Source organism: Polyodon spathula, chromosome 19 (assembly GCF_017654505.1).
Source record: "Polyodon spathula isolate WHYD16114869_AA chromosome 19, ASM1765450v1, whole genome shotgun sequence".
Classification (NCBI taxonomy): Eukaryota; Metazoa; Chordata; class Actinopteri; order Acipenseriformes; family Polyodontidae; genus Polyodon; species Polyodon spathula.
Genome location: NC_054552.1, coordinates 18947093 through 19019181, shown reverse-complemented (window position 1 = coordinate 19019181; position 72089 = coordinate 18947093). Strand labels below are relative to the sequence as shown.

Genomic DNA, 72089 nt, shown 5'->3' with positions numbered 1-72089 from the left:
GTATGTGTTTGGGTAAAATGAACATTTCTGTTGTCCTGGAAGAAAACTTGCTTCCTTCTGCTCTGACAATGTTCCCCAACTCTGAGGATTGGTTTTTCCAGCAGGACAATGCTCAATGCCACACAGCCAGGTCAATCAAGGTGTGGATGGAGGACCACCAGATCAAGACCCTGTCATGGCCAACCCAATCTCCAGACCTGAACCCCATTGAAAACCTCTGGAATGTGATCAAGAGGAAGATGGATGGTCACAAGCCATCAAACAAAGCCGAGCTGCTTGAATTTTTGTGCTAGGAGTGGCATAAAGTCACCCAACATCAATGTGAAAGACTGGTGGAGAGCATGCCAAGACGCATGAAAGCTGTGCTTGAAAATCAGGGTTATTCCACCAAATAATGATTTCTGAACACTTGCCAAGTTAAAACATTAGTATTGTGTTGTTTAAAAATGAATCTGAACTTATTTTCTCTGCATTATTTGAGTTCTGACAACACTGCATCTATTTTGTTATTTTGACCAGTTGTCATTTTCTGCAAATAAATGCTCTAAATGACAATATTTTTAGTTGGAATTTGGGAGAAATGTTGTCAGTAGTTTATAGAATAAAACAAACATGTTCATTTTACCCAAACACATACCTATAAATAGTAAAACCAGAGAAAATGATAATTTTGCAGTGGTCTCACTTTTTTCCAGAGCTGTGTGTTTTTATATATATATATATATATATATATATATATATATATATATATATATATATATATATATATATATAATGTAAACAAGCTGCAGCTCACTACAGTTCGTTGCCCCATCAAAACAGGATCCAGCACACAAAAAGGCTTTTACACATTACCTTTTTCTTCCAGTTGAAAACACCATCAACCAGGCTCTTCACACAGCAGCAGTGAACACACTGGCTGCTTCCTCTAAATACCCTGCACCTAGCTCTAATTTACAATGAACACCAGGTGCAGGGGATAACTAATAATTAACAAATTAACACAAAAACAACAAATGTGCATTCTCACATGTTTTTGGCAGGGAGGATATTAACCCCCTCCCTGCCGTGTTACTATATATATATTTATTTTGCGGCTTTCAGTTATGTGGAATGTAATAAATGAGACCAAAGCAGTGAGTTGTTTTTTTTTTTTCGCTTGCTTGTTCAGCTACAAAAAGGCACAAGTACACCTTGTGCTATTACTTTATGAAAACTTGTCTATATCCACTGTTTACTGCAAAGAAACAGCAACGGCAAGGAATGAAAAAAGTAAAACATAAATAAAATCCAGTATCAACTTAATGTACTTTTTATTTTCGGAATAAACAAAGCAACGCTTAACTTGAACTGCTGTTTGACATCCTTTGATTTGTAGTTAATTTACTTGGGTAAAGTAAGGCTTACACAACTTATTCTTTACTCCTGGGCTATTTTTTTATTTTTTTTATTTTAACTTGTTACGTATAGTAAAGTCTTGCTGTAAAATAAAGGCACACACACAGGGGCCACTGCATTATTGAGCAATATAATGGCTTTTATTACTTTCTGAAAACAAACAAATATCAGAACGAATATTTAACTTATGAGCGTGTGTATATATATATATGTCTTTCATATGACATTCCTTTAATAGGTTATAAAGTGAATTAGTGAATTTAGTGAGAAACCCAGCCAGCTGAATAATAACGATGTTCATAAGATGCAGTTAAAAGATACTGTATGTCAAACTGAAAAGTAACGAGCTGTGACCTAACAGGATGCATGGAATGCAACAGACTCTGTCACCAAAGGAAACTGGCAGGTCTATTCAAATAACTGGGGCTGGAATCAAGGGCCGGATATTAACAAACAGGCACAAGGGGCCTGTGCCCAGGGTCCCCAGCCACTTAGGGGGCCCCAGTAAAACACTGTAACCGGTGGATCAAAATATAGCAATAAAAAAATATGGCAAAAATTATGGCCAGCATGCTGGCATGGTGGTTAGCACTGCTGCATCACAGCACCAGGGTCCTGGGCTCGATTCTGGCCTAGGGGTCTGTCTGTGTGGAGTTTGCATGTTCTCCCCTTGTCCACGTGGGTTTTATCCGGGTACTCCAGTTTCCTCCCTGTCCAAAGACACGTTGTTCAGGTTGATTAGTCATTTTAAATTGTTGAGTGAGTGTGTGTGGTGCCCTACAATGGACCTTTTTTTTTTTGGTTTGTTTGTAATTATAAGACAGCTAGCATGTTCTGGAGCTGTTGCCAAGGGCCAGCACAAAACCTGGAACAGCACTTCGCTTTTGTTACGAATAAAGTTGTATCACCCACCATGAGCACTGCAGCACACAACCAGGACTCATGACTGTGTTTGTACATTGTGGGAAAGATACATGTGTTTATTATTTGGGACTTCTTCTTCTATAGTATGCGTGTCGTGCCAAGCCATTGAACAGCATCATCATCAGCAAGGTGCAAAGCCGGCAGTCCACTGGGGAACTTGATCAGTGGGCAGTCGTTGACGATGTGTGACGTGGTTTGTCAGGCTCCACAGCTGCAGGAACAGTCAGAGGCTTGACCATAGCGAATGAGGTTGGCAGCACATTGACCCTACCCTGTCCTGAAGTGGTTCAGCGAAGTCCACAAACGTCAGGGCAGATTGAAGCCAGGGGGACAGACAAATGGCTCAGCCATGAGGGAATGGTTAACAATGTCAGTTGTGAACCACTCAACACTCCATGCCGAATTAGCTGTCGTTTCCAGGGGTGGTAAATTTAGCCAGACGGGTCTCCTGGATGACAAATGAACTTCAGGGTGAGAGGAGATGTCCTCGTTAAGTGGCAGGGTGTCGTTTGACGGTACTTTCACCAGCAGTTTTGTTTTCGCTTCCTGACGACGAAGATGCAGAGGTGGAATTTTGTTAAGTACCGGCAGCCATGGAAGTGGAGTAGGACGTAGAGTTCCTGAAATTGTGCTCATGGTGGTATTTAGCTGCACGTCAATTAGCTTTGTGTGGGATGAACGCACAATACTCGGCTGAGGAATGACACAGAGCAAGTGCTGATGTTTGTTTGTTTGTTTCCAGTGCAATACACATTGTTGTGTATTGCCTGAAATTATTGTTTGGTCACAAGACCAGGATTATAATTAATCAAATCCCTTTTTCTAACTGGATTACAAATCTGTCTGTTCACTGCACACTGCATCACTCCTGCACCTGTACATAATCAACCACTTTACCACAAACCCCTATTCTGAATTGAAGAATTCATTGTCATTAATTAAGAGCTTACTAGAAACATACACGTTATTGATAAAGGGTTTTGCAGCCCCTATTCTGAAGTAAAGGCTTCCTTTAAATTACTTCAGAAATTATTAGCAGCATATCAATCATCAATTCAGTTTTGATTTAACAAATAATGCACAAAGAAGCAATTATCACCAGGGCACCTTTAATCAGTTGTGCAACCTGTATACTGAAGTGGACTCGAGGCGCCCCATGAAGCTCTTATTCACATTAATGAAAATTAGAAATAATTTTTCCAAGAAAGTCAGTTACAATCCTAAAAAGACACAGCACCAACTGGTGCAATGCACAATGTATCATTTTTTTTTTTTCCTAAGGCCATCAGCAATCTCTTGTAAAGGGATAACATATGTAACAACATTGGAAATGGTAACAAAGTACTATTTATTTTTTCTGTATTCTGTATTATTAGCATTACAGAAATGGGGATTTTTAACATGATTTCTAACATGTTTTTCAGCTTTAACTTCACAAATTAACATTAACAGTTTGGGCGCTAGAAAATTGTTTTATTATTTTCTGATTAGAGTTTTTACCATTTACAAAAAAAATTAGTTAGGTTGACTAAACTGAACTTATGTACAGAGCAGGTGCAGTGAACAAGACAAAAGTGTGTTATGTTTTGTTTGGCAGGTAAACTGTGTAACTGTCGTTAGTCACAGACCTGCCAATGTTTAGTTAGAGCTCTGAGGGAGATGGGGTTTTGTTTGTTTTTTGTGTTTCATTTATTTGTATTTTTAAAGTGCATGCAAGTACTTTAAAAACAAAGTTTTTATTACTGGATCACATTTTTAAAGAGGCACAAACCCAAATTACGTCCAGCTTGTCCACTTATATATAAAAATAAACTAAATATCTATAATATTGTCAATGTAAAAAATGTAGAAAAACACAACAGCCGTTTAAAGTGGTGATATCAAACACAAAAGCCCAAGTTAGGAGAAGCAATTGGGGGCAACACTGACAAGCATCAAACAAATAGGCACAATTGGAAAGGTGCTAGGGCCCAAGATTCACACAATTGTTGCTTCTAACTTGGCTTCTTTTTTTGATCGCTCCACTTTATTGCTCCACTTTACATTAGAATGCTCTTTGTACAACTTCAAGTGGATTGTGACCATTCCCTTATCAGCTGTGTTGTAACCAGAATAAAGATACTGAGACACATGTGCCAAAGAAAGTTGTCAACACAGACTGAAGTGTTCTTGGTTATCCTTACAAACCCTACTACAGAGAAAAAGACAGACAGGGAATCAGAGAGGCATCATCATATGCTATGCTTTGGGAAGATGCACAGACAACATGCAGGTAAGGCACAGGTAGATGAGGGCACACATGGACAGACATTTAGCCCATACATGCAAGAATATCTCAAAGAGCATGAAGCAATATCATTTTAAACACTGAAGATGATGAACAAGACCAATAATGGCAACCAGTGCAAGGGATAATGAGAATGCAGGGTAAGTGTATGGGAAGTGACAGTTGCTCTTGCATGCATTGCAGTTCCAGGGCTGGGGTGTTAAAGCATTTTTTTTTTTTTTTGATTGTGCATTGTCAATGTTTTTTGTTGGGGATGTGACTTTTGAGCTGATAAGGAAATGGTCACAACCCACTTGAAGTTGTACAAAGAGCATTTCAATGTAAAGTGGAGCGATAAAAAAAGAAGCCAAGTTAGAAGCAACAATTGTGTGAATCTTGGGCTCCAGTGCCTTTCAATTGTACTTATTTGCTCAAAACTTAACAAGGTTGCCCCAGTTGCTTCTCCTAACTTGAGCTTTTGTGTTGGATATCACCACTTTAAATGGCTGCTGGGTTTTTCTAACTTGTTTTTTACATTGACAATGTTTTTGTTATAGATATCACTTATTTTCTTTACTTCATCAAATAATGAATAAAGCCAGGGAAGGATATTAGCAAATGTATATGGTAAACAGACAGCCAGACAAGGCAAGAGTGTAATAACTAGAGTAATACAAGAGAAATGAGAAAAGATTTGAATGTAAAATAATGGTAGAAGGGACTTTTGGACAGTATTTAAAGTGTAAACATTTTATTCTTTTAGTTGCAAATGTACATCCATGAGTGGTGAAAACAATATGTCTATTTTGGTAGTTATTGATATATTGATATTTAAGTAGGTATAAAACTACAATGTTATGAATGGTTAAAAAATGTACATATGCATGTTAGTGCTAAAGGGTAGTATACTGACACATTTTAATGCTGGAAAAAACAAAAACATTCTCCTTGATACAGTGATGATATGAACTTAGGCCAATGTAAGCCATCTGTAAAGCATTAGATCGCCTCATAAATGACCATATCCATGTCCTTTGCATTTGTTGGCCATGGTTTGATTTTGAGTGCATCATTTGCATGCACCCATTTTCCAGTAGCACCCACAGCAAGAACAGACACATAGTGTCCTGAAGTAACACCCTGTTCTTGGTGTGTGATAATGGAAGATAATTAGTAATTCTGGTTGTCCACAGTAATTTTGCTCTTATGCACAGCAGTAAACTTGACATTGTGTCACTTTGTATAGGTCCCGTCCGGTTTGGTTTACCAAAGCATAAGTTGGACTGCAATCATTCTTCCTGCTGACTGAATAAGTTCACATTTTATGATTGCAGAAGTTTTGCATTGCCTATATTTGTAAACAATCTGCAGTCAGCTTGGTTGGTGACTCCAAGTCGGGCATGGTTAAGGAGGTTACCAAAAGTTCTGTCCTGTTTCTGGCACATTTTAAGTGTGAGTTCATAATATGCTAGCAAATTCCAAAGATCCCATGGAGACAGTCAGTTTGTGTAATTCCTCTTAACTGGCACATGAGGTGGATTCTCATTCACAGCGGATGCCGTAGCAAATCCGCCAAAGCAAGTTGATTTTTCCAAATCATGGACACCTCGTCAATAATGAGGAGTGTTACATCTCGCATGTCTGTATGAGGGCACTGCAGTACCATCAGAGAGTTACGATATACCAGTGTTTTTCCATGCTCCACTGGAAGCATTAGTAGACTATGAATGGTCATCCCACTGATATTGTAAGTTGCAACGCCAGTGGGTGCTTGTGATTGACACTTCTTTTCCCAGGCTTTGTCTCACCCATGCTGTGACAGTTTGAATGAGAAAAGTCTTCCCGGTGCCTCCAGTGCCACTCACAAACATGCAGCGGATTGGGGCGTTTGTTTCAGTTTGTTGTTGCAAAGTTTTGGCAATGTGGTCAAACACTCTCCGCTGATCTTTATTAAGGCGCTTGAGCATGTCTTTCACATTTTGTAGAAGAGGTTGTGCTGCCACATCTTTGAATTCAGCCATTGCCTCTGCAGCCTGCAGAGAAGCAAAGTGAACTTGATTTTCAGGTCTTTCTGTTTCAAGCTCATTGTCCTCTTCAGTCTCTATTTCCTGTTGTTTTTGTTCTACTAGTTGAGTTAACTCCTCATCAGCTGCAGCTATTTGTTGTAGTTGGTCTTGATAGGCCATAGCTTTTTGAAGGCTATCCCTACAAGCATGGAAGGCTTGCACATAGGAATGGCACCCTTCAGGAAGAAGGTCTGTTCTATCTTACCATGGCTTGAAAAGTAGGAGGATGCACAGAAGTAGTTATCTGGGTAGTCTTCTAGTGCAGCGAGCTCGGAATGTTTTAAGTCTAGAAAAGCTGCTGGCATCAATAAATTAACAGCAAATCAGCAAATTTTTGCTGTTTAATCTACTATTTGTTATTGTAAACAAGCAAAACCAGTGTAGTGGTAAATAAAAAAAAAAAAAAAAAAAAGTGGGTAAACACCCATTTGGTGAACAGATACATTATTATTGTCCCTCAGTCAACAAGAACAACCCCATACAGTTATTTCCACTCTCAGGTGTTGTTCATATGAAAAATCATTTTCTTAAAAAGCTTTTAGTTTTCTTTTACATTCAATGTGACTGATGTGGCACTTTATTAATTCTGATGTATATGCAGTGCCTGCAGTAAATGTTCACTCCCCTTTGTAACACATCAAACGTTTTCACAGTTTGTTGATTTACAACTTGAAATCTTGACGCATTTAAATGGGATTTTTTTTCCACTTTTATTTACACAACTTAGTCAACACTTTGAAGAGGCAAGATAATTTTTATTGTGTAACAACAACTGATGAAAAAAATGAAAAGTCTTGGTTAGATAAGTATTTACCCCCCTGAGTCAATACTTGGTAGAACCACCTTTGGTAGCAATTACAGCTGTGGGTCTTTTGGGGTAAGTTTTATTGCACACAGATGGACTCAATTTAACTTATTCTGTGAATTCTGAAGGCATTTTTTCACACAGATCCCCTCAAAAAATCCCATTTAAATAAATAAAATAGCACAAGATTTCGGTATTGCAATGCGACGCTGTGATAGATTAAAAAAAAAAAAAAAAAAAAAGTCTGCTTCAGAGATAGTATACAGTGAGTATAGTACGATATACATTTATATACATACATAAACAAAGTTTGCATTGGATGCTGACAGTTTCTTCGGATACAAACAATGAAATGCTCCAACGCATTAATGTAAGTGTACAATGTAACGTCTGTGTTCTACATTTATTCTATTAATGTCTAATATTTAGTTTATTTATAGTATTACTGTGCTGGACCCAATTTAAGACTTGCTTTTATTTTAAAATATGCACCGATTAATTTAACGATTTATCAACTAATGCCCATAAACTAAACGATCAAATATTTTCATCGAGTGACAGCCCTAATATATAATTTATTGTGGCAATCCCAGGGGTGAGGTAATCAATGGGAGGTATGTGTGGACAGACATTTTGTCGGGGTTGTGTCTTCACACAAAGTAGTCGACAGGGAGAACTGCCCGGAAACACGTGTCTTAGGAGGAATGTGACGAGGTGCTTAATGGGTCGTTGATAGGGCAAACCCCAGCCATCTGTATTTAAAGGACAGCTAAAACCTCATTAAGGGTGTGTGTGTTTGGAGGTGAGACAGCTTTTGCTGGATCGATTTAAGAAAGAAGGAGAAATTATTGAACAAAGAAATTATTGAATACCCGTGCATGACTTGGATTGGTTGGACTACTCTACCGGCGGTGAGACCCTGTTTGTATGACAACCTGCTGGGTGTAGTGAACTTTGCGACCCAACTCCCCAACTCATGTGTCTGGGACCAGGGAGATAATAAACCAACAGGCACTGTCCTGATTAACTGATACCGGTGTGTGTTGCTTCTGTTCTCAGACCGAAGTGTGCTTAAGTTAGACTTTACAGATCAATACTTTGTCAGCACACACACACACACACACACACACACACACACAAGAAAAAGTTTTTGGATTTTCACATATGTCAAACCTAAAATATTATTAGATCTTAATCTAACTCCTGATAATAGATAAAGATAACCTGATTAAGCAAATTACATAAACATGATATTTTTTCAACATTTATTTATCCACAAATGATTCAATATTCAATGTCATGTGTGAAAAAGGATGTGAACCTTTAGATTCAGTAACAAGTGGCACCCCCTTGAGCAACAATGACTTCAAATAAGCGTTTCCTGTAACTGGTGGTAACTGTCTCTCACATTGGTTTTGAGGAATTTTGGCCTATTCCTCCTTACATAACTGCTTCAACTCATTGACATCTGATTTGTTCCAACACTACCTTTTATGAAAAAGGGTAGAATGTTTTCCATGTTGAAAATTGTACACAATGCTTTCTTTTTCATATATGGAAATTCTATTTAGTTTGCAATGTCATGCTTTACAAGTACTTTGCACATCACAAGCAAAATATAGCCAAAGCAAGTTCATGGGCAAATTCTAATTTAGTATCCTGTCATTATTTGAGCTGTTCATCTACCAACTATACATCCAGCCATAGACACATGATATATATTTACTGCAACTGTGCATGCGCTTCTGTATAGTGTGCATAAGCTTGGAAGATAGGGTTCAGACACATGAATGAATTTCAGTTAAATTAGATCTCAAAAGCTTACATTAATGTTCCAGTGAAATAATTCAATAAATGCATCACGTCAACATTTATAAACTAAAAACAGCTGCAGCACAAGAATCTAGAATAAAGTAAAAAACACACAATTCTGCGGTGTGTCAAATGTGAAGCAAATTCTTTAAGCTTTTGGTCTCATAAAGAAACCAAAGTCACATGACCCCTTAATCAAACAAGAGAATCACAGACTATACTTCAGATCATTCCTCGCAGGTCCCTTCTGCGGCTGTATTATAATTACATCTCCAACTAAGTGGATCGCTGTCTCACAATTACAACTTCCCATTGAGATCCCAACAGAACCACAAATGTTTTGATCACATATCGCCGAAACATGTATTGATGATGGGGTCTCACTTGTACTACAGATTAGCTTCTTGTTGGGCAAACAATTTTGTGAATGGTTTGCAAATATATAAAATGGATGTGTGAAAAATATTTATATCACTGATACTGTATGTCCAGAGGTTAAAATAATGTGGCAGTAAAATAATTTTGACTGGAGACTACCTCTAAAAGAACTTATAGCAACTGAGATATCATAGAGCTATTTGCTACCTCTAAATTGACTTAAACAGTAAATACCACTCCACTGAGATTCTTAGAGTTTAAGAAACAAGGTTATGAAAATATCTAACAGTGCAGGTGGGTCATGTTTGTGCATTTCTGTAAACATATTTTAAGAAGCCAGAGACTTCAAGAACAGTGGTACTGTATTTAGACCTGTCAATGTTTGGATCAACAGAAAATACCTCACAGTAAGAGAGGGGTCTGTATCATTGATAAGGCCAGAGTTTAAAACAAAATGATACTGAACTGCATTAATATCCGACTTGAAATAGAAGCACATGCTCTTAAAACACATGCTCTTAAACCCTTACCACTTTCAAGCACTCTTTTATTTTGACCCAATTCACACAAATAAATCTTCCTTATTTATATCAAGCAAAATAACAAAAAAAGATTTTCAGTGATATTAAATGAAATCACATAGGCCTTGCCATTGTATTCATTAGCTGTTTATTTTTCTTTTAACATTACCTTGGAGTATTAGATATTACAAAAAATAAAAATAAATATTAATTATCAATTTTTGAACGTGACTGAACAGGTATCGATAACAAAGGTGCTGCAAAGGAAATCCATGTTGGTGATATTCTGGTTTACTGGAGCTGACCGACTACAGAGAACTTGTATTAGTTTTCAACTCATCTTTTGACATGTCTGCTCTGTCCAAATGATACCGATACACACTGCCTGGCCAATTTATTAGGACCTGTACCCAGTACCGTGTTTGGTCTGAGCACAGCCTTGATCCAATGTGGAATAGACTCCACAAGGTGTTCAAAGGTATTTGGGGGATGGTAATTGATTCTGTCATTAATATTTCATGTATATGGCGCAGAATGGTAAATCGCCAGGGTACATCAGTGAAACATGCCCACACCAGGGCAATGCCCAGTCAGGTATACAGGTGATAACTGAGTGGCCTGTTGCTTTGTTGGGGATGTTTAGAAATTCCATAATGATAATGATACTGCTCCGGGGTCAGCAATAGCAGCAGCAATGGCAACAGCAGTGGCATATGCAGCACAACCTATTCAACCAGGTTTCAAATGCAAACGGTCAACACTGTGGGTGAGATACACAGCAAGTGAGACAATATTCTTCCCTAATGTTATCATGCTAGAACAGTACATTTATGTCAAGACCTCCGGTCACAGGAACATTAGAAAAGAGAGTAAAGTGTGTTTTGTTCCAACACACTGAAAGGGTTAAGGGGATGACCTTTGGACTGCAGCACAACCCAAACAGCAAAAGTGTCCCTTTCACGCCGTCACACACGCAGAACACATTTCCACACAACATCATGCTATTTTTATGTAAATCTTATTTGCTACAAAACTGCTGGGTTTGTATTAGAGGTAAAACTAGAGCAGGGTTCTCCCCAGCCTGATCCACCCGGCTTGCAGATGCTACTGTGCCTTTAACAATAAGGACTCGAAAGACAACATGTTAAACACATTTTTTTGTAACATTATATATTTAAGGTAAGGCAAGTTTATTTTTTCCGTTAAAAGTGCTCCCAGCTATAATGCTCTGCCTCCCGGCTGTACGGAATTCCTGGGAAGAACCCTGTACGGTATAATAAAAAATTGCACCCTGCAGTGCAATTAGCAATGTAGCAGTTGTTGTGAGGGTCTTGGAATTAAATTGGCAATGTATTGGTCATTTATCTTTTAGTAGCGGGTGAGAGGAACAAGTGTTTGCTGTAAGGGCTTATTCAGAAAAGTCATAATAAATAACCCTATTTCCTTTTTCAAGTCTACAGGTATGCTACTGCAACCATTATGTATGAATCGCGAAAGAAAATTGTAAAGCAGGTTGTGTTACTTTGTGGCAAATAAATACCATCTCAGCAGCATCTGTTACTTAAAAAGAATGAGAATCGCGTACACTTCTTGCTGTAGTACTCCCTCTAGTGATCTTGATAAATGCTTGTTTCACAAAAAGCATGCTGAAGAATAAATTCAATTTTAAAATGGTTTTCAGCTAATATGAAAAAAGGAAAATGAATCAAATACCAGTACAGCTATATGACAACACACCAACACACCAGTGAAATGTAGCCAGCGCACGCGAATCCAGAGAGAAAGAAAACCCTTGATTTAAGTTTAAATAACACGATGTATAGGCGTTCCCTTGTACTGTAAACAAATCCTTGCTGGTCCTTCCATTGATAGACAGTTGCGTCTCAAAAAAAAGGGTATGTTAGAAATGGAATGTATCCGCCTATTTCGTTATCAAAGGAGTTTACATGTGTCATTTAAACCATCTATTCAATATAACTTTAGTTACATTCATTAGAGAAACATATGAATTTCAGTTTCATTCTCTATACAAAATTACGATTACAAGCATATAAAACAAATCATAATACAATCATAGGATAATATTCAAAAATAGCTATTAGTTTATAATACTCATTCAAAAAACAATAAACCCTTCAGGTTTATTGGGAAACTTACTTAAAATAACAATTAAACTTGTGTCTACAAGTTAAGTAATTAAAAATAATCAGTCAATTGTCGACATTTGGTTGTCCAATAAAATTGTCAAGTTGCCCACAATTGACCTATGGACTGTGATTTGTACAAAGTACACTTTACTCAATATAGGTACAGTATCTCAAGGTATCTCATGCCAAGGAAATGCATGTACATGGATTAGGGAGTGGTTAACATGTAGAAAACAAAAAGTACAGATTAGAGGAGAAACCTCAAAATGGAGTGAGGTAACCAGTGGAGTACCACAGGGATCAGTATTAGGTCCTCTGCTATTCCTAATCTACATTAATGATTTAGATTCTGGTATAGTAAGCAAACTTGTTAAATTTGCAGACAACACAAAAATAGGAGTGGCAAACACAGTTGCATCATACATTATACACATCTGTGAAAGGGGTGTGGGTAATTCACTGACAAGGAGACAGACAGGTGTATTTGGGAAACACCACACAGGTGCCCAGTTTTATTTCAGGCCGGCTCTTTTCCTTTCCTTGTATTTTTTTTTCCTCTCCGGTAGAGGGCACTGTTGACCGTGGGCTGCCTATCAACGATGATAGACAGCACCACGGAAATACCACAGCTGGTACACGACCTGCAAATGCACTCGCAGGTGCTCAAAGAAATAATAATGAAAACAGAAGGCGAAAAGAACAAGGGAAAATAAAACAGTAATAAAACTACAAATAAAAGGTGCTGCACTCGGCAGCGTTATCCCGGTCGCCGCTACCCGCACGACCCGGATCACCGTCCTACTCTGTCGGCTATCTCGCCTGCTCTTTCACAATACGCCGGGGTCTGCCCAAGGGTTCCCCGCTCTCTCTCTCTGTCTCGCTGATTCCCGGTCCTGAATCAAAGTGTCCGCACCCTGAGCGCGTCTAAGTGGGCAGACCTGAGGAAACAACAGAGCGTTATTTTATAGGACCGACAATCACCCAAGACCCGCCTCTCGGCCATTCAGAGAGGGGGAAAGTCCACACTCACACTTTCCCACCTCCCCGTGTCACTGCCATGACTCACAGGCGGTTGTTGGGCGACTGCCGCCCTCTTCCTGCAGCCCGTGAACACGCCAGCAGAGTCAGCACAGATCTCTCCCTGTTACAACATCATATGGGAGATACTGAAAAAGACCTGAGAGTTTTTATTGACTCAGAAATGTCTTCATCTAGACAACGTGGAGAAGCTATAAAAAAGGCCAACAAGATGCTTGGATATATTATGAAAAGTGTTGAATTTAAATGAAGGGAAGTAATGTTAAAACTGTACAATGCATTAGTAAGACCTCATCTTGAATATTCTGTTCAGTTCTGGTCACCTCCCTACAAAAAGGATATCGCTGCTCTAGAAAGAGTGCAAACAAGAGCAACCAGAATTATTCTGGGTTTAATAGGCATGTCATATGCAGACAGGCTAAAATAACTTAATCTATTCAGTCTTGAACAGACTACGCGGCGACCTGATTCAAGCATTCAAAATTCTAAAAGGTATTGACAATGTCAACCCAAGGGACTTTTTTGACCTGAAAAAAGAAACAAGGACCAGGGGTCACAAATGGAGATTAGATAAAGGGGCATTCAAAACAGAAAATAGGAGGCACTTTTTTACACAAAGAATTGTGAGGGTCTGGAACCAACTCCCCAGAACTCTCTTCAAGAAGCTGCTTGATGAGATTCTGGGATCAGTAAGCTACTAACAATCAAATGAGCAAGATAGACAGAATGGCCTCCTCTCGTTTGTAAACTTTCTTATGTTCTTATTTACTTTTTCAACATCAAAATTCCATACTTTTTCCAGACTTCCATTTGTTTTTCCCGGACTTGTGTTTAGTTAGTATCTGCTAGTTTTTTGCTAGTTATCCACATAGGCGGGCAGCTGCAGAGCATTATAGCTTTTTGATCCAGAGCAGAAGTTGCTCCTGGTTTTCTAAAAGTATTTGTCAGAATCTGGATGTGCATATCTAGAAAGAGACAATACAGGTATGTAAAAGAGAAGTAAGATACAATCTAAGAAATGTCCAATATTTGAGAACTGCATTGCATTATTTACAAAAAGAATATATAAAGTTGTATACTGCAAGTACACTTGTGCCAAAATAGGATAGAATAATGGTACCAATAGTATAATAAAACCAGACAATTCTGGCACAAGCATACTTGCAGTATATTACTTTTTTGTAAGGGGTGATATTGGATTCTAATCCAAACTTCTTTATACCCTCTGTTAAATGTTGAACACTGTATGTGGTGAAAAACAACAAAAATGAAGGAACAAATATGCACACATTATATATTAACATGTGCAAGTGTCGTGTATTAAGCATATAAGTCAAATACTTAATACAGTACACCCTTGCTGTAACAACCCGGTTTGGGTCCAAAGCCTTTTCTTCGCTATAGTAAAAGGACAATCCAAAACGAACAATACAAGTTAAGGAAGTCACCTTGGATAAAGGCATTAGCTAAATTATTGATAATAACATTATTACTGTTTTATTATTTTCTTTATTACAGTTTTCACTACTACAGTACTAAATAATAATAATAATAATAATAATAATAATAATAATAATAATAATAATAATAATAATAATAATAATAATAACAACTAGAACTGCCAGGCAGTTTTATGGCTCCCAAGTCCATGTATCAGTGCCCATCTAAGTATGTTTATTTCTCAATGTACCAAGTTTAACATCAACAACTTCAACTGTTCCACAGAAGAAGATTTTGAAAGTTTTTTTTTCAAAAATGTGTCAGATAGCCATCTTGTTTAACGCAAGTTTCTTAATAGTAAGTTGTATTGCTACAGTGTCAAGGATGATGCTTGTAAAGTTTCGAGTTAGTCAAGCAAACCATTTTTCAACTGAGGCTGTCTGAAATTTCAGACGTAAACATACACCTGGGAGCCATCTTGTTTTATAAAACATAACCATTTTGACATATTTGTATTCCAATTTTGTTGTTTGTTAGTTTGTTGGTAAAACGGTGTTCAAATAGCAGCAGTTTGCTGTTAAGGGCGCGTTTCGATAAGATTTGTGGCAGCCATTTTGACATTAAAATTTATCGCAGAAACTTCTGCTTCGCAAATTAGATGCAGGTTTGGATGCTGATGATATATGCCAAGTGTCAGATCAATCGCTTCACCGGTTCCCAAGAAGATTTCGAAAGGTTTCTAAAAAAAATGCGTCAAACGGCCATTTTTGTTTCCGGTCAACACAATTTTTTAAAAGTCAGTTGTACTGATACAGTTTCAGGGAAGATGCTTGTGAAGTTTGGAGTTAATCAAGTAAATCGTTTCTCAACTGACATAGGTTTAAATTTCAAATTTAAACGTATAAGTGGTGGCCATCTTGTTTTATAAAACATCACTATTTTCACATATTTGTATTCCACTGTTATTGGGACGATAACTACCAAGTTTGGAGTTTGTTGGACAAACAGTTTCCAAACAGCAGCAGTTTGTTGTTAGGGGCATGTTTCGATAAGATTTGTGGCAGCCATTTTGACATTAAAATTTACCACAGCAACTTCTGCTTCGCAAACTTAATGTGGGTTTGGATGCTGATGATGTATGTTTCAGATAAATCGTTTCACCGGTTCCCAGGAAGAAAATTTCAAAAGGTTTTATCGAAAAATGCGTCACAACGCCAATTATAAGGACGCAGCAGCAACATTTTTTCAGCATCAGACAGCCAAAGTATCCAGATTGTTATCTGCCAAGTCAGAACCTGATCAGTCACGCAGCTTTGAAGCAGCAGCAGTTTAAAGTTCTGGGAAGAAAAAAAAAAAAAAAAAATAAAATAAAAAAAAAAAAAAATTTTAGAACAATAGGCTTCCCAGCCTTTGGAAACCGAAGCCTAATTACAATGTTCATGTACCTATTTGTGGCATACTGCATCCAGTAGGTCGGCTATATCCGATTTTATGAAGAATACAGCCACCCCACCCCCCCCCCCCCCCCCCCCCCCACCCCCCCCCCCTCCCCCAAAAAAAAAAAAAAAAAAAAGCGCATCAAAGTTTCAGTTTTGTTTCAATTGTAAATGTTAATTGAAATCTTGGTTCCTTATATTTTTTTAAAAACAAAAAAAATACTTTGTCGTGCCGGTTGCATACAGCTGTACGAACCAACATCAGCAGCAGTCTAATTTTTTTTTTTTTTTTAATCAGTATTTAATTGTATAATGAAGGCCATATAGCGAGGATGTAAATAGTATGTCTACACTCGGCTGCCGGTTTGGACCCGAGACTGTTGCTGCACTTGATACTGCAAGTTATAAACAAGCACCATACATTTAAAATAATATCACTGGTACATTTTATTAATCACATTAAAAGAAATGAAAAAGTGATGTTAACATGCTACGGGCTAAATCTGAGACAGTGATAATAACTACCTGTCACAAAGATGGCCGGAGGGGGGGGGGGCCCTTGTGCAAAGCACACATGGCCTCAATGTCCACCCCACCCCACCCCCCCCTTAAAATCCCCAAAATCTTGCACAAAGTCCTGGGCCAAGAACAGGGACTTTAAGGGATTGATGGGCGGCAATGTTCCCTGTAGCCAGGCTGCTACTGGCCATGCTGTCAGCAGATGTGCTGACAGTGAGGCAAATCTCTCCTCCCGCTGTACCACTGGCAGTGGAAATGCTGACAATGGTGCGGCTGTTAACAGATGTGCTGACAGGTCCCAGACTGACTCCTTCAGCCAGGGCAAGCCCAGCAGCAGAAAAGCTGTTGGGGTTGGTGGTCTCCAGACCTCCCCCATGATCTCCGGCAGCGAAACTGCTGCGGAAGAAGGTGGTCTCCTGGTATCTTCTTGACCACTGCGGCCGGGTGGTTCTTCCCAGTGCTTCCCTCAGCACTATGCAAAGGCTACTGAGGACCGCCAGCATCTATTCCTGGTCCTTCTGGTGCAGGGAGAGGAAGCTCCTGCTCCTCTCCCCCTGATGGTGATGGAGGTAGAGGCAGCTCCTCTCCTCTTGATACCAGCAGGCATTCATCCTCTGCTGGTGGGGGAAGTGATACCAGTAGGCATTCATCCTCTGCTGCTGGAAAGGGACCCAGCAGGCATTCCCCACCTTTGCTGGACGGGGACCCAGCAGGCATTCACCCTCTGCTGGTGGAGGAGGCAGAGGAGGCGTGTAGTCTCCTGCCATCGTAGGTGGGAGCGGCATGTAGTCTCCTGCCGACGGAGGTGGGAGCAACGTGTAGTCTACCCTTGTTACAGGGGATTGGGCTCTCCCTCAATTGCAGAGGACTGGTGTGGCTCTCCCTCACTTGTAGGGGACTGGTGCGGCTCTCCCTCCTGCTCTAGAGACAGCGGTGGGACCTCTCCCTCTGGCACTGGAGACTGCAGCAACGGCTCCACTCCCTCTGGCGCTGGAGACTGTTCCTCTCCCTGTGGCTCTGGAGGCAAAACCAGCAGGCATTCTTCCTCTGCTTATGAAGATAGGAGCTGCAAGTCGTCTCCCTTCAGCCCAATGAGGATGCAGGTAGGCGGGGCTCCCACTTGGAATACAACCTGCTGGGGCAGTCCCATATCGGCAGCCAAGTAGTTGATCACCACAGCTGCCGGGTTCACGAAGGGCACTGGGTAGAAATGTTGTTCCCAGCGTTCCCAACGTTCCCCATCTCTGACCCACAGCAGGTCAACAACCAGTGGGAGGTCCTCCCCGCTCCAGCCCAGGTCCGACACCCAGTCCAGCATCTCATCAGAGCACGGGAAAGGCTCTGTCTCCTCCCTCCTGGGCTCTAGTTCCTCCTCTTCATCCCGCAGACGTTGCTGACGCTTTCCTCTCCCGCTTCTTCTCCCCATTTCTTTATTATTATTATCCCCCCCCCCCCCCCCCCCCCCCCCCCCCCCCAAAAAAAAAAAAAAAAAACTTTTTTTTTTTCCCCAAAATACTGTGTTCCCTGCTTTGGTCTGCATCTAGGAGGCGCTGGTAATCCCGGTTCTGACACCACGTGTCAGAAAGATGCCCGGAGTGGGGGACGCCAGACCAGAAACAGGAACCAGGAAATAAACAGAGAGGTGGAGCTGGTTGAAGCTTAGCACTTGCTTGCACTTAGCATTTAATGAATTAACAGAACAGTAAATAGAAAGGTTGTAACAAACAAAAACACAGGACACGGCACTGGTAGCCAAAATAAACTGACAAACAAAACGGCTATACAGACAAAACATGGTGAGTTTCTATTTTTTTAAAGATTATTATTATTATTATTATTTATTATTATTATTATTATTACCTCCGGCTCCACATCCGTTCTCCACTCACTGAACACACAACAACCCCGAGTGAGTGAAAACATGCAGCTTTTATGCAGCTGTACCTAGACTCGATTGCTAATCAATCATTCAATTGGAGTCGCGTTACAACTGCACGTGAATTAATAAAGTGCAATTTCCCGTGCTCACATATTATTTTTTACTTGCACGTGAAGTGCTGTGCAATCCTTGTGGCTAAATACAAATATACATTTTAAACAACTCGTGTTACACAGACCTGTTTATATCCCGTGTACCAATGACTATACACCAACATTAACATACAACATATAACACAAAATACACACAGGGGCGGGCACTTTGCCACACTACCGTATTCTAATTTTTTTTTTCCTGGGTTGGGAAATAACGTTAACGATTTAATAAAGGTCACAACAAGATAATAAAATGTGAAGCTTGATGAGCAGAGTAATGTAGCTTGTAATTCCAGTCTGTAACTGTTTAAAAAATCATAGCCTTCAATATAAAAGTATATTCTTTGGCTGTCGCAGTGTCCGGAAATCTCTCAAGCATTACCAATGAAAAACACTGATCCCTCTAAACATGTTTTACCGGGATCGAATCTCGATTGAGAAACCGCTGTTTGATTAAAGCACAGAATGTTATCTTATTATAGTAAGAAAAAAACAACATATGAATCCAAATTAACATGTATTTATACTAAAGTAATATTTAGTATAATATACAGTATAATTGTAAATCTCGAAAAACTACTCACTTCTAAATCTTTTGTAGTCATCTTTGTATTACTTTAGTATAAATACATGTTAATTTGGATTCATATGTTGTTTTTTTCTGACTTTATGTGAACGAAAAGACACACATTTGCCCATTTTCCCATTGGAAATAGTGATATTTTGAAATATCACTGTCCTGGTCACAAAAGCAAAGTTTGTGGGGAATAATTACCATGTTCTATACTTTTGAGGCATAAGCAATTAGGAAATAACACTTACTACCCAGGAACATTTTTTTTTTTGTTACACAGTGTATTATTTGATGGTTTGTGCAATATTATGTTACTGTTGCTTTAATTGGAAAAGATATGTGCTGTGACATTGCTGCTCATTGAGTTCTGTATTTTAATTCAGTAAACAGAAGGAAAAACTTGTGCTAAAGAAATAGGGTATTGAACGAAGAAATCCCGTTTTGGATTTGTACACTTTGTGAACCTGGCTAAACTATCAGTTTACACTGTTATGCTGTCTGCTTGTGAACACACATTTGGTTTTCACTCTTGGGAGCATAAGGGAACAGAGTTTGGGTAATCAAATACACAAAAATGTCACACCCTGTGTATTCAAATAGAAAACTACTCAAAATGTCCACCCCTAATCTTAATAATAAACACTCTTAAAACAATATTCACAATATAAAATAATAACAATCCTTCTCAGAGCGTTGTCGCTTGTGTAACCTCTCCCAAGTCAGTGCCAGTCTTGCTGAGTTATACCAATGAGTCCTAGAAAGACTCTGAATAGCATTTTTTACCTTAACACACTGGATCCCAAATCAAGAAGTTAGAAAATTCGATTGCTTATCTGGTTGTCGATCGGGACATCTTACTGTGCGACTGGACATGATGTAAGCGAAATGTTGAATTCACAACAAATAAAGGTGCTGTTTTATTTGCAAGTCTGGGAAAGACAACAGGCAGAATATTACTTTTCTTTTTTTTTTTTTTTACTGTCATAATGGAGCCAGATGAAGCCTCCACTCTAAATGTTTGTCTTCTTTTTTTTTTTTTTTTTTACATAATTACTTTCTTTATGATTTGTTGATTTCAGCACTTTCTTTTGGCTTATTGGTTGCTTAGCTATGAAAACCTGATTTGTAAAAGATTTGCCATGTCACAGGAACGAGTACTAACACAACACTTCGGTATGTAGTCTCAGATTCTGACTGTACAACAAATATAACGTGCGGCGGGAAAGTTAGGAGATTGTAGTTATGTTTTTAAAAAAATGTTTTCAAATTAGTTTTCAGCTTTTTGGCACATTCGCCCATTTTTCTGGATTCATTAAACGGGTGCCTATAGAAAGTCTACACCCCCTTGAATTTTTTTTCACATTTTGTTGTGTCAGTGCCTCAGAGTTTCATACATTTAAATGAGGATTTTTTTTTTCCATTTATCTGCACACCGTACTCCACCCTGTTAAGGGGAAAAAAAGTTTGACAAAAAAATTATATATTAAAAATACAAAACTGAAATATCATAACTGGATAAGTCTCCACCCCCCCCCCCCCCCCCCCCCCCCGAGTTAATACTTGGTGGAAACACCTTTGACAGCAATTACAGCTGTGAGTCTGTTGGGACAGGTCTCTACCAAATTTGCACATCTAGATTTGGCAATATTTGACCATTCTTCATTACAGAACTGTTCAAACTCTGTCAAGTTCCTTGGGGAGTGCTAATGGACAGCAATTTTCAAGCCATGCAACAAATTTTCGATTGGATTTAGGTTGGGGCTCTGACTGGGCCACTTAAGGACGTTTACCGTTTCGTTCCTTAGCCACTCCAGTGTAGCTTTGGCTGTGTGCTTTGGGTCATTGTCATGCTGAAAGGTGAACTTCCATTCCAACTTCAGTTTTCTTGCAGAGGTCAGCAAGTTTTCCTCAAGGACTTCTCTGTACTTAGCTCCATTCATTTTCCTGAATGTTTTTTTTTTTTTTTTTGCATACTTCAAATGGGATTCAAGATTTTGACCAGTCTTGACCATAAAAGCCTGTAGCTCTTGCAAAGTTGCAACTGGCCTCTTGGTAGCCTCTCTGATCAGTCTCCTTCTTGCTCGGTCATCCAGTTTGGAGGGATGGCCTGATCTAGGCAGGATCTTGGTGGTGTCATACTCCTTCCACTTCTTAATAAACGTCTTGACCATGCTCCAAGGGATATTCAAGGCCTTTGATATTTTTTTATACCCATCCCCTGATCTGTGCCTTTCAACAACTTTGTCTCAGAGTTCTTTTGGTGCTTGTGGTTGAGTCTTTGCTTTGAAATGCACTATCCAGCAGAGGGAACCTACAGGAACTGCTGACTTTATCCTGAAATCATATGAATCACTACAATTTAACACAGGTGGAGGCCACATAAGTTGGTGTGTGATTTTGAAGGCGACTGGTTATACCTGAGCTAATTTAGGATTGCTATTACAAGGGGGGGTGGACACTTATCCAACCAGGCTATTTTAGTTTTTATTTTAAATTAATTTTCTACACATTTCTAGAATATTTTTTCACTTGCAAGTTGTGGGGCAGGATGTGTAGATAAATGAAAAATAATAATAATAATAATAATAATAATAATAATAATAATAATAATAATAATAATAATAATAATAATAATAATAATATAGACACACACACACACACACACACACACACACACACACATTTTATTCCAGGGTTTAAGGCAACAAAAGGTGAACATTTTAAAAGGGGGTGTAGACTTTCTATAGGCACTGTGTGTGTGTGTGTGTGTGTGTGTGTGTGTGTTGTGTGTGTGTGTGTGTGTGTGTGTGTGTGTGTGTATGTATATATACACACTAGTTAGATATAACTGGCCAAGTCAGGCCTGTGGTGCTTCATACCTACAGGCCAAAATAAGATCTCTACTGGCCCTATCACTATCATTATCACAATGCAATCATTATCACTACCACTATCATTAGCACATTATCACAATGTAGTCAGTATCACTATCATGATCACAATACAGTCAGTATCACTATCACTATAACATCACAATGCAGTCATTATCATTGTTATGCGTCCGGCTGTTTTTGTGCTGCGTTAGGTCCTTCCCGCAGCGAATTTGGTGTGAATTATTATCACACAAGAATAAAACACAATTGTACACCTTGAGATTATGCACAACATTTCCCCCTATCAAGCTCTGTATGGTGTGTTGTCCTCGATATACTGTCATTATTAAAATTACCACTAGGGGAATGTGGCAAATTTCTGTCCCCTCTTTTTCAATTCATGACTCACAAGATCAGCTGTATGTTGGGCCGAATATTTACATTTGCACCTACCTAAAACCACCTCAATTCAGCTGTCTTTCTAATCAGAAACAGCATTTTAGAAGACTCAAAAAGCATGTCAAAGGGCAGAGAGCAGTGGGTCCCAACTCTGGTCCTGGGGAACCCCATGTGTCTTCTGGTTTTCATTCCAACTGAGCCATCAATTACTTAACTAGACCCTTAATTGAACTAATAATTTGCCTAATTAGACCTTTTTGATTGTTCTCTGCTGCTAAAAATTTGCAGATTTCAAGTTACTAATAAAATGTTACAGCTAACTTGAAATCTGCAACTGTTTAAGAGCTGAAACAAGTTAAACGGTCTAACTAAGCAAATGATTAGTTAAATTAAGGGTTTAGTTAATTGAGAGCTCAGTTAGAATGAAAACCAAAAAAGACACAAGGGGTTAATTACAACAAACTAAAAGAAGCATACTAACTGGGGATGATCCCGTAGTTAGTACGGAGGTCAGTACTAGTACTCAAGTCAATACAAATTGCTATGAACCAAGCAGCTCAAGATAATCCCCAGCTGCGTATTAAAAATGTTCTCAATTGCAACCAACCCAAACTAACTGTTGCCCACTACACTTTAGGGCAGTGGTACTCAACTGTGGCCTTCCAGTTACAATCCAGTCCAGGTTTTTACTCCAAGCAGGTTCTAATGTAGTTAATTGAAGCTGCTAAGAGGCAATTAACTAATGGAATAACCAGTGGATAAGAGGCAAGGTTAGTCTCTGTTCTCCTTGGAATTGCTCGGCTTAAAAGCGATTCTGGCTTTAGGCTTGTGAGATTGGAGGATGCTCAACCTGACAGACAATATATGGAATGAAGCACAATGGGTTATCAACTTAAAGGTACGACTGGAGGCAATGTATAAAGGAACTGCAGGAACAGGAGCGGAGGCCTACGCAGAACTTTACCCCGGGTATTTCAAGCAGTTTGCTGACCAGTAGGGGCAATTTTTGGGCTGCCATACTGCCAGTCACTCCGACAAGGACACGATATGCATTGCTTGACAAATCACTTTTATCACCCTCTTTTTCTGTGCTACAAGCCGCAACCTGCATGCCTGCATTTTTTTTCTTGTCAACATGTCCTCTGCACGTTGGGAACTCCACTAGGAGAGAGGGTGATGTTATGTAGGTCAGTTTAAAAATAATACATGTCTTACAATCAGTAACGCATTACTAAAATTGGTCAAATGTAACACGTCCTACGGAATATAAAGCATTATCAATACTGTTCACAAAATGTAGGCTAATGGTCACTAGGTCTACAGATATACCCCAGCTCCCCTTTTACAGACAGTTGGTTTAAACCAAAGTGGCTTTTCTGGTTTTGTAAATTAAGACACAGGGAGTTAGTAAATTATATATGCATTGATGTTTGGTATTTTACAGGTATTCTCGTAATACTGCATAATCAATTTGTTGGTTAGTGTATCTTGTACACTGTTTCATGATCCGCAATATTATCAGAACTAAAATATGGGATACAATTGAACAGCCATAGGAACGGATAAATATTTAGTTGAGACTAGCTTCTTCCGTTTCAAAATCAACCGAACACATTGTATTTTCAAAAGTTTTCATTCATGATATAGATCAATAACTTCTAAATACAAACTGCAACATATTCATAACAACAAATGGCTTACTAAAGTAATGAAAATAGTCGAACCTAAAATAAGTTAAAGTTACTGTCACAGTTTGTGGGGCGTTGTAGGAGTTGTAGTTAATTTCCTATGAAATATTTTAGCATTACAGGAAAAACCAACAGGTCATCAGACGCCATCTGGTGTTTGGTAAATATAATTCCAAAAATTAAACCTGCAGGACTGTCCTTTCCAGTTACCATGTGAAGTAAATATGGCACTATATGATGCAATGGTTAATTGTAAATGAAAACAGTGTTTTGTGAGCTTAACACTCAATCTTAACCCGTCTCTGCTGTCACCCTTATTATTTGCTGTGTTTGGAACCCTTGGCACAGGATATTAGGCACAGTACAGTTATCACTCCAATTGAAATGAAAGGCCAAAAACACTGCATTTCTCTTTATGCCTATGATATTCTTTTATATACACTATCTAACATACAAATCTATCCCCCATGTCTTGACTCTGTTTGATATATTTGGAAGATTGCCAGGTTACAAAGTCAACTGGACTAATTTGCTGTTGATGCCCATGAACATTGCTGCTGGGGCACTATTACACCCTGGTGTGCCTATATAGACAAATATTACTTAGCTAGTCATACTGATTTATTCCTCTCTACACAAGATTAGTAGCAACTTTAGTACTCTTCTGCAAAAGGTCAAGGCTGATCTCTAAAGATTATCCCCTTTGTAAGGTAGGAGAGGAACCATTACAATGAAGGTATTACCATGCTTCCATGTTTGTATTCTTCATGTTGCCTCTAGCATCCCCTCCTAAATATTTTAATGAAGCCCATTCTATGATTTCCAAAAATATATGTGAAGGCACACGCCAAGCATTGAGAACTTGACCGGATCATGATTCGCAGGTTCCTTGGCTGCATGTGGAGGAGGCTTTGGTTGTGCCTCCCTTGCACTGACTTTAGTTCTAAATATTTACTGAAAATGTGGTCCTATTATAGCCAGCTCAATGAGGATGAGGGGTAGCATTGAAAAATACATAGGTGGCCCTTCTAACTTTTATAAATCACTTTCAACTTGGAATAACTGCCATTTTTTAACAGGAGACCAGCTCTTTGTTTATCCAGCCTGGTTATCCAGGATCATTTTTATTTTTCATGACATCTGTAATGATGGAGGCCTTCATGTGTTCCAGGACCTCAAGAAGATCTACTTCCTCCCTAGCTTCTCTTATTATATGTACTTGATGCTCAGATCAGCTGTACTGGCCTATGGTGTGCCGTGGGATACAGCTCTGCTGCTCATCATTTGGGAGGTTGGATCAATCCTACCAATTCTTCCTAGGGGAGTATCTATTAGTTATGGCCCTTTGCTAATGAAATTTTATAAACCCCTGGCTGTCACAACAATTTGGGAGCAGGAGTTGACGAGTCTAGGTACTACTCCTATTTGGGAGACTGTATGGCTAAATTTGTGGTTTTTAAAAACCTTGCCCATCAACTAATACATTTGAACTTATTCACAGCTTATGCAACCCAGTGCAGACATTTTCAAATGTTACAAATACTTTCATCTAATAAGAATTGTTCTTCATGCATGGACAGGCTATTCTGTTTATGTATATTTTTTTAAATAATAATGTTATTCTTATAGAATAAAAGAAAACGTTAACTGAATTGTCACACCTGGCACCAGTATACATATATTCTGGGACTGTCCCATCATTGCCACTTTTTGGAGCTATGTAGCTTATAGAAAATATTTAATTGAGGGGTTATGTGACATCATAAACCATGAGTGAAGCTTGAGTGGTTTATGAAATGGTGCAGAACCCTGAGATGAACTATTATCTCTTTTTATATTACATGGATTTTAAAATGATGATAAAATATGTTGTTGTTCAAGATATCTATCAATACTACTCAGAATAGAGAGTGCCTTTCTGGGTTCATTTTCACTGTGATCACTTTAAGCTAATCTTGATTGACAGAGAATGTCTTGTTTTCCAAATCTTTGCAGGGCTACTTCTTGTTCCTCATAAAGTTAACAAACAGTTTAAAAAAATAAATAGATAAATAAAAAAAATCTAAAAGTTTGTATCAATATTAGCAAGTATGATGAATTAAAAATGAAAATAAAATGACAAGCCTTTCCCGTTTTTCCAGCATTACAACAATGCAGACTAGTGCTACACATCTCAAAGAAATATGATCTAACATCTGCATACATTACTGGTGCTGATAAATACCAATATCGAACAAGACGTAAAACTAAAATATGTCAGTGCTGTGCATTTTCTAAGTGTATTAATTTATTACATTCCTGTACTGACTCTGTATTTTCAATGTTTTTGATCAGATCATGCCAGATTTCTAGGAGCATACGCATTATAAGGCCATCTGTAAAGTCTAGTAGATTTTGCTAATGTGTTTCATGCAGCAGTATCAGGTAATTGACAACAATTCACTGCATGCTACATAGTATATACAACAGCATTATCTGTCAATGGATAAGGTGAAAAAAGGCACTGGTTTAATGGGGCTTTGAATCAGCAAAGAACATAAGAACGTTTATGGATGAGAGGAGGCTATTCCCTCACCACTATCTGTGTAAAGAAGTGTCTCTTACTATGTCTGTCTCAGCTCGTTCTACACTATAATAATTAGTTGGGGTTAACATTGTCAACTTTTAAGATTTGCATTTGCTCTGGAGAGTTAAAAGTTTCTCATTGATTAGCACCTCCTGGATGCACACATACATCATGGGATTTTGTCCGCCAAGTCGTTTCAAAATATGAGTTGTATAAGGCTAAGCAAGACGTACCATATTCCTTTGAATATAAGACACCCTTGAATTTAAGACCCTTAATTTGAGGAAAAAATAAAACATAAAACAAGCCTCTAGAAAGCTACAACCTCAATTACGCATATGGAGGTTGTATTACAGTATTGTGTTGGAAATATTTTACTATTTGCAAAGGTTCGATAGCACTTTCGTGTACTTTTATTAATTACAAAAAATACAAAAACCTAACTCCCACATAGAGTACTAAACTAAAGCATTTTTTTTTTCCAGAATCTAACTAAATCAGATGGCCAAGCCATTTACAGATTAAAAATAACAATTTTACAAACAAACAAGGTTTACACACAGGCCTCTCCGCACTGACAACCTTCTCACAAACTGCAGAAAAAAACTTTTGGCCCTGTTAAAATAAATCCCATGTAGGTGGCACAGATTAAATAAATTAACTAAATAATTACACCAGTGCCTTTGCATGCATAGCCACACTCCACATTTAACTGTCAAGGACATGCATTAACCCTATCCCTGCCAACCCCCAACACGTTTCTTTCAGGCAGGGATCTGCCCTGCCTCATTGCTGCTTCTCATTTCCAGTCGTGAATCATCCTGCATGTCACGGATGATTCGAGATTGGGCAGTACGTTTTGGTTCATCTTTTCTCGGCAGTCAGTCACGTTGCTGTTTGTGTGCTTGGGGTGTCACATCTTTTGTTGGCAATTTTAATACATGCTATAACAAAGGCTATTTTTGAGATGCAAAAAATGGTTAAATGCATCTTAAATTCAAAGGAATACAGTATTTAATTTATATATATATATATATATATATATATATATATATATATATATATATATATATATATATTTATATATATAATTTACTGTCAAAGCAAATCATAGATTCTAAAAATGAGAATACTTATGTAAATTAATATGATCCTTTGCACACAAACTAGTGTGTGAATCACACACTCTTTGTGAAGAAGTTGGGTCAGATAAACTAATGAAATTTGATAACATACTGAGTAATTGTATTTACTTAAGTAAATTAATGTTTGTTAACTTTTTTGGTTTTTTTTTTTACTGCTTTAAACTCAAGCAAGTGGCATATTCTTGATTGGTAAATAAATGTCCTTTTATTGAAATGGCTATGCTAGTTGATTAAAAGTTATTGAAGTCATTAAGACATTACTGTGTTGGCATATTTTCCTTAGTGGCAGCATTGTAAAACAATAGCACATAAAGTCTTTACACAGGTTTTGATGATCATCTCAAATAAAGACAGTGTAGGAACACAATAAAATGTATGTGTATGGATGTCAATGATGCCCGATACAAGCTGTTCTGCCTGGCATCATCTTCATTTCCTGAGCAGAGCATGCCATAAATATTTGATGCACTACACCAACACAGCAATCGGGAACATTACTAGGCTGCTATAATGAGTCAGCCTCTCTTGTTAATACAATGAGTGCCCCATCCAATGTTGACTACAGATGGAATTTAGAAAACAATCAGCTTTCCATTCCCTGGATGACAATAAGTCCAGCACCAGATAATGTTTTGCAGGCAGTACATTGTGCTTGCAAGCATGGGAAATGTCAAACAGGGAGGTGTTCCTGTCTTGCTGCTTTTCCATCCTGCACAGAACATTGACAAAGCAGCTGCTGAACCTGTCCTTCACAAGGATGACGTGTCAGATGAGAGTGACTTTGATGAGTAAGATGCCATGGTTTTCTGACTGGGAAATAAAAATGTGCTTTCCTCTAGGAATAAGCATTACAGTGCCCAGAGCAAGACACATGATCAAAAACATTGGATTTGAATAAGACAATACAATCTTGGTTTATATCTGATAATTAAGTCAACTTGTACAAATCCAGATAAGCTGTCACTTATAATTACTGAAGAAATAAATCTCATATACAGGGTATTCCAGGAAAAAAAAAAAAAAAAAAAAAAAAAAAGTTTATAATTTTACTTTTTCAATGCTGTTGCTGAGGAAAATGTGCTGGTTGACATGGAAACTAGTAATATTTTAGGTATTTACATAGAAAAATATTTCAGATGTGTTTCATGTATCATTTCATGTAGTTAAGATAGATATGGTCATTTATTGCGGATTATCTGTTAGACTGATGATTGTAGAAAATGTTGAAGCATAAAACACCCAAGTAAGGCTTGAGCGCCATTGCATAAGTACATGTACATGTGTTTTACTATTTTATATTTTATGTGTTAAGTGGCTTTGACCTGAATTGGTTGGTGCCTGCTATAAATACCTGTAACTAGGCCAGCCAGGGTCTTTATCGAAGTAAGAGCCAACGCTATCTAGTGAACAGGCATGAGATTACGCGACACTTAATTCTTAAATACACTTGGGCTAACCCATGATGGCATAGAGGTCTAGTCAACTAGAACAGAAGACAGGTTGAAACTGCCAAATGTACCGCTTCTGTCAAGGTGAGTACAGACTGCAGTCCTTCAGCACCACGGAGAGCACCAACCCTCCTTCAACTCAGGCATGAAATCTCGCGAGAAGCCGCCTATAGGCGGTTGTATTGTCGCGAGAACTGCCGCCTAGCCTCTCCGCTGCAGAGATTGGGACAGAGTCAAGAGGAGGAAAGGAATTATCCAGCGAACAGTCCTTCTGTTTACTCTAACGACCTTAGTATAGGTATATAAATATATTGCAGGCTGTCGTTCAAAACCATTTCGTCCACACATAGACAGCATGCAGTAATAAGCGATACACATTGACTCCGGGTACCGTGCACTGCTGTTGGAAACACGAGAAGGTAAGGAGGTTATTTTAATTATCCAATGGAAGCTGGAAGCAGAGGAAGACGATGTGCATCCTGCTTATTTAGGCCCGAATTCCTTAGGGCATTGGGATTGAAACTGATATAAGCATGTCATGTATGTGCACTTTTATAGACAGGTGTTTATTAAAATTAATAATTACAGAGGGTGTTGACGTTTAAATCAAGACATTGTGATTTTGTCTATTTTTCTTTAATCTGACCCGGAGAATTCCAACAACTACACAACAAGGGGTGCATACATACACATACTTGCAGCTCGGGTGTGTTTTTGTGGTTTTCATGGAATCGTGCTGGGTTCAGTGCAGAAAGGCTTCTGTTGACATGTATTATGATCTAAGGAGAACGAGTTTCGGTTTAGTCGTTGCGTTTTTCTGTACCGAGGGTCAACGTCGGGTTCTGAAATTGTTAAAGGGACACCTGTCATCAACGTGGATGTTCTGCAGGAGCTTGCTTGATATAGGGCTTTGTCCCACACACTTGTCACAGACTGTGCATTCAAAACTAATTTTGCGAATTTGCTGTCTGTACTGTTAGCAATGTCCCTGGAAGGCTAGGATATGCTCTTGTGGCCAGTTATTGGCTCCCAACTGCGATGGATGCAGCTAAGACATGCGCCTGACTTTATACGTGTTGGTCTTCATGGTTTCCTAGTTCCATTAAAGATGACATCATAGCTAAAACACAATGTCAACAATGTTGCCCTGATTTAAGATACAGCCACTTAAAAATAATATAAATAATGTATTCCTTTGTGTTACTGTTGGCATTAGCTTATGATGTTTTGTATACAGTTTTTCTGCTCTGCTGTAGTTTCTAAAAGGGGTTTCCCTCCTCCTTTTCTCTGGGGTCAAGAAACATGAGCTGTAAAAATATGACAGTGTGGTCCAGTGGTTTAAAGTCAGTGGTGGCAGCAACCAAAAGGAGGCAGTGTGGTTCAGTGGTTAAAGTCCAGGGGTTTGTAACCAGAAGGTTACTGGTTCAAATCCCATGTCTGCCATTGACTGACTCACTGTGTGACCCTAAGCAAGTCATTTAACCTCCTTGTGCTCCATCCTGCAGATGATATGTTAAATTAATGTCCTATTGTAAGTGACTCTGCATATAATGCACAGTTCACAGCCTACCTCTGTAAAGTGCTTTGTGATGGTGGTCCACTATGAAAGGTGCAGTATAAAGATATATTATAAACAGGATTTTTTTTAATGCATTTTCATTTGAAAACGAGACACTCAGTTCTTGTTCTGTTCTTATTCAATGCACTTGTCTTTGCCTTCATACCAGAACAGTAAAGAATCCCCCCCCCCCCATCTCTTTATGGACAAACCGGTAACTTCAGAGTATCAGTTATAATTTTTCAGCACAATAAATAATCACCCAATTCTGCAGCTAAATACTGTGGGCCCCAGAGGCACTATCTGTTGTTTACACAAAGCAATGGAGCCAGGAAGGGGCAAGGGAAGGTTGTGTTACTGTAAGCACTGGGTTAACAGCCTTACACCAGACATTCCTGAAATGTGAACTGTAGCTCGTGCGCTCCAGTTCCAATCCAGGGAGAATAAGTTTTTCACTTTTTTCAGCTATATATCTTCAGTTCAACCAAATCACTGGTTCAATCTCAATTCAGCAGATTCAGAATACGTTCTATATATGCTATGACTTTACAGTCACTGTTGTAGGTCATGCGCAGACTTGCAGCCATTGACTTGCTGTGTCTCTGGATCCAGTGGAGCGAGAGTCTTGCTTATAGTGTAGGTAAAGGTCATTCACTTTTGCTTCAAAATCTGATTTTTAATTAATTTATTTATTTAATTAATTTATAATTTATTAATTTATTAGGCTCCCAAGCCAAAAGCTGGGAAGCCTATTGTTATTGTTAAGATTTTTGTTTTATTTTATTTTTTATTATTTATTTATTTATTTATTTATTTTTTTTCCCAAAACTTTAAACTGCTGCTGCTGCTGCTTCGAAGCTGTGAGACTGATCAGGTTCTGACTTGGCAGCTAACAAGCTGGATTCATTGGCTGTCAGATGCTGAAAAAAGATTGCTGCTGCTTCCTTGCAATTGGTGCTGTGATGCATTTTTCGATAAAACATTTCGAAATCTTCTTCTTCGGAACCAGTGAAGCGATTGATCTGAAATTTGACATACATCATCAGCATCCAAATCCACATTAAGTTTGCGAAGCAGAAGTTGCTGTAATAAATTTTAATGTCAAAATGGCTGCCACAAATCTTATCGAAACGCGCCCCTAACAACAAACTGCTGCTGTTTGAAGACCGTTTGTTGAACAAACTCCAAACCTGGTAGTTATCATCCCAGTAACAATGGGATACAAATATGTGAAAATGGTGATGTTTTATAAAACAAGATGGCCACCAGATATATGTTTACATTTGAAATTTAAACCTGTGTCGGTTGACAAACAATTTACTTGACTAATTCCAAACTTCACAAGCGTCATCCTTGACACTGTAGCAATTCAACTGACTTTTAAAAAAATGGTGTTGACCTGAAACCAAAATGGCTGTTTGATGCACTTTTTTAAACTAAACCCGCTTCTTCCAGTAATTGTTTGGTACTGGGGCTTGGAAGCCTTAAAACTGCCTGGCAGTTCTAGTAATTATTATTATTATTTATTATTATTATTATTATTATTATTATTATTATTATTATTATTATTATTATATTTTTTTTTAGTAATTCTAGCAAAAATGAATTGTGAGATTACTTTTTAAAGTTTTTTCAGAATCTGAGCTGGTAGTGTGTTGAAGCTGTCCTGATGTGTCACGGAATGACCTACAAGTAAAATTAGAAAATCAAGAAATATATTAAGAAACAAAAACAATTAAATTAAAAAAAAATAAATAAAAATCTGACTTTGAAAAGACAGTCTCTTTCCACTCAGACAGTGGGCTGGAAGCTACGTACTGTATCGTGGGCTATTAAGGCTGAAGAAATTGTCACCTATCTGAAAATGTCAGAATTGGTTTAAACCACTTGTGACTGTTCAGTGGTTTTATCTTCTTTCTTTTATCAGTTTTAGCGAGGTTGATTTTGGGGTTTTACATTGCATGGAATAACAGCATCTCCTGGGTATTCCACAAGACAAGTTTCACAGGTTTAGTGAGGTTGCAGGACCATGCATCAGGGCTTGAATTTCAGCACGAGATTTCAGGAATCACGCATTTTCCAAGTTGCTCCTGCATATCTGCAACTTTGTGTATGGGGAAAATCCTGCAGAGATATGTATTCAAAAGTATTCAATGTGTGTATGCGGTACTCCTAGCCAGAACTACAATTGCCTGAAATTAAGCCTCTCATCATGTGACAGAGTTCATAGGTTAGGTTTCGTTTTGAATCTATTGCTCCATCATTGTAGTGAGAATAATGTAGCTTGGATCCTCCAGCCGTGCAGCTCTCTATTCCTGTCTCATTGAAGCAGCTGGACTGAAAGGGGTGATATCATTGGAAAGCTTAGAAGCTTAGAAGCTCAGCCCCCCCCCCCCCCATTGTTCATTTCAGATTGAGGTTCAATGGTGCAGTGTTTTTTACATTTATTCCCATATCTACGTCATATAGTATGCCTGATCCTGTTACAACTTACATAATATGAAAAGAAATTTGGTGGCCTTTCATTTGATGTGTTACATGCATGCAGGACAAACTAGCCAGTAGTTAAACATACATAAATGAAAACAGTGAAAAACAGCCGGAAATAGTGTAAAGAGTTAAAAAAAAAAAAAAAAAAAAAAAAAAAAAAGGGCACACTAGTTAAAAAGAAATAAAAAAAATCCCAAACAGCATAGGAGTTTCGAGACATTTCTTTCAATACAACTTACACCTTAGGCATGCTGCAATGCTTTGCTGTTTGCTGAAGAAATTAGGTTTGCTTCTGGATAACACAAGCAGGAGTGGAGAGGGGCGGACGGTGCTCAGTTTTCGAAATTAAAATTATTAGTGTTAGCGTATATTTTGTATGTTTCAAACATATTCTACAATAGCACTTCTCTTACACTGTCTTCAGTACGTATTTTACTGAAGCAATACAGCCTAGAAGTATGAGCCACTGCTTTGGATACTTTATACCCTGCTCCGCACAGTGCAGCAGTGCCGTGTAGAGTTGCTACTTAACGATTTGGTAGTGGATTTTAATAACAACTTTTGTTTACGTAATATACATTATACAAATCAAAAGATTGAATTTTGCATTTAAGTGATATGTAATGTGTGAATTATAGTATTCAAACAGTTTCTCTTAACAAAAAAAAAAGTAGTGTGTGAACCTGTCTGACGAACTTTCGAAGGGTAAAAATAATCTTCAAACCCCTGGCTGGTGAACAAATCTTCGAACTTTCGGACACAACCCTACTGTTAGTTTTTCATAAGGAAAAGTGCCTTTTCTTTTGCCATTACCCCCTAAAATGTTGGAATCCCCGTCCCGTCCCGTCCTGTCCCATTGGCTGCAGCATAGGTGGGAAATTACCCCAGCACACAAAAATTAAATTCAAGCCCTGATACATATAGTACAACACTGCAGCATTCAAACCACTCAACTGTAACAAACACACAAATTATACAAATTGCAGCAGTAGAGTGTGCAAAAACAAAACACTGTTACAAACTTCTGTCAGTAATACTTTTGTATTGTGCTGTAATTCAAATCAAATGAACTATCGGTGGTATTGTTCTAATTTAAATGTACATTCACTTTTCTTTCTATTCTGCAGAGAAGGAAGGCAGTGGTCTACACTGAACTGTATAAAGGCAATAAATCCAGTGGCCACAGTCATGGCAGGTAAGATGCTCCCCGTCTGTGTGACCAGCTGACTTTTCAGACAGTTTAAATGTGCAGACAATCTGCCTCTCTGTTAACACTGTTTCACTCAGTCTCCAGACTCTGCTTCATGACAGCCTATTTAAATGTATTCTTCCAGGCCTCTAGTGGGCTTGGGCCAGTGTTGCTAGGATTAAAATAGTTTAGAATGTCTAAAGCACTTCCATTTGTAGAAGGCTAGTAGCTCTAACCTTAGTACCACCAGTGTTTATGTGACCAGTACATGCGATAGTGATATATAGAGTCTAATCAATCAATAAACCCTCTCGTTGGTATTTTGTGTGACCACTTTGGATGCAATGAGGATGTAATTCAAGCGCTCATATTTTCATGTGCACTGTGCAAAGTGAATGTAGTTGTTATTTGAGAATTCAGGGGTGGGCAACTTTCCCTAGAGGCCCTAGAGAAAAAGAAAATACCGAACATTTCAAAATAAAGAATAAAAGACAAGTAACAGTGCCAGCCCTCAGCCCTGCTCAGGACCTGTGTTCATTGCACTACACTACAATACAGACTCTACTCTGCTGGGCTGTGCACTGAACCAATGTGCTTCTGTGATAGTCTAATGTACACAGCAGTGCTGGTGCTGTCAGAATACTATTTGTTTATTTGAAGCTCAATGTTTGAAATATATAGTGAGAAATGTATAGCACCTCAATCTTGCTCTATGAAAGCATTTTACAGTAGTTTTTATTTGGAAGTGATTTGTTGAATAAGTTCCCCAGTCAGTTTTAATGTTATTTCTGTACTGTAGTGAAGCTTGGATCCTGGAAATGAGAGTGAGCTGTGTGTGTCATTTGGACGTACCTGAACCCACTCATTTGGCCGCTGAAGGGCATATTTTTACTGAATTGGTATCCCAGCTACAGCAGTACAGCTTAAACCCTCTTAATGAAGCTGTGTAATACCAAGCTTGTGTAAGCTTGGTATTACACCTCTTTGTTAATGTGAGTACTGTAAGTGGAACGTTTGTATGTGTGCTTGAGTACAGACTAGTCAGGAATTAACACACTCATGTACTAGTTGGCTAACTTTCACACAGCAGTTTTTGTACTGGAAGGCTTAGTTTGTTTATATTTTGTGAAAAGCTGGCTTGCACATTTATTTTATGTATATGTTGTTGACTTCATCTGGGCAACAGAGCTGGCAATAAACATACTGATTAACTTAACGGTTAAAACAAAGTTTGTATACATACAAGATTGACTTGTTTACAACACTTTATGTCTTGGGCTAGGGGTGGTTGGTTGTGCATAAAATATTCATGATTTGGTTTAAATGCATCTGATGCATATAGGTCTTTCACCATTGCTTTTAAAAATGGTGCCAGTGTGGACTGTGACTACTGCTACAGAACCTTATAATATGTACACATAATCCAGCCGTAATTTAATTTAAAAACAATAAGCTAGTAGGCTACAGCATTATAAACACACTGCAAGATGATATGTAATTGTAAAAAAAAAAATTGCAATTCATTGTGCTTTAACTGTATGATTCCATCTGTTGTTTTTTTTTTGAAGCTGCCGTTTTGTTTGATCATCAGGTGATTGCAATATACATACCACAATGCTCTTCCCTAATTGGCTGATGAGAATACTGCAAGGTCGGATTGATGTTGTACTGTGTATGCTACGGAGTGTTTAGGAGACATACCAATCCTTTTCTTGGGCTCATGAAGGCCATTTACTTTGTAGTCTGCTACAAGTGCTTTTCTCAAACACAATCCAAATCTTTGTCTTGACCATCATCTGATGTGTTGCCAAAACGTTTTCTTCAATGTTGGAAATAACTGCCAATTTTTCTGGCCATTGACTTTATAATGCAGCTGAGTTATTGTGGAATGGTTTTCAATTAATATATTTTTTAATTAGTTCAGTTACATTTTTGCAGACTTTAAACGTAAAGATTCCATTACTGTTGTCATGAACAAATATTTGAATTTGCTTAAGTGCTTTTATTTTTTGTAAAGATTGTTTATTAATGTACAAGCAATTATGTATTTTGGTCATATATGAAGTGCAGGGTGTCATTACTTTTGTCTGTGACCTGTATGTGAGACTATTTAAAAAAAAAAAAAAAAAAATATTACCAGCACTATTCCATCTAAGGATGTTAATAGGTTTTAGTTTAAATGTTTAAGTGTTAAACGTTTAGAATTGCTGTTCAGCATTTAACCGTGTCAGGTATGCATGTCAAATATAGAGGTCAGCTGTAGTGTTTCAACAGCAGGCGGTATGCAGTGCAAGGGTATTTACTGCAAATAAATATACATGCTGTACACAATACACATATAGTAGTCAATTATCTCATCCACATGGTTGTTGCAGAATATCATAAAAAGCCTCCCTAATCCAGACTGTATACAGGATCTATTTGTTTGAGCATCAGACTTGTCTGCAGTTTGCTTTCATATACATCTGCCATTAGTTTGTTTTAATTGTAAAGTGCCTATCTTGTTGACATGATTGGTGTCAAAATTGTATTTCCAAAACCACAATTTAAAAAGTATATTGCTTCATGTCACAAATGTCCTCATAAAAAAAATTAAAAAATACTTCTTTGAGATATAGGAGCATTTCAAAGTTATTTCCAACACATGCAAATGAAATGCTGAAGCTGCCAGTTTGGCTTGTTTCCAATGTAGTTTGTCATTGTGTTGTGAAGATTTGTCTTCCTGCAAAGTTAGTTTGCTGACAAAACATCAGCGCTTTAGTTCTTTCTGTTATGTTTGTCCTATTTTTTATTTTTTGATTTCATTTACAGATATAGGCCTACACCACTCAGTTAGATTGGGCTGTGGCTCCTGAAATATTACAGTTCTCATTCTGCTTTAAAATGTGATACAGGAAGCCTAGAAGGTAAATGCAGTACATTCTCATTTCTGCCTGCAATCTTATTTTAATTGAAGCTTTGACCCTCTTTACTAATGATGCCTTGAAACTGGGATTGAGGGACTATTAAATGATAGACTTCTCCACAAGCTATTAAGATTTAGTCACATTCTGATTTCCCATTTCCCGTCATCTTATTGTAGATTTCTTTTATTCTGTCCCCACGTCAAAGTTTTATATGTGGATAACCACTTAGTATCCAATTGTGATGAAACTTGGTTAGTACAAATGATGCAGGACTTAAAATCTTCAACCTGATTTTTTTTTCCCCACCCAGAGAAAATCGACAATTTCCCCCCATTGCCCGGGTTCATACCCCTGAAGCCATGCTTCTACCAAGACTTCAACGAGATTCCTGAGCAGCACCGCACCATGGCCAAGCGCCTGTATCACCTCTGGATGTGTAAGTACTGATCCTGCTGCAGAAAGTTGGATACAACTGTAACAGTCAACATCCATAGTTGTACATGTACCAGTTTCAGCTGTGAGAAGTAAAATTGAGTTTACACATGTGGCACAGCGGCTTTTGGAAAATGCTAGCCCCACGTACTGCACGAATTTTAGGAAAAATCTTTTGTAGCAAAAGTTTTGCTTTTGTGGACGAGGAAAAAAACTTACAAGAAATAGATGTCTACAATTATTTATTTAAGCAATTTATTTTGGCAAAACTCAAAAAATGCTAATTCAAAAGTATTCATACCCTTTGCTGCTATGATAGTAATCTCTACAATGTGCTAGAAATTTCAATATATGATAATGCAGAACCTAATTCTAGAAAAGTGTAGAAAATGCTGGATTTTAGGTGAACATTCTTGGAGAGTATAAAAAGGTTAGTCATAGTGTGATTGCTGTCATTACCAATAAGTCAATATGGGAAAAAATAAAGAACTATCTGAAGACCTTAGGTAGGGCCCTATGAAATGCACAGACGGAATCGCGGAATTCAGAGAAAAAAAAAAAAACGGAAGTAGGCACCCAAGGACATTACCACAAAACCAGTTTAAATAAACAATATATATGTATATATTTAAAAAAAAATTACATTGAAATAGTACGGTGTTTGTATGATAAGAGGCTTCAAGAAACATGTCATGGGAAAGCATGAAAAAACTATTTTTGCACCTCTCAGCCACCATACACGACCATGATTTTTACTGTAAAAAGCGCTACCTCTCATGCCATTTCACTTGCTAGCTACCATTATCATTTGGGGGGGAAAACAACTGCCTATAAGTTATTCTGAGCAGACAGTATTGTAATGACTACTGCAGAATGTAGTGTCTAGTTGCTGCATTTTTTTCTCCAAACTTCTTGGAGAATAAATCAAAATATTTAGGCTTTTGTTTACATTATCATTTATTATTAATTAAAACATTAAATGTTCCTAGTTTGTTTCTATTACATTGTGGCAATTTGTACACTTTTCTGAAAGCTTTTTTTTTTTTTTTTGGTCATATTTTTTCATGCATTTCTAGCTTCATCATTGCGGTCAAACACTTGTGGTTATAAAAAAAATATACTAACAAATTACAGATTTTTAAAATTGAAAAATCTGAAATCAGGAAAAATTAAAATTTAAAATAATACAACAGATTTCATAGGGCCCTATTTAGGCAGAAAATTATTTATTGTCATAAAGCTGGAGAAGGATGCAGAAGATTTCCAAGCATTTGAGTATCCGAATTTCAACTGTTGTTTGTTATCACGAAGCACCAGCCTCATGGTACTGTCACAATGCTTCCTCGGTCTGGAGGAAAGAAGGTTCTTTCACCAAGAACAAGTGAAAGAATTGTGAGGATGGTTAATAACAATCCCAGATTGACTGCCAAAGATATTCAAAGTCAATTGGCTGCAAGTGGGACTGGGGTTTCTATTTCAACCACAGGTGAAGTATTGCATGGTGAAGGTCTCAATAGTCGCAGGACAAGGAAATAGCCACTCTTAGGAAAAGACAATCGCTTATAGTTTGCAAAATGGCATTTGAATGATGGATATGAGTTCTTTTGTGGAGTGATGAAACAGAAATTGAGCTACTGTATTTGGCCATGCTGATTGACGTTATGTTTGGAGGAAGTCTGGTGAGGCGTACAAAAAAAACAACACCATACTACTATCATAACATCCTTCTATGGGGCTGTTCTTCCTCTAATAGCACAAAATGGATTCCATAGCATTGCAAAAGATATTGGCCAATCATCTATCACAGAGTGGCCCTAAACAGCTAACAAGATTTAAGTTTTTGCAGGTATCAAGTAAAGGGCCTAGTTGCCCACACCTCTGATGTTAAACGCTGGATGCACAAGCCTATCGTCGTGTTCTCAAAACCAGTCCAAGCTGAGCCTGACTCAGAGTGCCTGTTAGGAACATGCTGAGTTATTAGACATGAATTGGATGATTTAAACTATTCTGTATTGATTGAAATAATGGTATACTCTTTGTCAATAATTATAGTAATACTGTATGTTTCTTTCAAAAGGATCTGTAGGCTCTTATCATAAGGCCTTGTTAGCATATTCCAGTTTCTTTCGTTACTTTACTTTCATTACTTTCGGATAACAGAAGGCAGGAGTATTAGAAAATGCTTACGGTAGTGTCTCGTACTAATCAATAGCAAAAAAAAATAGCAAAAGGCTAGGATGTCTTAAAACCTGCTTCATCTGGATTTTGTATGAACAGAGAAAGGGATCAGACTTAATTCAGTAAAATAATAATAGCAACCGTTATACTGAAGTAATTGAATTAGAAATACATGTTGTAAAATCATTTGAAAGAACATATTACAGTTAAACTAAAGAAGTTCAGTACTAACTGACACTGTCAGAATATTGTAATAATTGTACAGTATTTTAAAGAATATAAAACCAGCATGAATAATATTGCAGCAAATTATGAACAGGTTACAATGATTTGAACTAAGAAAACTGAACACGTGTTAATGGTAGAAAAAAGGCTTGTCTATGTGCCTTTGTCATTAGTGCACATACACGCTTGGAAGCCGGTCAGACTATTGCACGTGGAAGCCTGTAACCTTGAAAGAAGCAGGCATCTGGGAAACTAAACATAGAGGCTAGGTATTGCAAATTAGCAAAAAACAAAAGGTAACCCTTTTTAGACTAAACAATATTTGAAACTAAAAAGACCTGTTTGATTTTATTTGATTCTTTTGTTACTGAGCATAGAGATTTTAAATAAATCTGAATTATTCTGATCTAATAATACAGTGACAAAACTCCCTGAAGAGAAATAATGTTTTAAGTATTTTGATCTAGGAGGGAGGAGGGGCTAGAATTCAGCCAAGTACTGTTCATGGAAAACTGCTGTTAAACTAATTTAAATAAAATACAATTAAAACTAAAAATGCTATGTAAAATTATTTCAAAATCATTTCTTCCAGCAAATGCAGAAGTGTAGAGAGAAAACAGATGGGGCATTTTGAATAATAACTATTTAAAATTTTCAAATACAATCTTTTAAAAAAATCTGGTATCATGCAGAACTATGTGAATATTGAATAACACATTAAATATGTTTTTTTTTTTTTTTAATTTTATTTTATTTATTTAATTCGAATGTTTTGATTTAACCCTTGAGCTGGACATTGAAAATGCTATGTGTGTCTTGCAGTATTGAATCCAGCCAGAATAAGCACATTGTTTTGAAGTGAATATTTCCAAAAACTAAATTGATTAAAGGAGAAAGGTGACATTTATAACATGCAGTAAAAAATGACTTTTAGCAAAATGCTTACATGTTAGTGTTTAGTGCAGTCATCTGTTCTTGTTAATCAGCTGCCAGACAGCTTGTTGATGGGCACTCGCTATATGATATGAACACACTCAATAGGTCTGGAGTAGGTAATCCAATTTCAGACACTTCCCAATCCAGTAGTTAGGGATTGATTATTATTATTATATTATTATCTATATATATATATATATATATATATATAATATTATATATATATATATATATATATATATATATATATATATATATATATATATATTTATTTTTTTAAATCCGCAATTCCATTTTTCTAATAATAATAATACCGTGCTTTTGCTTTTATTAGCCTAATAATTAGTGGCGTACAATGCAATTACTCGACAAAGGAGTTATTCAACTAATTAGTCAAAAAGCACATAAAGTGAAGATAACACAGTCGTGTACGCTCCAGCTCCAAATTTCACTGTCTAAGTAGGGTGGCACAGCTCCCTGCTAAACTCAATAATACTGTTATTTAAAAACGTAAACTTAGATAAAACACACTGAACTGATTAAACTAAACTACAGACACTGAACATTTAAACAGAAAGCAAACGTGCCTAGTAAATAATACACATTTTTAATTGCCTGTCAGTTGGGATTCGATGTAGTCTGTAACTATTCAATACATTTTTAAGCATTTGTAACCCTTTCCAGACTGATTGACATATTTTTTTTTTTTTGACTGATAGGCATCAACAACTTTTTTCCGGAGGTCTTCAGAAATTTATTTTAATCGTGGCATGATGTGCCTCTAGAACCCATCTGAAACCCTCCAATACAAATCTTGGTTTAAAGCGCAACTGGACATTTCAACACCACACCGTTCCAAAGCAAAAAACTTGGAACTTGTTTTTACAGTAAAAAACTGGCAGCTGGGTTGCCAGTAATATACTGTATAAAAAAACAGTATCACACTGTAAAACAAACAACTGGCAGCTGGGTTGCCAATAATATACTGTATAAAATCATTATACTTTATATTTTTACATACATTAGGGTATTTTTTTTGTTTGTTTGTTTAGATATTTAAAAAATATACATTTAAAGTGAAATACCATAAAAACAAACAATAAATAAAGTTGAGAAAAATAACTCTTAATAAAAAGAGTTTACATGCTTTACAGGGCTGCTCTTACAGCAAGTTTCAACCAGCAATAATCATACCTCAGATTTACCTGCATGTTGAATTCAGCAGAGAAGAGAGATAAAAATCAGGGGAATAGAATGGTAGCCCACTCCAAGATCTGACCTAACAGAAGATGGTGACCACACAAAACATGAACAAAACACATAAAATGGCAAGGGAACACAAAGGACATGTAAACTTACATATAATTGTGCAACTGCACAGCACATTTAACACACAATAACACAAATAACACTGTTAAAACCCTACTATTTGCAATCAGCCCCACAATGGATTCTGGGATTCCAGTTTTAATGTAATTTGATGTAATATCTACAGTACTTATCCGTCAACGCTAACCATGTTTTTTTTTTAAAAGATGGGGTCTGTTAAAACAATGGAAAAAAAAAAAGAATATATATATATATATATATATATATATATATATATATATATATATATATATATATATATATATATATATATATATATATGTGCCACACGGTCGTGAGTCAGTTTATAAAGGTAGGTAATACATATACCAGGCCCTGGTTTAAAGAAACAGTAAACATAGAGCTTTAAACATGGGGAATAATGCCAGGCCTGCAGGAGCAGTATGAGTAAGACAGATAACAGAGTTTAGTATCTGGACTTAGCCCATATTATTCTTCTGTACTACAGTATTGCATTAAATAACCCCCTTATTCTTCAATACTTTCACTAATATGGGGTACACACTAGTGTTTAGACATGTAATATAAAAGCATGAGGCTGCAGATTACATTGGTATATAAACAGGAGAACTTTCACCACATGTTTCTTTCAGCTGTCCACAAGAAAAATTCTCCAGTTGGAACAGACTAAACCTTCCATTTGGTTTTAGCTGATGTATTTGTTAAGTTTGGTTTTGCTATGGCTAACCTACTCACTAACAACCAGCTGGCATTCTTTATAACACAGGGTGGGACATTCATCTCTGAATCAGGGTCCATTGGATTGCTTTTCAAAAAGAGTCTGTGACTAAACTTCCTGACAACTTGCTGTTTGATTATGAGAGAGAGAGAGAGAGAGCTGTATTACTGGATAAGAATATTTAGCAAATCCATTTTTCTAGTTACGCCGGGACAGCAGTCCCACTTACAAGCGTTACTGGCCATAGCTTTTTAATGAAGATTGTATTTGACTGAGCTAAATGGGCCTGCAAGGAGGCCACCAGAAGGCTCTGTAGGGGTTGGGGGTGTTTAATTATTTTATTTTTTTTATCTATAGTATTATCAAAGTTTTTTTTAATGGATTAAAAAATAAAAGAATATTTGAACATGTATCTAAATTCTGAAAAAAACAAACATAATTTCAACTTGAAAAATATGCATTTCTCCCTACTCTGCATTTAGAGAGTCATTTGTAATACAAGAAGTAAACATTTTGAGCAGACACAGTTCTCTCTGTCCTGAAAGAGTTACCATTGGTGTTCTGACAGTCTGTTGGGCTGGCCTGGGCCTTCCTGCCTCCTGTCTGCCTGCCTGTCTGCTTATCTGTCTGTGTGTGTGTGCTACTGCATGTGTTCTCTGTGTGTTTCCAGTGAACAGCATCACTCTGGCAATGAATCTGATTGGCTGCCTGGCATGGATGTGTGGCGGAGGAGGAGCTGGCAATTTCGGAATGGCTATTCTGTGGCTCATCCTTTTCACTCCCTGCTCCTATGTGTGCTGGTTTAGGCCCATTTACAAAGCTTTCAAGTAAGTAGGACACAACTAATGCACTTCAAAAGTAAAGAAACTGCTCTAAAATAATTTGCATTTACTTCTGAAAGATTTGAATGGTGGTGGATTTCATTGCATGTGTTTTAATTAAATTGTCATATTTAAAACTCCTATGACCAGAGGATCCAAATACATGACTCGAGTTTGGAATAAAATAAAACAAAAATGTGAAAAGTCAGCATGGCTAGTGATCTAAAGCAATGTAGTTGAAAAAAAGTGGTACCTGTTCATAAATACATCTAAAAACTAAAAAAAAAGGAACAGCCATATAATATTTTTCTCTACAGACGCACCGGCCCTGAAGATGTAATGTTAGTGGCTGCATTTAACAAGACCCAGCTTGGCCTCAACTTTTTTATTCATGTTGCTACATAGGTCTTATTGCAATAAAATGAGACCAGTCTGCCCCAAACTTGTCTTGGTTTTTTGTTGTATCATTGTGTTCCCTGCAGCCTGTTCTATACTATGATATAAAAAAGAAAGTATTTCATGGGAGCACTCATTATAAACTGGAATTATCAGAGAAATTAGTTGTGTTGTGTGCGTACATCAGTGGCACTTATCTTAACTCAAAACCCATGGAAATGAATTGCGTTGTGTGTGTGGCACCAGTGACACTTACCTGAACACAAGACCCATGAAAATGCCTAGAAACTCAGTTTTCAGACATTTTAAAAACAGTATGGATTACAGGCTCCTCTGGCATTGATGTAATTTCTACATCAACGGGGCGTGATTCTAATTAGGTAATGGGTTACGTCTCGGGGGATTCAGCCCCATTCTTCAGTCAGTGCAACAAGCTCTGATGTTACGTGGATGTTTACAATGTTAACAAACACATATTCTAGAAGATTGGAAAGGTCTGGACTTCTTGCCTGGCTAGTCCATAACCTCTGTAGTCTCCTGCTCAAGATAATCCATGAGAATCCTGGCAGTGACAACGGGCATTGTCTTACATCCAAACAAATCAGGACCAATTGCACCAGCAAATGTTTTTTCTGCAGGGTCCAAGACTGTGTCTATGTACCGTAGAGCTGTAAATCCACCATTGGGAAGCACAATAATATCTGTGCGACCTCCAATGCCGATGTCTCACCATGGTTAAGTGAATCTCCTCCAGTGCAGATGTCTCACCATGGTGTAAGTGAGTCTCCTCCAATGCAGATGCCTCTCTATGGTGTAAGTGAGTCTCCTCTAATGCAGATGACTCTCCAATGTGTAAGTGAGTCTCCTCCAAAACGGTCATATTCAATGATATTGAATTGAGCAAATAGTTCTGCTTGGGCTCTTTATACTCAAACACATCATTCTTTAGTGAACAGATTCAGTCTTGGTTCTTTAGTGAACGAAACAGGTGCACAATGACAGCTGCAACAGAAGGGGTCACACTAAATTGACCAGCTACACGTCTTTCTGTATCCCCAGATTCCAACATTTAAACAACTCAACCAGTCTGGATTTAAGTCAAAATGAAAATCGCCTGTAATCTTTAGAAGCCTTGATTCCTAAACCAACAACCACAAACAGTGTTATCACCTGAGCACCACTCGACTAACAGTCAAATCTGAAATGTAAATGGGGTACCTACTTTCGGTGCAGAATGCATCTCAACAGCTGTCACAGTTTATTGAAGAACACGAGAAGGTCTGCCTGGCTGATGCTTTCACAACATGTTTACAGTACTCTATCTTGTTTTTTTGTTACCATATTTAATGTTTGCTCCTTTCATTTTTTGAGTGGTGTATAATTGTGGCAAAGTCCACGCCCCTGTGTGTATTTTGTGTTGTATGTTGTGTGTTAATGTTGGTGTATAGTCATTGGTACACAGGATATAAACGGGTCTGTGTAACACGAGTGTTTAAAATGTGTATTTGTATTTAGGCACGAGGATTGCACAGCACTTCACATGCAAGTAAAAAGTAATAATATATGAGCACGGGGAATTGCATTTTATTAATTCACGTGCAACTCCAAGTGAATGATTGATTAGCAATCGAGTCTCGGTACAGCTGCATAAAAGCTGCATGTTTTCACTCACTCGGGTTTGTGTGTTCGGTGAGTGGAGAACAGGATTGGAGATGGAGGTAATAATTGTAATAATAATAATACTAGTTAAAAATAGAAGCTCACTGTGTTTTGTCTGTATAGTCTGTTTTGTTTGTCTTTTTGTTTGGCGATGAGTGCATGAGGAGCCCTTGCGTCCAGCACCCAGACGTGGGGACCGTAAGCGTCCAGCGCACAGACGGGGGGACCATCAGCGTCCAGCTCCCGGATGGGGGGACCGCGGGAAACCAAAGCCCGAGGGTCTGCTTTTGCCACCTCCACCAGCAGAGGAAGAATGCCAGCTGACCCCATCTCCACCAGCAGAGGAAGAATGCCAGCTGACCCCATCTCCACCAGCAGAGGAAGAATGCCTGCTGTCCCCATCTCCACCAGCATAGGGTGAGTGCCTGCTGGTATCACTTCCCCTACCATCACCACCTGGAGGAGAGGAGCAGGTCCTACCTCTGCCTCCATCACCTTCCCCTGCAAGTGAGGGAGAGCCGCACCAGTCCCCTGCAAGTGAGGGAGAGCCGCACCAGTCCCCTATAATAAGGGTAGACTACACGCTGCTCCTACCTCCGCCACCAGCAGACTACACGCCGCTACCACGTCCGTCGCCAGGAGACTACACACCTCCACCACCTCCATCAGCAGGAGCAGAGCAACAGGATCTTCCTCGGCCTCCGCCACCTTCACTGGCAGGAGACTACATGCCTTCGCCACCTCCATCAGCAGGAGCAGAGCAGCAGGAGCTGCCTCTGCCTTCGCCACCTCCATCGGCAGGAGCAAAGCAGCAGGAGCTGCCTCTGTCTCTGCCTCCGCCACCTCCACCTCCACTGGTAGGAGCAGTGCAGCAGGACATGCTTCTGCCTCCACCACCTCCACCAGCAAAGGGTGAATGTCTGCTGGGTCCTCGTCCAACAGCAGAGGGTGAATGCCTGCTGGGTTTCCGTCCACCAGCAGAGGGTGAATGCGTGTTGGGCCCCCATCCACCAGCAGAGGGTGAATGCCTGCTGGGCCCCCGTCCACCAGCAGACGGTGAACGCCTGCTGGGCCCCCGTCCACCAGCAGACGGTGAACGCCTGCTGGGCCCCCGTCCACCAGCAGACGGTGAACGCCTGCTGAGTCCCTGTCCACCAGCAGAGAGGGAATGCCTGCTGGGTCCCCGTCCACCAGCAGAGGGAGAATGCCTGCTGTGTCCCTTTCCACCAGCAGAGGATTAATGCCTGATGGTATCACTTCCCCCACCAGCAGAGGATGAATGCCTGCTGATATCACTTCCCCCACCATCACGAGGAGAGGAACTGGATCTGCCTCTGTCTCCATCACCATCAGGGGGAAAGGAGCAGGAGCTGCCTCTCCCTGCACCAGAAGGACCAGGAACAGATGCTGGCGGTCCTCAGCAGCCCTTGCATAGGCTGCTGAGGGAAGCACAGGGAAGAACCGCCTGGCTGCAGTGGCCAAGAAGAGGGCCAACACCCGCACCCCAGCTTGTCCTGACTCCCTGCCTCGCTTCGCCCAAGGATGCCTGCCTCGCTTCGCCCAAGGATGCCTGCCACGCTTCGTCCAAGGATGCCTGTCTTGCTTCGCCCAAGGACGCCTGTCTCGCTTTGCCCAAGGAAGCTGCCGGCTATGAAAAAAAAGGGGGGGGGGGGTTAGGAGACCACCTTTCCCCGCAGCAATTTCGCAGCAGGAGTTCTGGGGGCTGGAGTCCCCCCAGAGGGAGCTGCCAGCTATAAAGGGGGGAGAGGTCAGGAGACCACCTTCCCCCGCACCAGTTTCGCTGCCGGAGATCTTGGGGGAGGTCTTGAGACCACCAACCCCAGCAGCTTTTCTGCTGCTGGACTTGCCCTGGCTGAAGGAGTCAGTCTGGGAGCTGTCAGCACATCTGCTTTGCACAAGGGGGGTGTGGCAAAGCGTAAGCCTTGCACATGGGGGGAAATATGTAGTTTATTGTATGTTTTTGTGTTAATTGTTAACATATTGATTTAATTAATTGTTTAGCTGCTGTGGCGCTCCACCGGGGACGATTACCCGTCTGCATGGAGCAGCAGCTGAAAGCAATCAGCTGTTCCAGTCGGCGGGTGGGCGTGTCTCAGCGGACTGTCAGTATAAAGCATGGCGATCACTGTGATCGGGGCTGCTGCAAGGCCTGCCGTTTCCATGGCACCTTTGATTTATAGTTTGTTGTATTGTGTTTTATTTTGCACTTTTTGTACAGCTTGTACTAGTCCTCTGTGAGTTACCATAGCTGGTAATGTCACATGACCACCTTTATTTTATTTTTGTTTTCTGTCAGTTTGTTAATAAAACCTGCGCGCCTGTGCCGGCGGTTTCAACTTCACCCCAGCTTGAACAGCGGCTGCCCACACGCTTGACACGAGGAAGACCCTGTCCAAGGCTTTGGGGATTTTAAGGGGGGAGGTGGCCATTGAGGCCATGTGTGCTTTGCACAAGGGAGGGGTATATCTGGCAAAGTGCCTGCCCCTGTGTGTATTTTGTGTTGTGTGTTAATGTTGGTGTATAGTCATTGGTACACGAGATATAAACAGGTATGTGTAACACAAGTGTTTAAAATGTATATTTGTATTTAGGCACAAGGATTGCACAGCAACACATGCAAGTAAAAAGTAATAATATATGAGCACGGGGAATTGCACTTTATTAATTCACGTGCAGTTGTACCGCAGCTCCAATTGAATAATTGATTAGCAATCGAGTCTTGATACAGCTGCATAAAAGCTGCATGTTTTCACTCAGTCGGGGTTGTGTGTTCGGTGAGTGGAGAATTGGATTTGAGATGGAGGTAATAATTGTAATAATAATAGTAGTTAAAAATAGAAGCTTACTGTTTTTTGTCTGTATAGTCCATTTTGTTTGTCTTTTTGTTTGGCAACGAGTGCTGTGTCCTGTGTTTTTGTTTGTCTTGCAACCATTTATTTTCTGACTGTCCGTTCATTTATTAAATGCTGAGCGGTACCAATCGCTCAGCTCCACCCAACTCCACCGCTCTGTCGTTTATTTCCTGGTTCTTATTTCTGGTCTGACGTCACCCACTCCAGCCGTCTTTGTGACAGTAATAAATACATATAAATAAATTATACAAAGGATGGTCCTGATGGGTCATTTTGAATAAAGATAAATTTGCAGTAAGATAAAATAATAATCAATGGGGCTTTATTTTATTGAGAGGCAAAGATGAGACTACATATGGGAAGCATGTATACTGTAGAGCAAATCTGAAAACGCACATCACACTATATTTGTAGTACTGCATCTATTCCCAAGAGGTGTGATGATGATAATAATAATAATAATAATAATAATAATAATAATAATAATAATAATAATAATAATAATAATAATAATCATATTGAGTGAAATTTCAACAATTATAATCCAAACCCCACAGATTCAAACAGACCTATGATGTGAACAATGCCATTATAATGAAATGCATGCTGATAACAGCTGTGGATACCAAACTTCAAATTTAAATCCCTATGGGTAGTGTCTATATTTTTCTATTCAATATTTATTACTGATGAACCATAAAAGAAAAACTAGACCAGTCGCATGGTACAGTACATTTTAATATAGTACAGACTCCAATCAGTCACTAATCTGAACAGGGATTGCTCCCAACTGGTTCTGATTAGCGAGACTCTGCTATCACGATACACACCTCAGTCCTGCTATAATAGTGTATCACAATACATACCCCAATCCTGATATAATACATTATTTCACAATACACACCTCAATCCTGCTATAATACAGTATATCACGATACACACCTCAATCCTGCTATAATACAGCATATCATGACACACCTTAGTCCTGCTATAATGCAGTGTATCACGATACACTCCTCAATCCTGATATAATAAAGTGTACCACAATTCTGGGATGCATGCTACTATCGGTTCACCCTACCAGGAAGTCAAATGATTTGTATTTCTCTCTCTTTGTAGGTCAGACAGCTCCTTTAATTTCATGGCCTTTTTCTTCGTTTTCATGGCTCAGACGGTAATCAGCATCATCCAGGCTGTTGGTATCCCAGGCTGGGGGGTCTGGTAAGATCAGTCTTACTGATACATCTCTGACATATTCCAAAACATTGCACTGCCCTGGGGGGAGTGGGGGGGGGGGTTGGGAGCAAGACCTACTTGAGTGGGATCTTTATGCAATATTTAAGATCCATTTATGGTATTCATTTATTACAGATTTACCTTTCTATCGAATTTATTTTACACTTTATCCTTGGCCTCTTCACCTGAGGTCGAAGAGTTCAGAATAAAAAGTACAAATGCATTCAATATTTTCATTTGGGCCATGTTATATTGTTAGAATATTTGTACAGTGCTTATATTGAATTGCTTTATGTATTTATTCATTTCCTTTTTGTGGTTATTTCTTCAGTTTAAATTGGGACTATATTGTATCTTATAGCAGTCTTGGTATGTCAATGTATTACTAATGGTTGTATTACTGAAGGAACTTTCATTTCATATTGAGCTGCAGCGCTTGAGGCAACATGTCTTGTACGAAGTGATGGATTTGCTAACCCAGGCAATAGTATGGATTATTACTCAACTATCAGCCAATCTATTTAATATCTCTTTCTTATTTCAAATTCAGTTCCATCCATTTGGAAATCTGCATATGTTGTTCCTATTTTTAAAGGAGGTGGTCATTCAAACCTGAACAACTACAGACGTATATCTGTACTTCTGGCTATTGCCAAAGTATTTGAGAGTTTAGTAAATGAACAACTAAAGAGCTTCTTAGGACAGAACCATATCTTAGCAGATCATCAGCCTGGATTTCTTTGAAACATAGCACACAAACTGCAGTCCTGAAGGTGATGAATGATATGTCACCTGCTCTGGATGATGGTACATTTGTTGGTGCTTTATTAAATATGTTGGTGATTCTGTGGATCATATAGTTCTGTGCAAAAAGGGATTGAGTGAGATGGGTGTGGATTGGTTCAATGATTACCTAGAAGATCAGACACAAGCAATAAGAGCTGATAGAGTTATTTCTACCTTTGAGCCTCTATGTAAGGGGGGACCTCAGGACTCAGCACTTGGATCAATCCTTTACCCCCTATATAAATGGCCTGGGATCTGATCTGGGTAACGTTAATATACATTTATATGCTGATGATACTATTTTGTATATGGCAGGATACTCAGTACAGGCAGTACAGAGGGATTTGGAAACTGCATTTCAGGACAGATTATTACTTAATGTATACAAGACAAAAACACTTCTTATAAGAGGGTAATTGGAACTCTGACTTGGGTTATTGTTACATGATGTGGAGAGTTACTAGAACGTTTTTTTTTTTTTTTTTTTTATAAATGTTTAGCTACATGGATTAGAGAGTTTCTTTTTATAAATATCTAGCTACATGGATTGATGAACATCTTTCTTTTAATTATCATACACATTGGTTTTAAAGTTGTGTTTTCTAAATTGGGCATTTTCCCTGTCTAGCAGGTTAATGTTAGTGACTGTTACTATCTCCCCTGTTTTAGAGTTTGGTCAATATATTTACCAGTTTGCTTATAAAAGCAGTCGCTGCATAAATGAGATGTATAATTCATGTTGCAGATTTGTTCTATAGTGTTCCCCTATGGGACATCATTGTAATATGTACTTCAAGCTAGGCTGGCTCTCACTTATGAACCGGATGCTTTTTCATTGGCTTAGTTTTGTGTTTAAGGTTTTTAAATGCTTGGCACCTCCTTGTTTGAGTGTTCTGGTAGCAAGGACTAGCATTTTCTCTAGTTTAATGTTTTTTTCATATTTTGGAATCTTGCCATTCACAGTGAAACTTATGATTCAAGTTATACTCCATTGGCACTTCCATGACATGGAGATACAAGGCATTGGGGCATACCTCAGTTTAAACAAAAACAAGCTCCAACTGTGCATGGAAGACCTGGTGTTCACTATGTATGTATCTTTCTTTCATGATAAAATGACTAAGGATTTGTAAAGCTCTGCTTCCCACCTCACTCTCGTCGCAGGGACTATGCAGACCTGAAACACGCAACTACTGAACCTGAGTGTTTCACAGTACCGGGAAAAGTGAACAGTTGAACTAAATGAGGATGAGGGTGGCAGTGATGAAGTTACTAAAGCTGCTGGATTTTAAATAGTAACTTTCCCTTTAGAAGAGTTCTTGCCCTGGTTTGATCCTTGTTGTTTTGTTTCCTCTGTAGCGGATGGATAGCGACGATCTCGTTTTTCGGCACTAATGCTGTCTCTGCAGTGTTCATGTTGATCCCAACTATAATGTTCACAGCTGTTGCTGTCATCTCCTTTATAGCTCTCACTAAGGTAAGGAACCAAACGTTTCCTTCAGTAATGTATGTGTTTCATACTTGAGGGAATCCAACTGTATATTTTTGAGTAATTTATATTTAAATGTCTTACTTTTTTTTTGGCGATAACACATTTGACTTCACAGTGGAAAGAAACATGTCTGCTTATGGTTTACATTTACCAGAGCAAATGTAATTTGTATTGTAAACAACTGGCCAGCTTATTGTAATCTAAAGACTCTATATAGTTCTACACAAAACTACCTTTGAGGCCTACATAGTGAATGAATGATTGGAACGACTTTAACACTGCTGATGGTCTGTGACACATTCCTGCCTTCCTTCTCCTCCTCGTCCTTCTCCCAGGTGCACAACTTCTACCGCGGCTCTGGGGGCAGCATGAGCAAGGCCCAGGATGAGTGGGCCACGGGGGCCTGGAAGAACCCTCATGTGCAGCAGGCAGCACAGAACGCAGCCATGGGGGCGGCACAGGGGGCTATGGTACCACCACCTGGGGAGGCACAGTACTCCTCCACCCCCAACTACTCCTATGAGAACCAGATGTAGGCTCTGAAGAGGGAGGGAGGGGTGAGAAAGCACAGCACAGGGCAAGCTTGTACAGAGTCCAGACAGAGTCCAGAACCTACCCACAACCAACAATTAAATTTCCTCCTACGCTGCCTGCTGGGTGAGGCTGGACGGGAGCAGCAGCTTCTCACCCACGCCTTCTCCTGGTTTAGGCTAGTATCAGTATCCCAGGTGGGAACACAACAGGGGGTGACACCAGCACCAGCCTGGCACATAGTTCTGGTTCAGAATTATAAAATACTAAAAGATAGTTAAGTGAAATGACAAACGTTTCAACTAGTCAGAGACTCTCCCCTCAGCGGGTGGGGGGGGGGGGGCAGTTTAATAAATAAGCTGAGGGTAGAAGATTGAAAAGAGATCTAGCCTTTTGTCATTAAAACAGTGAACCTACATTTCTGAAGCAGGGCTAGTGCTGGTGTTTTAAGTCAGTTAGCCCCTTTATTCTGAACGATTTGAAAAAAATGCTGTCCACCAATGGGTACTGTCACAGTGACTATGCCTGTGTCCAGCAGTTCAAGCACAGTGCCCATTTTCATACTGCTGTGCTGAAAAGTGCCTGGCTTCATTATCACTCTGGATACAACAGACCAGCATAACATGAACCTGAATCCTTTGTACCATGGCCTTTCAGTTACAGCAACTAAAAGCCCTTAAAAGAGAATGTGCCTATAAAAGGAAATGCTGGCTAGCAGTTTCTAGAATTCAGTTCAGTATATCAACATGCTTCCATATATTGTGCAGTGTCTGCTTTGTGATTTGCTGGTTTTTGGTAGGTTTGGATCACTGTCTCCCAACTCATGGTTTGTCCTGCTGTTTTGAATTATCTGATTGGAAACCCATACTGGAATTATTGTTTGATTATGTTTATTATTTTGTTTACTTTTTGATATTTAAATTTTCAAATCAAATCCTCTCCAGGTTGTGATGTGCAGCAGTGACTGCGTCTGTAGGAACATGTCCCGCCGGGACTGAGTTTGTGTTCTTGTGCAAGGTGTTTGTGAAAACTGGACTTGTCCTTTTATAATAATGTTATTATGACATATGTAAACAAGACTATTATGTAATAGTAAAATGTGATATAAACATGTAGATGTATAGAAAGATTGTGAGTTTATTCCTGTCCTGGAAGAGGAATGTTCTGCCCTTTTAATGACAATTTGAGGCAGTTTTTTCATTTTATTTCAATCCTCAGGAAAAGTGGTATTTTACTCTGTGAACTGGCTATAACAAGTAAGCCACTGGGGGGGGCGCTAAAACACAAAACATTCACCACTTTTATTAATCTGTGTTAAAGATGTTGCACTTTGCGTTCAAGGCAGTTACTTTTTAAATAATGACCTTATGGGAACATATTTGCAGCAGCATTCCTAACTAATCAGTTATATACATTAGACTTGTAATCTATAAACTCTGTTTGCTGAAGACACCTACATTTCTAGTATGTTAAAAACAGTTTGGTGATAGTGAGATCTTTGTTCATATAGGTGGCAAACTAAATGTTGCTGTAAATATAAGATTTATTTTGCTTTTCTGTAGTTTTTTAATGTGTAGTCAGCAGTATCTCCTTAGAAATGTGGAGGATGGTTGATCCCTTGGGTAGGTCCAAAGTGGAGCGGTTAATTAATTGTTCCATGATGTCATTCCCCTTCTGTGCTGAGCTGTATCCATTACCAGGAGGCCCTCTAGTGGCCAAACTCAAAAATTGCACACAGTTTTGTATATACTGTAGTTTTTACAACGATGATAGATACTTGCAAACATACATTCTGAGGCTAGAATCATGAATAACAAACTTGAATCATTAAAAATATAGAAATGTATTATGTTAGTCTATATTGTTCTAAATGGTTTATAATATAAACTCAACCTTAACTGAATTTCAGATGTTAACATGTTTGACATACGCAGGTCTCTGTCGGTATTAGACTTCCCTGTAGGGTATTGTTCATTAACTCATGATCTCTCTGTTTCCTTCTGCTCTGGCCTAAATCCTTCCACGCAGGAGGGGATACTGTGGTTTTATAAGATGTCGCTGGAGAACAATGTACCTACATTTCTGTGTATACAGTATAGATGCACTACCTGAGTATTTGAGAGTGCTATCCCTGGGGCAGGAAGGAAAAACAGCCTACTAGGCTCACCTGGGCTGCATTTTAAAGAGCTGCTTTGTATTTCAATTGCTTCTGTACTGTTTTATGGTGTTTATGGTTGTTCCGAGTGTGGGTTCTGTTACTATAACTATTATCTAAATCTGCTGGTTTGGAACATTTGTCCTCACTCCCTCCAATCAGAGACATTGTGATCTTTTATCCTATTAAAAGGTAAGAAATATTTGCCCCCTTTGAAGATGTGCATTGTTAGTGTGTCTGTGCCTCTGTTGAAGATGTGCATTGTTAGTGTATGTGTGTTTCTGCTGAAGACGTGCATTGTTAGTGTGTCTGTGTTTCTGCTGAAGACGTGCATTGTTAGTGTGTCTGTGTTTCTGCTGAAGACGTGCATCATTAGTGTATCTGTGTTTCTGTTGAAGATGTGCATTGTTAATGTGTCTGTGAAACTGTGCTCTGCTCTATCTCCAAGTTGCTTGGTGGGCACGGGGCCTTGGCAGAAGTGTGATGATTTTACCTCTACTCTAATCTCAAGCTATCTCATATTCAATTGCATGCAGTCATTTAAGTACCCATTTTACTTAACCTGGGTGCCAAAGCCATTACTCTTACCCATACACTCTAGCACTGTACAGACAGACAATCCCACTGCAGGCATTCATCCCACTAAATCAGACACTCCTTATCTGAAAAATGCTGCTTCCACTCATTTCTGTGTATTGCACAGCCAGTCAGACATCGTGGGTGAATTGCAACAAACTGAAAGTAGCCTATTAACTGTGGCTGATCCTGTGGTTAGTACAGAGGACAGTATTAATGATAGTCTGCAGATTTTCAATTGCAATGAATCGAGTGCTTCCAGATAGACTTGAATAGGTTTTAGGATGTTCTCAATTGCAACGAACACAATGTATTGGTCATCTGCACCTAAAGGATTGTAAAACAAGTTAGCGCATTGATTATTTAGACCAAGAGTTGTACTGATGTGTAACTCATATGAATGGAACCATGTGATGTGTATTTTCAAAATATTAAACAAAGCGATTTTTTTTTTTAAGTGTTGCGTTAATAGAATTCTGAATGTGTAAATAGAAAAGTACATATATCACTTCAGTGGTGAAAGGGTAACTTAATATCATCTTTTAAAATGTTTTATTTGAAAATGTACTCTAAAATGTGCCTATTAATTTTCACACTGTACTATTATAATTATAAACAAATACGGAATAAAGAGAAATTTAATAATACCTAAAATAATAGAGCTTCAAAGATATAGTTGAACTATGCAGTACAAGAACGTAGTCCTCCCCTTACTCTCCTGTCCCCATCCCCACTCCTCTTACTCTCCTGTCCCCATCCCCACTCCTCTTACTCTCCTGTCCCCATCCCCACTACTCTTACTGTCCTGTCCCCATCCCCACTCCTTACTCTCCTGTCCCCACCCCACTCCTCTTACTCTCCTGTCCCCATCCCCACTCCTCTTACTCTCCTGTCCCCACCCCACTCCTCTTACTCTCCCGTATCCACCCCCACTCTTTTTACTCTAATGTCACTGCCACACTCCTCTTACTCACCTGTCCCCTGCTGCACTATACACAAAGTTGATCAGGGGTAGTCCATTATTTTATGTGAAGGTCTACCATTCTTGTTTGCAGCATGGTCAAGGCCCAGAAGAACATTTTCATACTGACTCCTGTCTCCATATCTACGAAGACATTTCACACTGACTCTTATCTCCATTTCCACAAACACATTTCACACTGACTCCTATCTCCTTATGTGCAAACACATTTCACACTGACTCCTATCTCCTTATGTGCAAACACATTTCACACTGACTCCTATCTCCTTATGTGCAAACACATTTCACACTGACTCCTATCTCCTTATGTGCAAACACATTTCACACTGACTCCTATCTCCATATGTGCAAACACATTTCACACTGACTCCTATCTCCTTATGTGCAAACACATTTCACACTGACTCCTATCTCCTTATGTGCAAACACATTTCACACTGACTCCTATCTCCTTATGTGCAAACACATTTCACACTGACTCCTATCTCCTTATGTGCAAACACATTTCACACTGCTGTTTACTATCAAAGCAACAACGACTGTACCCTTCCGTACAACACTCTTATAGGAACTATGTTTTCTCAAAAATTCACAGCATTTCAAATGTGAATGTAAGTAAAAACAGATTAGCATATGGCTTGGCGCTCTGCATTCAGACCACGGTCTGCATAATGACTGCCCCTTGAATACATTTCTTACATTCACTGCAATTGACCACAGAATACATGACTTCCCTTTGTATTCTCTAATCTTTTGAAATTATTATGAACATCCACAAGAGAGAGCCTGGCTCCAGAGAAAGACAGTAGTTAATACACACAGAAATTAATTGCATTGACAATGATACACTGAATATTGTATGAGTACCGATGTAGTCTGTGTTGAAAGCAGAGTTCAAGTTACTTATAAAATGTTATAGCTAACTTGAAATCTGCTGTATAAGAGCTTAAAACAATTAAATTGGTCTAATTAGCAAATGATTGGTTCAATTAAGGGTCTAGTTAAGTAATTGACAGCTCAGTTGGAATGGAAATCAGCAGACACAGTGGGCTCCCAGGAACAGGGTTGAGAAACACTGGTAGGATGTTAAGTTGTTTTTTTTGATGATTTGTCATGGAATAACCCTACCTGTCCTGAGCATCCAATGCATTTCAGTAGCAAATATTTAGACTCTGTCTGTTCTTAACTTAGGGTCTGTGGTAAACTCAGAAAGTGGATATGCATTATTAATAAAAATATCTGTAAATGGATATTCTGTACAGACGTGAAACTGTTGTATCTGTATATTTGTATTTATTATTTTAATTATTGTTCCAGTATCTGCTTCATGTGTAGAATTGTCAAGATAGTTTTTTTTTTTTTTTTTTTTTTTTTTTTTTTTTGTAAAGTAATTATTTTGAACCTTCTTGTATTAAAAGAAAAACAAAATGAAGATGCTTTTTTTTTTCTTTTTTCTTTCATCACAGAGATCACACACACAAATACATTGAATGCTGTTATATAGGACTGTGTTCATAAAGTATAGAGCCTTGGTCAGTATTTTGCCTGGAGGATATACATTTATGTGCTGTTACTGAAGCAGTCTGCTGTATCTCCACTAGAGGCAGACAACTCTGGAATCGAGTTGCAGGCAGGTTGACAAACATATCTCCTGCTATCCACTAGGTGGCACTGTGGGGTTTATCTTAAAGCAACTCCGCCTCATGCTTTCAGTACATAATGAAAATACCATTAAACAACTTCTCTAATATGTGTATTGAGGTTGGGTGTTTTTAGAATGAAACCAATATACCAGAAATACATACCGTACACTTCACTGTCCAGAAGTGGCTGTGGTGGCATGTGAACCTGTAGCACCTCCCATTTTCCAAGCAGCCTCCTCGTACCCTGGTGTTTTGTCTGCCTTGTGCTTTTTACCCGTTGTCATGGAGACAATTGTATATGAATCAGTAGAAGAACTCTTACACATATTATAACAGTGATTATAACAGTGTTTTAAAAATAACCCTTTTTGTTTTTGATCTGTTTTAAAGTGTGCCATGGTAATCGGAACGATTTATGCCATGCATTTATTATAGTTTATTATTCTGTTTTTTGTTTGTTTGTGTTTTTTTTTTTACCATGCTCCACTGCGCTTTAGTATACTTTATTAGGTTTTTATCATGGAACAATGCACTAAGTCAGTCTGCACAGTGTGCATGTATCTATCTATCGACATTTACTTTTTATAACATAAAATGAACAACCCTGACATGTTGATCTAAACTCTTGGACTTGCCTGGGTTTCCCCTGTCTTCTGTTGGCGTTGCCATAGCGATAATTAATGTACTCATAAACACACCTTGCCCCCATAAGCAAGGCCTGCTCATAGAAAACAGGCAGAGTTCAATTATAGCTGACTCACAAATACATCTTTAGATTCCCGAGTTAAAATGTGCAGGTGTGCTATCATGTCTTTATGCTTAAAGTGTAGTCCTGAGGAGATCAGCTGCTCTTGTCAGCACATCTGCCAGGCACAGTACAACTCACACTGACAGCACACACAACATTCTATTCAAATGGTAACTGAATGGGATATAATAGCAGCTAAGTAACTTTAGTATCAACAACATGCCAGTCATATCAGGCAATACAGGAACATTTGGACCATTAACACAACATAGTGAGATAGAAATAGTAGGATTTTATGTTCTGGAGAACTGGAAATCCACAGGGCAGTTCCAAAGCCACAGCCATGTTTGGTGTTTTTGAGCATGAATGTGCTCCCTGTTCCTTGTGATTCTCACAGTTGTCTTATTGACATATCGGAAGCACTGGGGTCCTGAGAGTGAAGCCCCTGTTCATATCATAAAAAAAAAAAAAAAAAAAAAAAAAAAAGAAAACTTAAAAAACTGGATTTCATAATCGTGATTATTTGTTATCTGGATAAGTGTAATCCAGAAGTGACATTTTCCAAAAAACCAAATCAAAATAATCCAGATAAAAGTAATCTCAATCACAAAATATAGGATTACAAAGTCTAGATCACTTTGATTCAAATTAAAAGTTTTGAAAATACTGCAGCCCTGCAATTGCTGCAGCTCCAGTCTTTATAAACAGTGGCTGAGCAGGCATCCATCTCTGCTGGTTCTCAGAAGGCACGACTGCGCCTTACAAAGTTCTCTGCACAAGAGCTGGAGATACTGTTAACTGAGGTGGTCAATAATTATGATGTCTTGTTGGGCCCCCTCTCCACCAAAACCACTCTGTCCAGCAATCAGGCCATGTAGGAGGCTATGTTGAGACGTGTTAATGCCCTGGGGGTCTGCCAGCACAATAATGTATCTGAATGAGGCCATCAGTGTATGTGCAGGGCTTCAAACAGTGAGAGAGAGGTCTATGCAGGACTTCAACCAGTGAGAGAGAGGTCTATGCAGGGCTTCAACCAGTGAGAGAAAGGTCTCTGCAGGGCTTCAATCAGTGAGAGACAGAGAGGTCTGTGCAGGGCTTGAATCAGTGAGAGAGAGAGGTCTGTGCAGGGCTTGAATCAGTGAGAGAGAGAGAGAGGTATGTGCAGGACTTCAACCAGTGAGAGAGAGATGTCTGTGCAGGACTTCAACCAGTGAGAGAGAGGTCTATGCAGGACTTCAACCAGTGAGAGAGAGGTCTGTGCAGGGCTTCAATCAGAGAGAGAGAGGGGTCTGTGCAGGACTTCAATCAAAGAGGTCTGTACATGACTTTCAACTCTCCACATCACAGCTCTTTAAAATAACAAATGCAACAAATAAATCAGAAACACTTTCAATAACATTGCTCTAGGTGTTTAGTTCTGTTTCCAAAACTCCCTATTAGTATTCATTGCAGAGAATAGTAACATTTATGAGCAGTAGACATTAGGTTAATTATACCTTAATTGTATGCAGAAACCCCCCCTATGGACAAACATTAAACAAGAGAAGCTGGAAGATGAGCTAAACTACTTCTGTTTTAAAGAAAAGTCTATCTCTCTCATCCAGAGACTTCAATTTCACGGCCATTTAAAGAGTCTGATCATGTGTGTCCGTCTGTCACACTCTGCATGGTGAGTACATTAACTGCCTACATTTTCTTTTAACATACACTCTCTTATACAAGTTACACAAGTACAGTGGTACTCCAAACTGTATCTATTTTTTATTTTTTTTACTAAAATAGATTAGATTGGGACATTTGGTTTCTGCCAGGGTGACATTGTTATAAACAATGTCATAAAATGTGTTTTTAATAAATGGGCATTTAATATAGAGGAGTGGTTCGGAATCTGTGGTCCACGGAACACTGGTGGTCCGCCAGCTACTTTCAGGTGGTCAGTGGAAAGGTTACATAATTATTATGGAAACGAAGTGGCAGCTTAGTTTATAGATCCCATTGCAAACCCAAAATGTGAGGTCTTACAAACTCTACAGATGCAGGAAGACAATGCATACATAGAGAATATGTCCAAGTTAAAACATGTCTAAACTTTCCATCATATATTGTTTTAGAGTGTCTAAAATGTATTCTTTACTAGGGAGTTTTCATGTAATTGTGATCACGCTTTTTGTTGCATTAGCATATGGCTGTATGTTGATAAAACAGATACAGATACAATTATATATCACTTGGGCGGATCCGGGGGAGTGGGTGGGGGTGTCCCAGGGGTCCAGCTGGGGGGGGGGGTAATTTTACAGTTTTAAAAAATGGAATTGCCATAAAAGTATAGAACATAGGTTGGTTTATGACAGTCTGCCCCAGCCCCCCCCCCCCCCCCCCCCATTAAAAATGTCAAAATAATGTTTACCTTAACGGTATGTTTCATATCTTGTATCCAACCTTTATGACAGCCTGCCCCCCCCCCCCCCCTTCATGAGTGATCTGTCCATTATATCCTTAAACTAGAGCTTTTCGACATGTCCATTTATTGTAATAAATTCAAATGAATTAATCTATAGACAGAGCTGACATAACCAGCAATGTTAGCCTTGTTAGTGACCAAGCATTTAAAAATTCCAAATCATGTATTTTTGTTGATAATGAAAAGATACAGAAAAGGAGGCAAGACAAAGTTCACTATCCACGCATTACTACCGCTAACAAAAAGTTTGAGAACCTCTGATATAGAACATAGTATCACCAAATGGCCCCATATTGCAATTTCAGAATCATTTTGCACAGGTTGAACAGGTGAAATGAGACAAATGTCTTGACATTTAAACATTTTACAGACTGTTTTAACCTAATCTGTTCTATGTTTGTGGTGTTCTGTTTTCACACTGTGTCCACACTTCTGGATTAGACACCTGCTAACTTTGGCTCTCTGCCCAGATGGCAAGATATGGGAGACTGCAAATGTCTTTCTTAGCTAGTTACACGTGCCTGAAGCTATATCAAAATATGAAAGTAACATAGAAGTAAAGAAACTTATAATCAAATACAAAATTAATACTTTATGCAGAATCTCCTACAGTACTGTGCCGTGGTGTAATATTATGATTGTTCACAGGACAAAATTCAGCATCACACTACCTGTGTGAAGATATAATGCATATTAGTTCAGCAGACTGTAAAATGGGTTTTGTGTGAAATGTGTGTGAAATCATTTTAGACTGTATTTGATGCACTGCCAGTCTCACTATCAGTGTGAAAGTTGTCAGTATGGTGTCAGTATAATGAAAGAAAACTATTAAAGGTCCCATACATCTCTCATCCACCTAAAGTAATGGTAATTAAAGAGTTTCTTATGTATGTTTTGTATGGTGTCATTCGTGTTGTATGGTTTACAGTTCCTGTTTTGTTTTCATTTTTCATCATATCCCTAAACTTATTACTGAAAAGTTTGTGTTCAGAGTGGTTCTTAGCAATTCTATTATGAGGTGCTTCCAGTTACTCTCCAACTTGTGCATTCTGCCTTTAGGAGTTACAATATTTCTTATAGCATCTTTATTAACCGGCATATGTGGGAGAGCTTCCCCAGCAGAACTTTAATGACTGCTCACTGCCTTCCCACACTACTAAAGACATTTATAATGTGTATCACATTCCAGCAAACTACATCAGAGAGACATACAATTACTCATTACCTGTGCCTATTAAATGCAGTTCAGTGGTAATTAACTTTTCTTGTATAATGAGCAGAATCAATTTTTTGGCTAATAAGAACAAAAGAATGGCCCCCTGGACAGTACTTATGTGCAAGAGGCGTTTAGATTAATAACGCATTCCCTCTTTCCCAAATACCGACTTAATCACCAGAACGAATGACTAGAAAACTTAATGAAACGTTATTAAAAGGATATAGCAATGCTATAATGATACAGAAATCCCTCCTCTAAATTCTCCATTAGTCATCGAGATGAGTTTTGTTGGCACATTATACATACGAGCAATCCAATAAATCCTTTTAAGCATTTGCCAAAATACCTGTACATCTCCGTTGTGTACTGGTACCTAGAACACATATTGTAGCTCTACAGTTAACAAAAACAACACTTTGTTATACTGAATCAAGTACAAGATTTGTTCTTGTGTTTTATAAAAAGTGAATATGTTGTGTGTAGGCTCTTATTACGAGGGATAGTTCCTTTTCAATTCGAAGACTACCAATAACAACCTCTAAAACCTATACTAACCTCTCTCTTGTGTGACTGAGGCTGTGTGAAAGAGCTTTCACTACGTGTTTTCTGATAGTTCCCATGCAATTTATTTCTGGAAGTCAGCTTTGCCACTTGAATCAGAAACTCAGCTTCTGAAGACTGAACTATAAACGCTGCGCAACTGCGCTCCATTTAAAAGAAACCCTTTCTTTTCAACAGCCTACATTGCATGGCGACTGTAGTCTGCTTTTCTTAACCCTATAACTCTGCTGTGTTGTGTGTGTGTAAATTTCCTCTGCTTTTTGCAGCAAAAAACCCCCAAAAAACTATATATATATATATATATATATATATATATATATATATATATATATATATATATATATATATATATATATATATATATAGTGACAACTCTGGAAATGTTTGGTGTGTTTGTCACTTTTCCCCAGACCTTTTACACTGTCCTCTAGCATAAAAGAAAGTCGAACTTCCAGGAATGCAGGATGTGTTTATTATTTACAGTGCTTGAACACAACATCCAAAATAAACAAACAAAAGCCTAACTCCTTAACGGAATACTAACTATACCAGTAAGTTTCCCTGACTAACAGTCCGGCCAGCTAAGCTGCTTACCGCCTCCAAAACACCAGGACTCTTAAGTCCTACCTTGCACAAAAGACTCTTGCTTCCTTCACATAGCTCACTCTCCAACTCTCCTCAACCAACAGGTTGACTGTGCCCTTTTTAAAAGGCTCCCAATTGTTTAATTGAAGGCAGCTGTTGAATCAATTACACAATCACCTATTTTCCAATTATGCCATCTAAAATGGCTGCCCATCTGTCCTGTGGCCTCCTGGGAATTAAAGTCCTGCTGCACCAGACCGGCAGGACTACATTTCCTTAAAAAGGGTACAGACTACGCATAATCCATGGCTCAAAATATCAGCCCTCAACCACAATGCCCCACACTTCATCACTATATATATATATATATATATATATATATATATATATATATATATATATATATATATATATATATATATATATATATATTAGATGATCCTTATGCGCCATGGTTTATTTTAAATTAATTATAATTTCTGCGGCGATTATACAAGGGCAGCCTTTATTAATAATACTATGCTTTACAAACGCTGCAGTATTTTATTACATGATTTAAGGCATTTTAGAAGCGGCGGCATGAGGGGCTCCGATCTGCAGCACTATACTATTATGTGTTTTTGGGGCTTGAATACAGAACATTTACTGACAGTTAACAAGAGCCTATTAGCTGGGAGTTGGGAGGTCAGGGAAGTACTCTACCAGCGAATCAGGATTGTGTATTGGTTGCTAAGGGTGGGGCAAGAAGAGGAGAGAGAATGGTAGTTGAGTGTGATGCAGTTGTTTTTCTTAACAAATGAATTTACTGTACCTCTGAATATCGATTTCTTTCTCACTGTAATTGACCTGCTTGTTTGTAATTTCTCTGTAAGAGAAACAAACACTAAGTCTTCTCATAGAGATTAAGCAAGCGTTTTTATATAATTGTACAGGACTGAGTAAAATTCCAATTGAATAAAAAACATATCTTCGGCCAGCTTTTGGATAGCCCTAGAGTGACCGGCAAAGTTCTAAGTTCTAGACTAGACACCTGGCCCAGAACCCTCTGTGCTTACGCCCTTGGTGCCTCGGTGCCTCAGTGCTTCCGTGCTCTCAGTGCTTAAACACTCTGTGCCTCGGCACCCTCATTGCCTCTGTGATTCAGCGCCATAGGTGCTTAGACACTATCTGCATCGATGCCTCAGAGCCTCAGTGCCTTGATACTTCGGCACCCTCAGTGCTCAAACACTCCACGCATCGGTACCCTCTGTGCCCCCGGTGCTTTGATCCCCGGAGTTGCACCTCATTACCTTTCGGCTATTGGCCTGGGCTGTTCATCTTACTGGAGTGGTGAATTGGGCGGCTGACCTACTTTTGAGAGAGGGTCCTCACCCGTCAGAATACAGAGTCCACCCTCAAGTGGTAGAGTGCATTTGGCAACGTTTCGGGAAGGCCAGAGTCAATCTCTTTGCCTCGAGTCAGACTCACTGCCCCATTATGGTTCTCCCTCCACTGCTGCCGCAGTCGACTGGGTGTCGACGTCCTAGCCCATGAGTGGCCTAGGACTCTCTTGTATGCATTTCTGCCAATACCGCTGCTCCTGGCCTTCCTAGAGAAGGTCCAGAGAGAGAAGGCGACATTTCTTCTTGTGGCCCCCAGATGGCACAGAAGAATCTGTTTTTAAAACCTTTGCCAGCTGCTACAAGGTCAGCCCTGGGATATGTTGCTAGGCATGGATCTCCTCAGTCAGGCTTGAGGCACTCTTTGGCACTCTCATAACCAGACAGACTCCAACTTTGGGTCTGGCCCCTGAACAGGACCATCTGTCTTCCTTAGGGCTCACAGACGCAGTCGTCAGTACACTGCAAAATGCTAGGGCACCCTCCACAAAGTCATTTTACTCCTATAAGTTGAAGTATTTTCTAAATTGGTGTATGGCCAATTTGAGGTCATGATCCCATCTATTGCCTTATAGCAATCATTTTACAGCTTCTGCAAGACCAGCTAGAGGAGGGTAGATCACCCTCTTTGTTAAAAGTGTACCTAGCAACCATATCTGCATGCCATGTCCCCATTGACTCAGTGACCCCAGGCACTCATTTCCTGGCACTCTCACTAAGGCCCCGTTTGAGCCTATACATTCCATAGAGTTGAAATATCTCTCTATGAAGACATACTTTCTGCTAGCCATCACCTCCACTAAGTGGATTAGTGAGCTACAGACTCTGTCAGTGCACAATGCCTGTATGCGTATTTGGGATGATGGAAACAGGGTATCGTTATGCACGAATCCCGCTTTCCTCCCTAAGGTGGTTACGGCTTTCCACTTAAACCAATTGGTGGAATTAAAGGCTTTCCATTCCCCTCCTTTTTCTTTGGAGGAGGTATTGCGAGGTTACTTGGATAGGACGAGAGCGCTGCGTCAGTCTGATCAGCTCTTTGTTTGTCATGGTGAAAGGACCCTGGGTCAAGCCCTCTCAAAGCAACGATTGTCACACTGGATTGTGGACAGTTTTGACTGCGTATTCCAATTCTAGTCTACCTCCACACTCTACTAGAAGAGTAGCTACAGCATGGGCCCTCTTTATAGGAGCTTCATTGACTGATATTTGTACTCTGCTAGCTAGACTACTCCACATGCATTCACCAGGTTCTACCTACTCAATGTGATAGATTCCTCAATGTCTTCATTAGGCACAAGGGTCATTGAGGTTGCACGCTCACACCACAAACATTAGTTTGGCAGTAGCGAGACATCCCTCATCTGCTGTCTCTGCTCACGTTCCCTCGCGATGGCTTTCATATACTTTTACAAAAGTATGTTTGCTGGTAGTCTCTGAATTGAAAGGGAATGTTAGCTTATGGATGTAACCCCGGTTCCCTGAAAGAGAAGACGACCAACAAACCTTGCGAGGTCGTATCACTTGCATTCGTGGGTTCGATGCAAAAAAGAACGTAATTTCTGCAGAGTGACTACTTATTCCCTTGGTAAGAGGGACCGAGGACGTCACTCTCAGGAGGGGCCTATCGGCAGCTCTGACATAAAATGCTCAGTAAATACCTAACCAGTGGCAGGCATATAGCAAAAGTATTGTTGTTGGTTATCTTCTCTTTCAAGGAACCAGGGTTCAAGGAACGATTTCTCACCTCTGATTTGAAATCCGGAGTTAGTCAACCAAGTCTATTTACAACATTTTACATAGTTACAGCAGTCAAAAGCAAAACTGCATTAATGGCTTATGTTATACACACAGCATACTACTTTACTGTTAAAAGACAACATGCACATTTGATTTCTGCAGTGTAAAGAAGGACTAAAGCAGGTATTTCCTAAAGCCCCTCTAGAACAGTCTTCTGGTGCTGTAAAGCCACTTGCTCAATGCGGTGCAATGCAACTAAGTAGGTTAACCCCAGGCTATGGGTATCAAGTCCAGGAATACAATCATGAGATTTAGAAAGGGATTTCAATGTAGCCAGATTTCTTCCCCCTCAGTTGAAATATATATTTCTCATCTACAGGTCTTTTGGTTCAGATGTTAGGTTCCCCGATGTCTATTCCTCAGGTAAGTGATCTGATATTTAACTAAATGAATCACTTGCAATTTCCTTGCTACAGCTCCAGATTATATCCTCCTCCTACATGACTGGCTGGTCTGCCTTCACAACCTTCTACAAGGCACAGCAACCTCAGCAGCCAAGCTAATGTCAACCAACACTTAATCACTGTAATCAAATACTGGCCTTCCACTGCTCACTGTACTCTTTTCCACCTGTGTTAGTCTCCCTCTCTGGACAGCAAAGCTTGTTACCAGCCTCGGAGCCTAGCCATGCATCCTCGACTCCTCGGAGGTGGCTCTCTACATGTTTATTTTTTGTTCATTTTTCCGACATTCCAGTCTCCCTTCTGAGAGAATTCATGTGTTTTTTATGTGTATTTTGAATATGATTTCAGTTTGCAAGAAGTAAAACAATCTTAAAATGAAAATACTTTAGAACATATTAAATTTCTCTTTTGATTTGACAGTTTCGTTGACTACAGAGAATAAATGAGTAGCAAATACATGTGACTGCTCCAAAAACAGAGTGCATTGAATTCCAGTTGATCTGAGTTTTTTGGAATGTCTTTGATCATGATACTCCTGAGACCACACGCAATAATGCATGCACTCTTATTTCCCTTTTTATGAGTTTCAGATTTAAGATAACACCTTTCAATCATAATTGACTACCAGTGTCTTAAAGGTACAGCGTGTTAATAAAGAATTGGGAACTAGAAGATAGATTTAACCATGTGTCTGTGCTTCCTGATTCTAGCACAAGCTTGCACGACAGGCACCTATTCTGGGACTTTCCAAGTACAAGCAGGTGTGGCCAACTGAGTTAAAAGGTCTTTTAGAAAAGTAAAACAATCCAAGGTGCACTGTGGTACACCCAGTTTATCTGAGCTCTCTGATATTTTGTAAAAAGCCACAATACAGACAAAAAAAATGATTGTTTAACCAGACAACACACAGCTTCACTTCTGTGCTCATTGAACAGGTTACATGTTTAAACACTTGCTCAAACCAAAAACTACTAATTGTCCCGCTTTCATCTCTAAATCCAAAAAGCAATATTGTGGAGCTCAGTGAGCTGTAAGATCAAGAGTCATCCGTTGATCATCCTTAATCTAATCAGAATGAGAAAACCTTAATTAAAATAGGGTTTATAGTGCATGTTAATTGAAGCGTTGAGATGATTAACCATATGTACATTCCAAGCATTTTTGAGAAATTAATTTCTTTTGAGAAAGTGCAATAATAATATTTGAACTTGTGGAAGTGCAATTGTGACAGCTGGCATAGAGAACAGGAGCTCTTTTAGAGTCAGGTTCACAGGTTAACACAATCACTGTTACAATTGCACACTTAAGGTTTGTCAACTCAAAGATTTCAATGATTTATTGTGAAGCGCTTTGTGATGATGGTCCACTATGAAAGGTACTATTTAAAATAAATCTGCCACATTTAACATCAGTTTTCTTTATAATGAAAACAATGTCCATATTGAAGCAATGGAACACTGTTTGAGTGATTGCCAACATTATAAAAAGGCAAGGGAGCAGCAGCATTAAAAATAGTATTTGAAGCCATATACCCTTTAATACGTTATGGTACAGGGCTATATTTATTTGATTTCATTTATGAGTAAGATAAAACAATCTTGATTTCAACAAGGTCCTGATCACCAGAAGACGATTGAATTTGGAGATGAAAAGTATGCCAATGCAAATGAAATGAATCCCAGGTAACATCAGGTTTCTGACAGATCAAAGCACATGGTATGACAGGAAATACTTTATGTTCTGTTATTGAAGCCCTCTGTCCAGGCTCTGCTGTTGTTGTTGTTCATTAAAACTTGCCTTGGCAAGGAAGGAACATATGGCAAGACAACACAATCACACAATCGCATTACAAGCGATAGGAATAATTAGAGAGTATTAAATCTATTTGCTTAAAGTTGTTTTATTAAAGCTAATAACTCAATTTAGTAACCCTTAGATTGAAATTCAGGGTGAATCCATTTAGTTGTTAAAAATAAAACACATTTCATTGGCATCTCTTACTGGAATTATATTTTTGAAAAAATTATCTTTTATCTTTTAAGTTTTTTAAGCGTGTATCTTTACCTTATAGTTCTGATGTCTGGTTGTTTGGAATCATGGGGATAATCACCTTGCAACAGATTTGAAACAAGAAAATATCAGGCGCAATACATTGATATGATACTAGACCAACACAAAAATTATCAAACCTAGAATAACAACAAAATATGGTATGATTTCCTGTAGAAACATTGCATAGTTTCCAATTTTGCATTCTTATCAAATGAAAATAAAATCCCATGGTGGATCATTAATACTCTTTTGAATTTCAGGTAACAATAGTTTGTATGAATTTGAATAATTTCCTATGTCACAATAAACTTCACAAAATGTTAATTTAGTTATTATTACATTCAAATCTGCATGAAAATCCAAATCACTTATTCAGACAATGAGAGCCATGGTTGGCCTTCTCAGAGTTAATCAGCAGTGCTGGGCAAGGGATCTAATCTCCTGTTTATCCACTGGAATAATCCTGCTCTCACACCCTCTAATCTGTTCATCCACTAGAACAATCCTGCTCTCACATCCTCTAATCTCCTGTTCATCCACTGGAACAATCCTGCTCTAACCTCCTCTAATCTCCTGTCCACTGGAATAATCCTGCTCTCACATCCTCTAATCTCCTGTTCATCCACTGGAACAATCCTGCTCTAACCTCCTCTAATCTCCTGTCCACTGGAATAATCCTGCTCTCACATCCTCTAATCTCCTGTTCATCCACTGGAACAATCCTGCTCTTACACCCTCTAATCTCCTATTCATCCACTGGAATAATCCTGCTCCCACACCCTCTAATCTCCTGTTCATCCACTGGAACAATCCTGCTCTAACCTCCTCTAATCTCCTGTCCACTGGAACAATCCTGCTCTCACATCTTCTAATCTCCTGTTCATCCACTGGAACAATCCTGCTCCTACACCCTCTAATCTCCTGTTCATCCACTGGAACAATCCTGCTCTAACCTCCTCTAATCTCCTGTTCATCCACTGGAACAATCCTGCTCTCACACCCTCTAATCTCCTGTTCATCCACTGGAACAATCCTGCTCTCACATCCTCTAATCTCCTGTTCATCCACTGGAACAATCCTGCTCCTACACCCTCTAATCTCCTGTTCATCCACTGGAACAATCCTGCTCTAACCTCCTCTAATCTCCTGTCCACTGGAACAATCCTGCTCTCACATCTTCTAATCTCCTGTTCATCCACTGGAACAATCCTGCTCTCACACCCGTTAATCTCCTGTTCATCCACTGGAACAATCCTGCTCTCACACCCTCTAATCTCCTGTTCATCCACGGGAACAATCCTGCTCTCACATCCTCTAATCTCTTTTCCACTGGAACAATCCTGCTGTCACACCCTCTAATCTCCTGTCCACTGGAATAATCCTGTTCTCACACCCTCTAATCTCCTGTTCATCCACTGGAACAATCCTGCTCTCACATCCTCTAATCTCCTGTTCATCCACTGGAACAATCCTGCTCTCACATCCTCTAATCTCCTGTCTACTTGAACAATCCTGCTGTCACACCCTCTAATATCCTGTCCACTGGAACAATCCTGCTCTCACACCCTCTAATCTCCTTTTCATCCACTGGAACAATCCTGCTGTCACACCCTATAATCTCCTGTCCACTGGAACAATCCTGCTCTAACCTCCTCTAATCTCCTGTCCACTGGAACCATCCTACTCTCATACCCTCTAATCTCCTGTTCATCCACTGGAACAGTCCTACTTTCATACCCTCTAATCTGCTGTTTAGCCACTGGAACAAGCCTGCTCTGATTCTTGTTCTAATGCTTGGATGGCTCAGCTCCTGACCCAGTCAGCTTGGTGCCTATTCTCCCATTCCAAAACATTTCTTTTGAGGTGATTACAGGAAATCAGAAAACAAGAGGTGCATTATCTCAACTCACAGTGCATGTGAAGGAGGGAATCCCAGGTGGTCCTTTGAAAAACCACCCATTCCACCTGCTGCTCGCCACGTAACAAGTCTAACAAGTAGCATATGGTGGGTTCTTTTTTTTTGTATTTGGATGACTGGATGGGAATCACTGTCCTATCACCAACAATGTTGAGAGAGAGGGATTACAAAGCAGCAACTTTTTTTTTATTTTCTTTCTTTTTTATTTTCACAATTCATTAAACCATTTAATTACATTTTTTCAATTTTGCACTCCACATTTTCTGGTTAATTAAAAAGCAGGAGACTGATCCGGCCTGGGGTTGCGGCAGCGACAATTATTAAAACTAACTAACAGAGCCAAAATTCGGAAA

The 72089-nt window shown here is 38.9% G+C and overlaps 1 protein-coding gene across 2 annotated transcripts; it reads left to right on the top strand.

The window, feature by feature from the left end:
• The first annotated feature begins 29675 nt into the window (after nt 1-29675).
• LOC121294452 (secretory carrier-associated membrane protein 5-like) lies at nt 29676-53554 on the top strand. Of its 2 annotated transcripts, XM_041218143.1 has the most exons (8): nt 29676-29896; nt 34653-34720; nt 37526-37620; nt 37931-38056; nt 44130-44286; nt 50328-50429; nt 52590-52707; nt 53058-53554. In XM_041218143.1, the coding sequence occupies exons 4-8, from the start codon at nt 38026-38028 to the stop codon at nt 53256-53258; spliced, it is 609 nt and encodes a 202-aa protein (XP_041074077.1). In that variant the 5' UTR covers nt 29676-29896; nt 34653-34720; nt 37526-37620; nt 37931-38025; the 3' UTR covers nt 53259-53554. The 2 variants fall into 2 exon arrangements, with proteins under 2 accessions (XP_041074077.1, XP_041074076.1); XM_041218142.1 differs by lacking the exon at nt 37526-37620.
• The last annotated feature ends 18535 nt before the right edge of the window (nt 53555-72089 follow it).

What these genes read in the sequence shown, in the direction of transcription:
- LOC121294452 (XM_041218142.1), top strand. An exon ending in CCCATTTACAAAGCTTTCAA is followed by an intron (nt 44,287 to 50,327) that starts GTAAGTAGGACA and finishes CTCTCTTTGTAG; the next exon opens with GTCAGACAGCTCCTTTAATT. An exon ending in CCTTTATAGCTCTCACTAAG is followed by an intron (nt 52,708 to 53,057) that starts GTAAGGAACCAA and finishes TCCTTCTCCCAG; the next exon opens with GTGCACAACTTCTACCGCGG.